Source organism: Chrysochloris asiatica, unplaced genomic scaffold (assembly GCF_000296735.1).
Source record: "Chrysochloris asiatica unplaced genomic scaffold, ChrAsi1.0 scaffold00182, whole genome shotgun sequence".
Taxonomy (NCBI): Eukaryota; Metazoa; Chordata; class Mammalia; order Afrosoricida; family Chrysochloridae; genus Chrysochloris; species Chrysochloris asiatica.
The window spans coordinates 6166584-6238616 of NW_006408700.1; the positions used below are offsets into that span (position 1 = coordinate 6166584).

Sequence of the window (72033 nt, forward strand, 5' to 3'; positions counted from 1 at the left end):
GTAATGCACCTAATTCCATGTAAGCACTTTTGGAGTTTGTATTATTGTAAAATACAGTAAACATATAAAAAGTACAGAAAACATAAATGTAAATCTTAACAAATTATAAAGCAAACACCTATGTAATTACTGGGCTGATTAAGAAATGGAGCATTTTTATCACATTAGAAGCCCTCTGCTTGTTTTCATGATCATACATAACCTCTCTCACGTCTCCCCTGTGCTTTCAAGTATCCTTGCTTTTTGGCATTTACTACCTAATTGCACTTCCATAAAAATGTTTAATTTTGACTTTTTGAACTTGATAAATAGAACCGTATAATGGTTGTTATGATGAATGACTTCTTTCATTCAGTCTGATGTTTGTAAGCTTCACCTATACACATGTTCATTTTCATTGCTCTGTAGCATTTCATTGTAAGAATATTGCCACAGTTAGCTTCGTAATTCTACCGTAGATGGCTATTGGAGTTGTTTCTGGTTGGGCATATTTACAATACTGTTGTGACCATACTTGTACAGAAGTCCTGGTGCATATATGTACTCAGCATACAAACACTCATTTCTGTAAGGTATATATAACCAGGAGTCCTATGGGCAGGGGTCATAGGTGACCATAGATACTGCCAGGCAGTTTTTCCAACTGGTACAACTAGTTTATATCACCATCAGCAATGTAGGAAGGTTTCTGTGCACCACATGTTCCCTAACACCTGATGTTGTTAGACTTCTCTTTTTGCCCATCCAGTGAATGTTTTAAGAAGTCCGGGTGGTACTATAGCACAAGCAGGATTGTATTTTACAATAATACAAACTCCAAAAGTGCTTACATGGAAATCGGTGCATTATATATTGCTTAGTGCTGTCCAAACCCACCAGCTATCAGCTTTCAGCCCTTGTAAAGATTTACAGCCCCGGAAACCCTATACAGGGTCGCTATAAGTCAGAATCGACTTAATGGCAGTAGTTTTGGGGCATCGGTGAGTATTTAACATGTCTCTTTGGTAAATTTTGTATTTTCTTGTTAGCCAATGAGATTGAATAACTTTTCATATGTTTGACCATCTGGATTTCCTCTCTTGTGAAGTGCTTGCTCAGATATTGGCTATGTGTTTCTTTGACATAAGGACTTCTGGACGCTTATATGTATTGTAAATATCTTTTCTTCTGTGGCGTGCTTTCACGTTCTTAATGGTATTTTTTTGATAAACAGAAACTGTTAATTTTAGTAGGAAGGCTTTAACCAATTGTTTTCCATTGCTTTGTGTATTCTGTTAAGGCTTTCCTAATGTCATGAAGAAAACCAGTTACCATTGAGTTCCCTGATGTAGGGTGACCTCCTGTGTGTTATAGTGGAACTGTGCTCCACAGAGTTTCTAAGGCCTGATTGCCAGGCTTTTCCTTGGAGTCCTACTGGGTAGACTTGAATCTCCAACCTTTCACTAACTGAGTGCATTGGCCATTTGTGAGTTTATGCAAAAATGCCTCAGAAGATAGAGCTGGTGATCACTTTAGAAAAAAATGGAGCATAGATAGTTCTACTCTGAAATACATGGGGTCTCCATGGGTTGCAATTGACTCAGTAGCATTTGGTCATTTTTAAAGTCATGAAGATGTTTCCTTATTTACTTATTTTTGATACTTGGTTGTTTTTACTTTATACAGTTAAGCCTTTGATATTCCTGAAATTGCTTTTTGTGTATGTATGAGGGGGCTTTGAAAAGTCTGTGGAAAAAAATTCCATTATGTTTTCATTTCATTTTCTCATGAACTTTTTGAAGCCCTCCCAGATGAGGTAGGAGAGTCCAGTTATATTTTTTTCCATTTCAGTGTTCTGTTTTCCCAGCATTATTTAGCGAAAAATCTGCTCTTTCCCTATTGCAAACTTCTGTCGTGTAATTTTTCATAGTAGGCAGGTCTCTGTGAGCAGATTTGAAAGCCTTTCTTCTTCTCTTGCAGTGGGAGATGGAAGAATGGGCTATGCTGCCGAAGCTCCGTATGATGCTATCCATGTAGGAGCCGCAGCCCCAGTTGTGCCCCAGGCAGTGAGTTTTTTCCTTTCTGTGTTTGTGTGCTTCATTCAACCCATACCTCAATGATGGTACAGCAGTGACTTCTAGATGATGCTCCAAATACTGTGAGCCTTGTTTGTGGTACAGTTTGGTTACTGTTAGTACTTTTTTATATCAACAGTTGCATGAATGACATGAAGGTTACCAAACCCCAGCTCATGGCCTGTTCTGCTCCAAACTGTTTGATCCAGCTAAGAACTAGGACCATGAGTAGAATTGGGGCAATCTCTCTGTTGTTTATGAACTGATAATTAGTCAGTTTGGTGTTTTATTAAAGAACATGTCAGATTGTGTTAGGTGCATGGGAGATGCAGGAAGTATTTGCTATCCATTTTATCTTTATGTCGCTTACATTTGAGAAGACAAGTGACATACACATCATAGGGAAATTGGTGCTCGCGTATCATTCGCATATGTTAGATGGAAAACAAACAAAGTAGGCACTGTAGGAGTTCAAGGGATGGAAAGGATTTTGCATAGTGTGGTGAGAGACTTCTTACAGAAATTGGACTTGAATTGGATCTTAACAGACAGTAGGATTTATATAGTTGATAATGACAGGGAAGGATGTTTTGATATTGTACATTACATACGTGAGGTCTGCTAACCTCATGGTCAGCAGTTCGGAACTCCCAGCAGTTCCATGGGAGAAAGATGAGGCTTTCTGCTCCCGTAAAGATTTACAGCCTTGAAACCCTATGCAAGGTCGCTATGAGTCAGAACTGACTCCATGACATAACCACCACCAAATTCTTCTTGGAAGACTCTGATAAGTTGATCTAAGTCCTTGTAGTAACCCTTGGTTGAGGTCAGTGGAATGTTCAGTGTGTTTACATGCGAGTTTTCTGTAGGTCTTGACTCGATGATGGGAGCTGAAAGTGTTGCTGTCTCTCTGCCCCATCTCTTCCAGACCCTGCCAGCAAGGTTTTGTTTTACATGTTTAGTTCCGTATGAAAAGCTGAAAGTTGGAGCATATGCAGTTAATTGACTGAATGATCTTGAGCTAATCCCTTATTGTCTTTCACCTTATTGTGTCCAAATGCAGCCACGAAACTAGACTTCCCTTCTTTTTGGTTCAGTGATGCCTGAGGTTCTACAGTAATAGGATAAGAATTCTATGCCGATTTTTTTTACCTCCCATCCAACCCAAAACAGGCACAGTGACATTGGAATTTTCTGCTTTGCCTTTGATCTTCCCCAAACGAAAGTTGTATATTGTGTGGTTCACAATCAAAGACTTGAAGCATTGCAGTTGTACTTAATTAAATGCTAGGGTTACAAAGACGACTAAGATACAGTCTTGTCCTCAAGGAACTTGTGCTTTAGTAGGTGCAGCTGATAGGTAGATGAGTAAGTGGGTAATTAAGGTACAAGTACTGTACTCAAAGACTGTATGTATTTAAGTACATTTCTACTTGGCCCAGGGGAGCTGAAAGTTGCTCGGAATGATGCAAAATGACTGTTAATGTAGAATATGTAACTTGGTGTGCCTCTGGCTTTCTCTTTCTCCTAGCTAATAGATCAGTTAAAGCCTGGTGGAAGATTGATATTGCCGGTCGGTCCCGCAGGTGGAAACCAAATGTTGGAGCAGTACGACAAGCTACAAGATGGCAGCGTCAAAATGAAGCCTCTGATGGGGGTGATATACGTGCCTTTAACAGATAAAGACAAGCAGTGGTCCAGGTGGAAGTGATTTTCTCTTCTGCTCTTTCTTCTTCCACACATGCAAGGTGAAAGGGTGTGGATTTTAAGACTTTAGACTACAAGGGCTGCTCTTTTCGTTGTTGCCTTTCCATGTCCCACTGTAACATCAGAAATGCATCACATTAAAAATGTAGAACTGTTTTGCATGGTCTGCCCTTCTTTGGTTTAACTCATATCTTTGGGTAATGGGAGTGAGACTTGGCTAGCACAAAAGGTGCTATGACTTTCAGACATAGCTCAATACTTTCAAAGGATACTATATTGTTTTCAGCTGCCCATCAGTCTTACAGCTGCTCTCTAAGGTCATGGAGACGAAAGCTTGGGTTTGGAAGAGAAGGGCCCATCATCTTCTGCCCCAGTCACTCTCTGGTGTCCCCTTGTTAGAAGGGGACAGATACTGTTGCTCCAGTTTTCTAGGGTCGGGATCCCAGAGAGAACATTGAGTCTTGACTTCTGTCAGTTAGAGTCATGGATGACTGACAGCCTATGTCTGCTTTACATTCAGTTCTTGTTTCGGAGTCTGTCGAAGGAGTAAGCTTCTCACCATTCTAGAAAACACGGTGGTCCGGTTTTAGCTGGTGGGGAGGGCTGGGGGTTCAGTGAGCTCCTCATGAGTGCCCAGGTCTCACAAACCCACCCAAAGGGCCAGCAGCATGAAGCATGATTTTCCCACAGCATGGCATGTTTTACATAGAATGCCCACTTTTGTGTCTCAGCACAATCTGAATTTTTTATTTGCAGCTGATTCTTTTCTTCATTCCCTGCCCTCTCCGGTGGGAGGGGTGAGTCAATAAGTAAGAGTAAAAGTGACATCAGCTAAGAATGTTGTTGTTAAGTGCCAAGTTGGTTCCAACCTCATAGCAACCTTGTGTAGGGTTTCCTAGGAGCGACTGGTGGGTTTGAACCACCGACTTTGTGGTTCAAATTGACCTTGCTGCCAATGCATTATCCTGCAGCATCACATGCCAAGATACCAGAGGCTTTATAAGCTTCCTTGTGATTATAAATTTAATAGACATCTCAGTTTTGTTTTTTGGAGACAGGAAAGGCACTTTCTGAATGAATTACAAAACTGAGAATGAATCTGAATTTGTTCAAAACAGTGTTATATCAGTTTTCGTTGTTCTTGAACTCTAACCTGGTCTTAAATGATTGGTCACTACCATTAGAATTAGCTATTGTTACCAAGATCTAAGTCTGACCTACCTTCACTTTGCTTTTAGTATGGTCATGCCTTTATTTAATGTATGGGGCCATTCTACAAAAGAGGCAGGGATATTACTACAGTTATTGAAATTCAGAGTTCAGATTTTCATTAGAAAGTTCTTTTCTTTTTAGGCCCAATAAATGTTAATATTGAATATAGTAATTTAATGATGAAAGAATTATAGAAATGTGTTTTGTTTGTATTGCTAGAGGTAGAGTTACCATGAAGCTAATGACGTTCCTGCTTCTGGGATCCTCATAAGCCTAATTTTATGCCCACAGTCTTGTTTTTTTTCCTCATAGAGATCCTCAAATATATGGCCTTTGTTGTTGTTATGATTCGCTGTTCTGATGTCAGTCCCTGACCCATGTCAACCCCCAGGCACACATGGACCAACTGCTGTCCAGTCCTGCACATGGCCATGGTCAGTTGTGGATAGGCCTGTCACCCATAGTGTTTTCACTGGCTGCCAGAGTCATTTTCTTGGACTTTCTTCCGAGTCCATCTTAGTCTGGAAGCTCTGCTGAAACATGTTCATCATAGCAGTGGACAAGTCTCCACTGACAGGGTGATGGCAGTGCACAGATGCATTGGCCAGGAATTGAACCCAGGTCTCCTGCATGGAAAGAAATTCTTAGACATCGCAACCCCCTCCCCCCATAGAACCCAGCAACCTTTGGTTAAACCAAACTATTTGTGTCTGAAAAATAGAAATAATTTTGAAATTCATGGACAATTCAGTCATTTGCAAATATTTTAATATGGATTGTTTTTGTTTTTTGGCCTTTAAATTTAAAAGAAATTGGGGGGTGGACTTTATATTTGTATCATTGGAAAACTTTTCTCTAGTTGTACTAGCAAGACTTTCTAATATTTTCTGTTGTAGATTTTCTACCTGTTCAACTACATTTTTTTATATCCAGAAATGTAGTTCTAATTACAAAGATACTCAGTTGCAGGATTTTAATTCTTAAAGTTTACATTATTAAAAATGAAACAAAACTTTAAGACTGAACTGGGAGAAAAAACAAACCAAAAAGCCCAACTGCCACATTAAAAGGGTTTTCTGTAGTAAAAAGCACTGACTGGAAAGTGGAATGCTGGAGAGGGTACAACATGAGTGGTGAGGTCACTGCTGTTCTCTGGTTGTGTCCATCAGCTGTCTGTCAGAGAACAGGCAGGAAACAGAAGGCATCCTCGGCTAGGATTCGGGAGCAATAGGGGAAAACCTGTGAGAACCAGTAAAGGCTGACACCCACTGGGACGAGCAGTGGTGGGAAGCTGTTAAAGGTGCCAGGAAAGGGAACTGTTGATGTTGGTGTTGAGAACACACAGCCAAATGCCCTCCCATCGAACACTTTCTGCATGTACACTTTATAGACACTGATGCCAGTCTTCACTCTGTGCAGCCATTCTCACCCTCTTCTGAGTTGTTTGGGAGGGCTTTTCACCCACCAAGAGCAGGTGGGGCGTGGAGGGTGGCAGCAGACAGGAGCTGAAGTGGAGGAAAGTGACCACTACCAGAGCGGCCAGTCACCTCACCTTCTCTCCTCCTGCCTTCTTGTCTCACCAGTGCGTCCTGTGAGCCAGACACAGCTGGAAGTCAGAGAGGAGGGGGTCCTGTGGCAGATGTACAGGCAAACCTGGTTTTATTGTGCTTCGCTTTATTGCGCTTCACAGATAGTGCATTGTTTACAAATTGAAGGTTTGTGGCAACTGTGTCGAGCAAGTCTACTGATGCCATTTTCCCAACCGCATGTGCTCACTTCATGTCTCTGTGTCACGTGTTGGTCATTCTCATGATGTTTCAGACTTTTTCGTAATGCTGTAATACACTCAACAGACTATGTTGTTGTTGTTATGTGTTACGGAGTCGATTCTGACTCATAGCGATCCTGTATAGGGTTTCTGAGGAGTAACTGGTGGGTTTGAACTGCCGACCTTGTGGTTCGCAGTCCAGTGCTGGTCCGTAGCACTACACCAGGAGTTCAACATAGTATAGTGTAAACATAACTTTTAAATGCTCTGGGAAAGCAAACACGCAAAACACATTTGTGTGACTCGCTTGACTGCGATCCTCCCCTGGTTGTGGCAGTACGGAGCGGACCGTGCCGTCTCTCCAAGGTATACCTGTAGTGTGAGATTTGCTCCCTCCACCACCTTCTTTCCTGTCTCCCCAGCAGAGCCCCCTGCTTCTTTTAAAATTTAGGTCTGGAGGAGACTTGAGCAATCATCTCAGCTTTGTATGTCCTGTTATCCTTTTTAGTTAATCTATTCTTAAACTGTTCTTGACAGGAAAGTATGTGTTCAGATTGCCTTTGGAAAAGCGACATCATACATTTCCCTTTGGTAATTTATTTTGCTGTCAAGTAATTTTCATGTGAGGATCTGTAATCTCATTCATTCATTGAACACACATGTGGTTGTCCACTGTGCCAGGTGCCAGGAGTAGACAGCTGTGGACGATCTCCCATGGACGGGTACTTACAGGGTAGTGTGTTTGCATGTGTGCGCCGCTGTTCCTAAAAGGTTGGAAATGCAAATCCACACTGTGGTGCCTTGCAAGACGCACTTGCCCTTCTACCCTGAGCACACATGGGATCATCATGAGTCAGAATTGAGTCCGTGGCAGCCGAGTCTGCTGAGGGGTGTTTGGGCTCTGCTTTGAGGGCTGTAGTGAGCAACTGAAGTTACCAGAATTACGATTCAGAAAGACAACTCTGGCTCTGGTGCAGAGTGTAAGTAGGAGAGACAAACCTAGAGTCAAAACTAGGGAGTTAGGAATTGCTGTACAATTCACGGGTGAACGGATGGCCTGCGTTAAGGCAATGCTAGTGCAGAGAGAAGTGGACTGGTAGCGACATCTAATGTGGACAAAAAGCTGATCCTCCCTCATGCTTTTGTGAAGGTGGAAAATCGTTTTCTAAGTGCCCATACATATTTGAGAATTATCACTCAAAAAACTTCTTAGTCAGCTTCTTGCTAGGCTGTTAAGTGCTGTCGAGTCGGTACCAACCCATAGCGACCCTATGCACAACAGAACAAAATGCTGCCTGGTCCGCATCAGCTATACAATTGTTGCTAAGCTTGAACTCATTGCTGCTGCTAGACTGTTGTTAAGTGCTATCGAGTTGGTTTTGCCCTGTAGTGACCCTGTATAGGGTTCCCAAGGAGCAGCTGGTGAGCTTGAATTAGCGACCTTGTAGTTCAATCCAACTTTGCAATGCAGATGGTGTCTGTTCTTTAAATTTGTCTTTGGGATTAGTTTAACAGCTCATCATGGTCCTTTCCCATGAACCTTATTTCCGTCCATCCATCCCTCACTGAGGAGTCCAGAGCTTGGTATATAGCAAATGCTTAGGGGAAAGTCAGATCCAGTCTTAGTTGAGGAGGTGTGAAAGGACTGTGAGCAAGAAATTGTGAAAAAATGTAGAACCCAAGTGGGCATGCGAAATTATAGTACTAAATAAAGCTGCGACTCATGTCTCATACTTGAAAAATGTCATCTGTACTTTTCGTAGATTCATAGGAGGGAGATTGCCAGCTGTACAGAATATAGATCTAGAATCTGTGGGATCATGTGCATGACTTGGATGTGTAATAGTTATATTGTTTCAGAAAGACTTAAATAATTTGTTTTTGTTAAATATAGAATCAATATTTTATCAGTCTTCTGATAAAGTTTTACTTTTGTTTTTAATATCTTTGGTAAATAAGAAGAGTCACCTCTATTTTGTAAAGCTGAGGGATATTTCAGATATCATGTCATAAGTACTTTGCTTATTGGTATCTTTTTTAGTGCCATAGACACAGGAAGAAAGATGTTACGAGTTAATCATCTGTATCTAAGATGAGCAGTATGGGTTCTACATGATTTGTCAATTCTGTGCTCTCTGTATGTCACAGCCTTGTGACATATGGAATAGGGATGAACTCAGGTGTAGTGGAAATTTTTATATCTTTTATGATGCTAATTACCTCAGAAAGTACACAAAATTACTAGAAAATGTGGAGATTTTGATGGTTGTTTTGTTGTTAGGCATGGGTTACTTTACTATAAAGATAGTATATTTAGCAATTTTTATAGAGCCTTTCTGAAAATTTAGGTACACTACTTTTATTGTACGTGATCTGGGCATGTATTACATCAGATAAGGAAATATACATTCCTGTAGAGTTGTAAACATTAGAAAAAACGAGTGACTTGGATGGATTTGGCGTGTTAGGGAGTGACAAGGCCCTGGCAGTAAATGGTGATCTTACCCCTGAGACATATATTTAAAATCCAGGTCTACAAACCTAGTTGCTTTTCCTTTATTAAGAAAATCTAAACATGAAGGGGAGACTATTTGGCAGTGTTATGTGCTGTGTTTTTGGTGGAATATTATGGCTTACTATATTTTAATGGCATGCGGCAGCTGAACAAAATGTGGCTAATTACTGTAAAAAACCTAAAAGTGTCATTAGTTCATATTTTTAAAAGCACAGTAAACTCATTTTTAGTTTGTGACTAGAACACTACATCTGTAAGTAAATTCCTTCAAATTAAATAATGCTTGTATGAATTTACGTAAAAACCGGTCTATAAGAATTATAGTACTGCAATTTAATGGTATGCACCTTTAAAAGTAGGTACTAAGACGAATCCGAACTGATAATTTACTGTTAATAAACATAGTTTATGGTAAAAGCAATTTAAAATTTTTTTACTTTTTTGCACAATTTATAAAATTCAGCTTTTAAAAAAGCAAATTATTTGATAATCTCATAATCTACCTCTTACTTGTGAAATATAGTCTGTCTTCCCTTTAAAACTTCTTTGACAACTTCTTTTGTTTTAAAATTTTAACTAGGCAAGTTGCAAGACTAGTACCAAAACTCCCGAATTCCTTTATCCAGACTTACCAATGAACATTTTCCTATATTTATTTATCAAACAAATGTTCTCTCTCTCTTTACAGGTAAGGGGGCTACAAAATGTTTTTAATTACTTTATCAAGGTATAGTTTATATAACATGCCATTTATTTAGATGGAGCTGATGTTGTTATTGTTAAGTGCCGTCGAGTTGGTTCATAGCGACCCTGTATAGGGTTTCTGAGGAGCAGCTGGTGAGCTTGAACCACTGACCTTGCAGTTCAAACTGACCTTGCAGTCCAGTGTATTAACCTGTAGAGCCACACTAGAACTCCTGATGGAGCTGGTAAAGCTGCCTAATGAAATCAGCTGACAGGCACATTTTGGTATTTTCTTATGTAACACACCCATGTAAAATGAACACACACATACCTCCTTGCCTATAAAACTAATGAGGGGGTTGCGTGGTTCAGAAAAAACTAACGCATGTGTGTAAAAATACACGTAGACTTACAGATGATGCATTTCTCCCAAAGAGCTTGGGTTCAAATCGACCCTTTGCACAATGCTAACTCTAAGCAAAAGATGTAATTTTTGTCAGGTTTTGTCCAGTGTTACTATGAAATTTTATAAATCAGTATTATAAATCATTTGAACTCAATATTCAGGTTGTCATTTTACTACAATAAATAGTATTAACATGATCCTAGATCTAAAACAGTTATAATTTCTCTGAATAATTGATCTTGAAGGAAGAAAGTTACCTTTAGAATTAAGAATCAAAGAACTAAAGACTTTTAGTTTCATATTTCATTCTACAGTGGGGTAGAAAGATGTTTGGAGTAGCTGACTTCATTTTTGTTTTGATTTGGGATTTTAAAAGTATGTATAATATATATATATATTGCTTGGGCTCAGTCCATTTTTATTGACTTCCTAATTGTATCTAAACTGTTAGAAAGCCACATTTTGGGCTCTGTAACTCTTACCTACCTTTCTTTCTCTCCCCTTCAGGGATGAACTGTAAGAGCAACATCATCTTGGCCAGTACATGTCACAGTGGATTGCTCACCTCAGTCCTCAGCATTTTGAAAACCAACAGCATCACAGCTTGTTTTGGACTCTGTCACACTATTATTTTCAGCATGAAAATGCGTGGCTTTATAGCGTTTCTAATTCTTTAAGAGGCACAAAGCCAAATTGGTAGAGGAAGGATGCAAAGTATAAATTTGTGTACTGTTACTTCAACATGCCCACATTTTACTTTAAAATATTAAAAGAAGCAGCTCTACAAAATGAAAACCTTAGTTTGTGAATTCTGATTTTGAGGAGTGGTTTTTCTTTTCTTGAAAACTTAACTCTCTTCTGATATTAATTTATCAAATTGCTTTTGTGCATCCGATAACACTACCATTCACAGTTAAGATTCTTAGTATGTGGGTGTGTCTGGTAGATGCTACTAAGACATGGGCTTCCCTTTCAAAGCTTTGATGTGATGTCATAGACTAGCACGTTGTAGATACAATCAGCCGCTTTGTTACCTTAAAACTAAGCATTTGTAGATATTAAAACTTCAGATGGCAGGTGATGTCCTCAACCACTCAGCTGTTCAGATTGGACATCACCGACATCGTTCTTCCTTTTTCTCTTTAAAAATTATAGGAGACTTGTAGCTCAGTATTGTTTGTTTCTCACTTGCTGCTGGTAATGTATATGAATCTAACATGCTGTGTAAGCTGTGTCTTAGTTACTGAACAGTTTATGCAGTGCTGCTTTGCCAAATAAAAGTTAAAAGAAAAAGAGCCATTGGTGGTGTTTGAATATGCAAAAAAGTACACGTCCACCGGATATGGAATGCTAAGATCACGGAGAAAAAATTGTTTCCCTAGTGCCCTCTTTTATGTCATCTGAGTAGGTAGATAGCATGAATCCAATTCTACATTGGAATAGTCTGTGAAGACAAGAATCATCCCGTCTTATCCTTTTTCTCTGCCTCACGTATCCTGTAGTAAATGTGTAGTAATTGCTGAGTGAGTGAGTAATTGACTTAGTGTCAATTATGAATGGGGATGATGTTGATAAACACCAAAACCCATCTCTCTCTAAATAGATGTATTAACATAATGATTTGTACATGGGTTTCTAAGGATGCAGTAGCACTTTGGGATCCTGTTTTCATGTTACAGTTTCCTGTATTTCTTACAATAGGATCATAGTGTTTCTGAGGGTTCTAGAACTTGGGGAGAGACAAGCCCTTCCTGCTGTTGAGTGAGTGAGTATATGTGGATCCTTCATAAGATTGTGGGACACCTCTCCCTTACCTCTTCAAATATATTAGACTTTAAAGTCAAATTCCAGAGGTCTGAAACATCACTTCCATTTTGTCTATAAAAATGACTTTCTAAGAAACCATCACAAGTGTCTTCCTGGGTAAGCTCCTAGAAACAGGAGACGTGGAAGAAGAGCAGAGATGTCAGCTTGAGGACTAACTCAACTGTGTTATCTGGTGCTCAGATCTCCTCAATTTCAGTTCACTGCTGGCTTCAGCTTGTTGCTGTCCATTGCTGCTGGACCCAGACCATAAACCTTCACCATTTTAGGGAGCTGGAGGGCAGTATTCTTCAGAATTTAGCATGAAGTTAATTCTTAAACTTAGCCTTTGATCTGTATCTTTCAGAGACATTGTTGGCATTTGTTACCTGCAAACCCCCACATTAGCTTTTGGTGGTAGAAAAGTCCCTTACTGTCAAGGAGTTTGTAATCTAGTTGAGGAGACAGTTTATAAATAGGAGACAGCTCAGTGTCACGTGATTGGTAATGACAAATGAGTGTCATGGCTCAGACACTGTACAAGCATTGCACTTGGACTTTACAGTTTTATGAATTCCAACTTTAGAATGTTGAATAACAGGAATGGATTTTAAGGAAACACTAGTAAACAGAAATAGTGAATTACAACTAAGTGTAAGCACATTTCTAAGAGGGCTGAATTTATGTGTCTATGTCACAGATAGGAAATGTCTCTTTAGTCTTTGTTGTTGTTGTTGTCAGGTGCCATCGAGTCGGAACCGACTCATAGCGACCCCATGCACAGCAGAACGAAACAATGTCCGATCCTGGGCCAACCTCACTACCGCTGCCACACTTGACACCAACAGTGATGCCACCTGGCTGATCCATCTCGTTAGGGATCTTCCTCTTCTTCTCTGACCCTCCATCTTACCCAGCATGACATCCTTCTCCAGCAACTGTTCTCTCCTGACAATATGTCCAAAGTATGAGAGACGAAGCTTAGCCATCCTGGCCTCCAAGGAGCACTCTGACTGCACTTCTTCCAAAACAGATCTATTGGTTCTTTTGGCAGTCCATGGCACTTTTAGTATTCTCCAACACCACAACTCAAAGGCATCAATTCTTCTATGGTCTTCCTTATTCACTGTCCAGCTTTCACATCCATATGAGGCTATTGAAAATACCATGGCTTGGGTCAGGCGCACCTTAGTCCTCAAGCTGACATCTCTGCTCTTCAACACTTTAAAAAGTGCAGCAGATTTGCCCAGTGCAATACGTTGTCTGATCTCTTGACTGCTACTTCCGTGAGTGTTGACAGTTGATCCAAGAAGAATGAAGTCCTTGACAACTTCAATCTTTTCTCCACTGATAAGAATGTTGTTTATTGGTCCAGTGGTGAGGATTTTTGTTTTTCTGACATTGAGATGCAACCCATACTGAAGGCTGTGCTCTTTGATCTTCATCAACAAATGTTTCAAGTCCTCTTCACTTTCAGTAAACAAGGTTGTATCATCTGCATATCGCAGGTTGTTAATGAGTCTTCCTCCAATCCTGATGCCACGTTTTTCTTCATAGAACCCAGCTTCTCGTATTATTTGCTCAGCATACAGGTTGAATAAGTATGGTGAAAGAACACAACCTTGTTGCACACCTTCTCCAATTTTAAAACATTCAGTGTTCCCATGCTCTGAACAACTGCTTCTTGGTCCAGGTACAGATTTCTCTTTAGTCTTTAGCAGTCATAATTTCTAAGTTATTTTAGTATATCACTTTTCTTTAATAGAAATTATTTTTTTACATAACCCAAAGGGGAGTAATGAAAAGATCTCAAAATTTCCACTTTGGTTAAGTGCTGTCAACTCAGTTTCAACCCATGATGACCATGTATAGGGTTTCCAAGGAGCAACTGCTGAGCTTGAACCGCCGATCTCGTGGTTCAAATTGACTTTGCAGTCCAGCACATAAACCCACAACACCACACCAGGACTCTATAAGATCCTGTTGGAATAATGGATTTGGTTTTATTAAAGCCAAATTTAGCTCTCAAAATTTATAAATTGGAAGACTGAATTCAGAATTTTAGTTTTACTGGAGATTTCAACTCTTTTTAGCTAGTAACAACAAAAAAATAACACGTTGGAAAAAATCTGCTACCATTAACCATGTAAATATTAAAAATTCCATTTCCCTAATTAAAAAAAAAAAAGTTGACTAAACTCTTTCAATTGGCTGAATGAAATTGCACCTTTGCTAAAGTGTTTAAAAATTTTGATGGGTTCAAAAATAGATGACTTTAAAAATAATAATACTCATAAATTCACCGAAGCTATTCTTGGTGTGTGGTTGCCAGCTAAGCTCCTTTGTAAATTTGTTTCTGGTTTTCAGAGAAGGTTACAAATTGTTCCAAAAGTTTAGCTTGGTGTACTGGACTAGTATGGCAGTAAAAGAATACTGGAAAGGAAATGAAACAACATGGGCCACTGAAAACATGTCTGAATGGGGCTCCACAGGCCAATAATATCTATTACAGAAGTGATGAACTTAGGTGTGGCACTGTGGGTTAATGCGCTGCACTGCAAAGTCGATTTGAACCACAAGGTTGGCGGTTCAAGCTCACCAGTCACTCCATGGAAATATAGGACCGCTATGGGTCGGAACTGACTCGATGGCACTTAACAACAAATGTAGGCAAGTGAAGGGTGTGCATCCTTATTCCCTACAATTTACTGTGTTCTTAGCTATACTCAGTAAAACAAATGATTTGATTAGACTTCAGTGGGGTCTTTCGATTTCTTTTACTGTGTTTCAGAAAGATGACAGTGTTTTGGCTCAAATAAAGCCAAATTGCATTGAAGGAATCCTGCTAAGAGAAAATTGGCTGGCCCCTGAGACCCAGTGAAGTTTGTGCTTGTGATACAATAAAAAGATCAAGTTCAGTGATTTCCTCATCCTTACACTTTCAGCTACCATGGCTAGAACAGAATTGTTGGTTCCCCACTTGGGCTTCATCTTTTTAATTGACTTGGTGTCATTTGGGCCAAGATTCTTTATAGAGAAGTGCTCCATTGGTTGGTGGGAAAACTGGAGTAACCACTGACTTTCAGTTCCCAGAGTGTTTTTCTGGACGAGTGAGTACCTGGGAGCCTCTCCCCTTCCTGCCTTCCATCCTGAGAGAAGCTTCCAGAGCTGCTGGGTCTGAGGAACTCATTCTTACACAGTGGAGGGTCCCCACAGGATGGGCATCATAAAAAACAGGTTGTTTTGCTTTTGTTTTAGTCCAGAGGGTGGTGAGGACAATACTGACATGGTAGGGGTGAGAGGGGAGCTGTCCTGGGGTGGGGTACCAGGCAAATTGGTATTTGAGCCCACACATTCTGAAGCCCAGTAAGTCCATTTACTTAACACAGTTTGTCCTAAAATTTTTATAAAAATTGAAATGATTTTTGTATTAAAATTTGCTTGGAGGAGTTTTCCAAGTTTGGAAATAACTTTATAAAAAGTTTTTTAAGCTGAATAATACTACAAGCTGGTCTCATTCCAGTTTAGTGTGGTGACAGAAGAAAGACGTGTTTCGGCCGAAGTCAAGGTGATGCACTATGAGAACTCGCAGTTCTATTCATTCAGTCCAATCTGAAAACAGCTTTAGCCAGTCAGACTTGAAGTTCATATTTAGCCAAGGAATTCATATGTGCTTAGCTTTTTAAGTAACCATAACTTAAAATACTCACTTTAGAATACTACTAGAACTGAATAGGGCAAAAGTTGCAGGAAAGTGGGATCAGGAACCAACAACAAATCAGCAACACAGTTGTTTAAAAAGCTGGGGGTCTGAAAACACTTGTGAACCGCAAAGCAAGCTTTTTCCTCTTTGTATTCGGCTTGGTCAGTTTTTTGTTAGGTATCCAATGCCACTCAGCTTTGATGCCAAAATCTGTAGAAAACCTGGAGTCCAGAAAGAAGAGAACTGCTAGGGGTACCTCTGTTAGGAGCTAAGTGTCCTGGAGTCCTGGTGTGGCGCTGCCAGTTAATGTGCTGGACCCCAAGGTTAGTGTGAACAGCAAGGTCGGCGGTTCAAGCTCACCAGCTGCTCCTTGGAAACTATACAGGGTCACTATGAGTTGGAACCAAATCAACGGCACTTAACAACAATAACAACTCTGCTAGGAGCTAAGTAGCATGTTCCCAAAGGAAAGCAAACCAAAACATGAACTGTTCTGGGTCAATCTAACTGATTGTGACATTGGCTAGGACATCTGAAGGTAAGGACAGCACGGGGCACAGCCCATAGTGGTATGTTTACATAGGTGAAACCCACCAGGTCTGCTGTGGTCAGCAAAGCAAGGAGCAAAGGGACACAGCCATCGCTGTGTTTGGGTCACTAAATTAAAGGGAAACATGAATGAGCATGAAAGACTACTGAAAGGAGGAGGGTGAGGGAATCGGGGGGTGGGGGTGTGTGCGGGGAGGATAAGATTTTAAAAGTGACTGGGAAATGATCTTCCTTTTAAAATTATTTCTTGTCTTAAATGCAGAATAGTTCCTTCAGTCAGCGAATGAGAGGTCGCATGACTTTAAAAGGCCCCACTCAGTCCATGGAATGATACAGACATTCTGGAGGCCTTGATTCTCTTGCCCATCAGTATGTTTTACATGGCTGTGGGAAGGTCACACTGTGACCTTCTAATCCTCTATTTCCCATCCATAAAAGAGGGCTGGTACTAGATCCAGACACTAGAGTAGCAGCTTAGTCAACGTTAGCTTGCTATTATTCAGAGGTTGTAAAAAGGCTCAAGAATACAATATAATTTATTAAAGGAATACTGTTTACATAGACACCGAGAGTGTCACAGCAATACTAAAGTTGGGTTAAGACCTCTAGGATGAAAGATGATGTGCTGAAGGACACATGCCTCATCAGCTCTTACTTTACTGGGTGTGTCTGTCGGTGGCATCCTATTGTGTAAAAGCAAACTACAGCCATCACATACTGAGCACAGACAGCGTAAGCTCATTCACACCATTAGTGTCACTCAATCATCCTGGGGGAAAAATCGGAATCTGTTCCACTCTGAAACATTCAACAAAATGCTTGAGCTTCTCAGGAAACAAAAAATTGCCTAGTTTCTTTGTTTTTCTAGACGTGACTTTCCATTTGTTAAAGTGGGTTGATATGTTATAAATCTCCCCAGTTTGCTAAAGGAACAGCTCCTATAGGTTTAATCTGAAACTAAGATGTCCTAGGCTGTAGTTCCCAAGGATTTAAAAAGTTCTGCACTTCTAGAAAAACACTAAGTGGGAACATCACGTCAGTGTATACAAGCACCAGACGTACATTCCTCTCAGAATAATTTCTAGAATGTGTCTAGTGCTGGCAGGAAGTGACAATGGGAATCATTTGCCTTTAAAATCCTAGAAATGAATGCGGGGAAATATGGTAAGCTGGATGCTGCTTTTCTGTAAAGAAGACTGTGCAAAACTGCTATATGCTCAGGAGATACATAATTGGCATTAACTGGCTATACATGATAACATTTAAAAGCATTCATAAAATAAGGGGAAAAGCCCTGGCTCATTCTACTAGAGAGAATCTACTGCTACTTAAACGGTGGCATGTTTACAAAAGCCACATTTAGAACTCGATTGCTCTGGTTTTCTACTTGAATACATTTTCTCCTCCATCAACAAAGATGGGTGTTTAAAGCCGGGGACTAGACAATGAGAAGCTGCCTGGACCATAAGGCAGTGGTGAAGAGGCAGAAGAAAGCATGCACTGTCCTCCTCAGCTGAGTTGCTTGGCCTGCCAGTTTCCTGGCTTCCACTTAGCTCTCCTGTGTGGTTTCATGGCTCGCTCAGAGCTGTTTGTAGGGAGACTGAGCTGCTGCTCCCACAACTCTGCCTCGTTGGAAGAACCAACCTTTTCCTTCTCTCAGGCCTCACTGGCCTATCCATAGGTTTCTAATTCTGATATCCCTGCACTGTGCAACCTTCAAGATATCCACTACCCTGAGACCCACTCTGAGAAGCAGGTGTTGACGGGGAGAAGAGAAAGGAAAATGCGAAGTGCTTAGGGGAGGAAGAGAAGGGCCCAGGGATGCCATGGCCAGTAGTTGGTTTCTAAAGAGTGACGGGTTAATACTGGCCTCCAAAGCCACCATCTCCATACAGAATCCTCTGTATGGCTCATTTTGAACCCCAGTCCATTTTGAAGCATAGGAACCCTCAATGACAGAGGCGAACTGCCCCCGCAGAGTTTCCAAGGCTGTCTTTACAGAAGCAGACAGCCATACCTTTCTCAGGCTGACCTTGTGGTTAGCAGCTGAGCACTTAACCACCGCGCTACTATGGCTCCGCATTTTTAGGTATAGCTTATGTAAATCAGTGTAAAATCTTTATTTACTCAAACTTTTCTCTAGACTTCAAAATATTTCAAATATTTCCCAAGGAATATCTATCTACAATAAATATGCTGAATTTGTGTGGTTTTTTGGTCATTTTCTTATCACAATCAAAAAGGTGGCAAATTTCTAGAGCCTGATATATGTATAAATTAATAGTGGAACATGTCCTTACCCCGAGCTATTTAAATCGGATTTATTATAGATACATCCCATTGATGAGGTAGTCAGACTCCTCAGACGTTATGGGACGAGCTTTTTTAAGTTTCTGTTTCACCAGTTGGAGTCGGCAAGCAACCAGGAGAAGCAGCAAAGCGGTGATGGCCAGACCCAGGGCCAGGGGCAGCACTGCGCCTGGAAAAAGTGTAGACATGAAAAGGGTAGGTCAGTGGTCGATGATAACAGTTGCCACTTACAATGTGATAAATCCTCTGCCTGCACTATTTAATCCCAACAACTCCATTAAGTCGGTACTAGTATTCTGCAGAAAAACTGAGATGTAGAGAAGTTAAGTAATGGTAGGAGACTGAGAGTTCACTGGTTAAGTCTCAAACTCAGACCTCTTTAACACCAAACGCTGTAGCAGCTTCCTACACAATTTGTATACAGCAGTGGGTACAAATGTTATAGTCAGATCGTCCTTCTGTTCATCTTAAATAAAAGAATAAAGGCATCCTGACCAGGAAAATTTTCATCATCGCCATTGATTTCATTTATGAATTCATGGATAGTCATTCTCAGAATCAGTGTGGACCAACTCCTCATTTCTCGTTCTAGACCGTTATTTCCAAGTGAAATGTGGGACCCTATCCAGAGAAGCAGTGACACCAGAGATAGAGGCAGAGGTGAGGACATGGAGAGAGGGAGCAGCTGAGGACTACAGACTCATGGAAAGAGAAAGGCTGTGTGTTAGCAGCCAGGAGACTGGCTTGTAGAATGCATCTTTTGTGTGCTTAAATTATTAAATATTCCTGTGTTTTTGTGTACATTAAAAAACACACAAAAATGAAATAGAAACAAATACTGTAAAATAATGATGCATGGAGAGGATTGTAATTATTTCAATGAAACACAATACAATACAGTGAGTGCAAAACTGATGTTCTCCCATGTAAACTATCGCTCCATTCATAATTTAGAAGAAAAAAAAGTTATTTCCTTTTTCAACCAGGGACCTAGTTTTAGCTGTCGTTGAAAACTAACTTCCATCTATGCTTGTACAGCCGTGACCAAGGTTTGTGGAGGAAAACACCTCTGGTTTTCGGCATAAGGTTTTCCTGTGGGGCTGGTCCTCGAAACGCAGCCCAGAATTAGTCTTTACACCATGGTTTACACAGTCTGGAAGGGACAGGGTGAGCCCAGACCAGTCTGTCTCATCTGGTTCAGCAGGCTCTATTCTTAGTCTCACCCCCTCTGAAGTCAAACCCGGTTTGGAAACCTGACGCTCTTGACTATTTTTAGCTGTAGGGGTCTTGCCAACTGGTGGAACTAAATGAGCATAAACCTCCATTGGGTAAACTGATGCCCTAGCAATGTTTTTTTCATTCATGTATTCATTCACTCTGCATGAATTAAGAGCGTTCTCTGTATCAGTCATTGACCTAAGTGCTGGTAATTAAAGATAATAAGCTATTGCTAAGGAGTGCCAGCGCTGGTTCTCACAATAACCGCCTGAGTTGTTCCTTTACAATGAGGGAACTAAGAGCTCAAGAATTAAGTGTCCTGCCTACGACTGTATGGCCAGTGGGGGAGCTGGGATCCCAACCCAAGACAGGACAGCTACTGCACCTGTGATCTTACATTGTGTCATACATATGACTTCTCTGACAGGCAAATGAGACCATGCCGGAATGACGAATGACTTGTGAATGGAGTGATAGTTTACATGGGAGAACATCAGTTTTGAACTCATTGTATTGTGTTTCATTGAAATAATTACAATCCTCTCCATGCATCATTATTTTACAGTATTTGTTTCTATTTCATTTTTGTGTGTTTTTTAATGTGCACAAAACCACAGGAATATTTAATAATCTAAGCACCCAAAAGGTGCATTCTACAAGCCAGTCTCCCAGCTATTCAGACATTCAATGACATAGTGCAATAAAGCATTACAGTTACTAGTGCAGAACTATACATGAAGTATATAATGTGTAGGGTCTCCAGGACTGTAAATCCTTGTGAGAACAGCAAACCTCCTCTTCCTCCTGGGGAGTGGCTGGTGGATTCAAACTTCCAACGATGCAGTTAACACCCACTAGTAGTACTGGTGTAGGACTTTAAAGGAGCTCTAGTAGCGTAGTGGTTACGAATCGGGCTGCGAACCACAAGGTCAGCAGTTCGAAACTACCAGCTGTTCTGCAGGAGAAAGATGAGGCTTTCTGCTCCCATAAAGATTTACAGCCTCGGAAACCCTGTACAGGGTCGCTATGAGTCGGAACCGACTCCACTGCACTTAACAACAACAACAATTTAGGTGTATGATGCAGCTTGTGTGGAGTCCTGGAGTGGCGCTGTAGGGTAAGCACTGCATCCAATAACAGGTCAGCAGTTCAAACCCACCAACAGCCCCTTGGAAACCCTGTACAGGGCACTATGAGTTGGAACCATCTCAACGGGACTTACCAATAGCCCCTTGAGCTTGTTATGGTGAATGCGGGAGTAGAGTTCCATTTAGGCTATTTTCAGGTGGAGCTGCCTCTAAGGAGTTCAGATGGAATTCTCCATTACACTGAATTATCTAGGCAGGAGGAGCACTACTACTTCAATGGCAGAATTCTCTTCTTCCATGAGGGAGTCCTGAGGGACCTCAAGGTCAGTGGCTCAAACTCATTAGCCGCTCCTCAGAAACCCCTTATAGGGTCTCGTGGAGTCAGAACCAACTCCACTGCACTTACTAACAGTGAGCGGAACACTTAGCACCTCAGTGCACAGACACTCCCCATCTGTTGCTGGAGGCTCCATAGGTCTCAGGAGCGCTTCCAGAATAAGACAAACTAGGAAGAAAGGCCTGGAAAACTGCCTGTAAAAAATAGGTCAATGAAAGCCCTGTGGGTCACAATGGTCCAGCCTGCAAATGAGCATAGGGAGGGTGCAGCATTTCGTCCTGCTGTGTCTGGGATCACCATGGGTCCCAGGTGATCTGATGACAGCTAACAACAAGGACAGGACAGAGCTGTCATCTCAGGATTTTGTTCATTGGCCAAAGCAGATACAAGGTCTCTTAAATGTCAGATTTGATTCCTGTTAACAAGGAAAGCGAAATCTCCCAAAAAACACACTTGCTGGAATTCTAAAAATGATTCTGGACTTTTTAAGATTTAGTTGGGATAGGTTCTTCATTGTTTTTAGTTTGGTTAATTTGAAAATTGAAGTTTTCCAACTCCTGTTAAAATAACCTTGATATTTTTCTTAGTAACCATCTAAGAGGATGAATTATAGGATCTATTCATATGACTGGGAATGACGTTCAAACTACATAGCAGTTAGAACAGGCATCAGCCAATTAGAACTGAGAATCTCTGGATACATCTGGGCATTAAGGGGTTGGGGGAAGGGAAGGAGCAGGCCCGCTTTGTGTCAAGGGGGAAGGGGGCTCTTTTATTCAAATGCCTTTGGTCAAACAGTATCCACCAGAGGACTGGGGGGAGGGAGGGGAGGGGCTATTGGGAGGGGGGGGGGGGGGGGACTGGGGGTGGGGGGGGGGAGGGAGAGGGATGCCCCTCTCCTGGGGCTTGTCATCTGGATTATCCTTAGATAAAACCCACTGTCCTTGAGTGAATTCTGACTCCTAATGAGCCCACAGAACAGAGTAGGACTGTGCCATAGGGCTCTGAGGTTGTTGGTCTTTATGGGGGCAGGCTGCCATCTCTTGTTTTAAAATGGCATTTGGATATTGTCCAGGTGTTACAAGAGCACACCATTAGGTAAAAAGGAAAGTTTCCTCACTGTTTAGCACCGTAAAGTCAGAGTTATATTGTGTTCTAACTTTTCCTGTACTAACTAGGTAGTAGGATTAGGATTAAAATTTGCCTTTGTTGTTGTGGTTATTAAGAGCCGTCGAGTCAGTTTTGACTCATAGCAACCCTGTATATGGTTTCTGAGGGATTGAACCGCCAACCTTGAGGTTCAAACTGACTTTACAGTCTAGCATATTATGCTGCAGCACCACACCAGGACTCCACAGGACTATATATAGTGTTTTCTTTTAAGTTAAAAACAAGCATGATGGAATTATGGTCCTCTTTTCCACTTACTATATATTCCCTCCACCTCTTTCTTTTTTTAATGTTTTATTGTGAATTATGTGATCATTTACATGGGATAACATTAGCTTTACATTCATCCTGTCGTATATTGTTTCATTGCCATGGTTACAATCCCCTCCATGCATCAACCAACCAAAGGGTATAGTATACCCTGCAAGCCTGCCCCCCAGTTCCCTCCACCTCTTAAGCCTTCCCTTCATTCCTACTGGTGTCTGTCTGTCATGTGAGCACTTGCAGAGAGAACTAGGTCTTTCCTCTAGGACCTTTACTCCTATTGCATCATAAATAACTCATGAGGACCACCATCATTTATTTATTGAGCACAAACGTGTGTTACATGGCCCTGTGCCTTCTGCCTACCAGCTCTGTGGCAGACAGGGTTACTCTCTCCATCTTACTAATGAGGAAATACGATCCCGAGACAGCAAATAGCCTGCTTAGGGCCAGGGAGGTTAGGAGCAGAGCCAGATTTGAACCTTACTTGGCAACAGATTCTAGAGCTTGTGTTCTCAACCACTCTGCCATGAGCATCAGTCTCTCCATGGACTATGGCATCTAGAAGGGCCTAAAGTGACTGTCTGGTTCATTCAACTTGGTGGTGGTGGTGTGCTGTGGAATCAGTTCCAACTCATAGAGACCCTGTATAGGGTTTCCGAGTCTGTAAATCTTTACAGGAGCAGAAAGCCTCATCTTTCTCCTGCGGAACAGCTGGTGGTTTCGAACTGCTGACCTTGAGGTTCACAGCCCGATTCATAACCATTACGCTACCAGAGCTCCTTCCATTTAACTTAGAAAAGAGGAAATTGAGGTGTTACATTTCTAGTTCAAGAGTCCAAAGATCCAGCATGACCTAGGAGATGAGGAGACAGTTCTTCTGTCTCTTGCCATAAACAACTGCAGCTTCGTCTAATACCCACAAAGTCTAGACGGCTCATGGTTCTGCAGATGTCCAGTCTGCAATGAGTGTCCCAGGTGCATGCCTACCAGTTTCTGGGGCTGGGTGTTGCCCTCCTCCTCGACCACTCTTTGACTCAAAAATGAAATTTTCTTCTTTTCTGTTGCTCCCCGAGGAACCAGTATCTGTAGAAAAGAGAGAGAACATACATTGAAAGGGCCTTGGATACTTCTGGAAACAGATGTGAAAACCCAGCCTTATTTATCTTTTTAAAGATGAACTACTGAGAAGACCTGCAGGATTTATTTCTCTAATAACTATATTTGAGTCCCTGGGTGGTGCCTTCAAAGAAATTTCTGGTAATCTACTTTTGAAAAATCAGCCACTAAAACCCTATCAGCCCAGTGCTGCTCTGATATACATAAATTGACATCAACTCAAGGACAACTGGCTTTTAGATTTGATCCTAAAACAGTAGGTACTAATGTCATCAATGAATGTAGCAGATTATATAACTAGTACAAAGGCACTGGATGGACACTGGCAATCCCCCCATCACTCCACTCCCCCCCCCCATTGTTGTTGCTAATTACATGGAGTCAGTTCCAACTCATAGCGACCCAGTCAAGCAGGGGTGGGGAAACGTTCTTCTGCCAAGGCTACTTGGACATTTAGAACATCATTTGCCATACAAAATTATCAACTTAAAAATTAGCTTGCTCAACTGCTCACGGCTCTCACCGTGTTTCAGAGTGAATACCACTGAATTTGAAGAGATTAACAAAAATTCATGTAGGGCTGACATTTACTGAGAAACATACGACATCGAATATTTCCTACGATCCTCACAGCAGCACCATGCAAAGATATTATCATCCTCCTCTTACAGAGAAGGAAATGAAGTTCACAGAAGTTAAGTAGTTGCAGTTAGTAACTGAGGTGCTGGAATTCGAACCCAGTTTGATCTAAAGCGGGAGTTATCCATTGAACCATACTGTTCTCAAAGTTACCACTAGCTATTTATAGTTTTCTACTCCAAGAACACATAGCTGGTTCCATATTTTTTATTTATATCTAGGCATGCTATAATAACGTGCCTTAGTAGTATAGTGAATTATGAACTGGGCTGCTAACCACAAAGTCAGCAGTATGAATCTACCAGTCACTCTGTGGGAGAAAGATGAGGCTTTATGCTCCTGTAAAGATTATAGTCTTGGAAACCCTACACAGGGTTGTCATGAGTTGGAACCAATTTGGTGGCATATCACCAACCCCACCAACAACCACGCATGCTATGGAGAAATCATTTGTCTCCACACAGCCCATTGCTGCCTCTAACCAACGTGGAAATCAGAACAAACAAAATGTTTGGCACTGAACCTTCTAGAAAAGAGACAGTATATTAGGAAATTCTTTTTCCTTCTCCTATTGCTTTATGTTTACCATCTTTCCATTTACGGAGGGAGCTGGAAACTCTGTAGGAGCTACTTTAATTTCATTGTCATTTGCTACAGAAGAATGCAGGCATGTTCTAGAAGGAAGCTGGAAACATCAGCTGGGAAAGTGGCTACTATAAGGACCTGCCTTCCTGAATGTTCTGCAGCTTTCTGACACCACCTGCCATACCAGCCTGATGAATGTAGACAGCAGAATTGTCCTTTGATGGTGATCACCGATTGATCACACTGCATACTTGCAAAGTCTATGGGAGATGGGGTGGGGGTGGGGGGTGGCACTCCCTGCAGGAAACATTCTGTGTTGTGAAGGGGTAGCCAGGCACACTTGACCCATGTGTCTCCTTACCCTGGAAATGCTATCGAGGCCTCATGGTAGCTATGCAATTTAGCAGAGGAAATGATCAGCAGATGGATGTACTCACACATACCAACGGTCACAAAGGCGGCTCAGGACGGGCAGTGCTTGGTTCTGTTATTTATGTGGATGCTGTGACTTGGAACTGACTTGATGGCATCTAATACCAGCTCTGGTAGCGTAGTGGTTACGAATCGGGCTGCGAACCTTAAGGTCAGTGGTTCGAAACTACCAGCCGCTCCACGGGAGAAAGATGAGGCTTTCTACTCCCGTAAAGATTTACACCCTCAGAAACCCTGTACAGGTTCGCTATGGGTCGGAACCGACTCGATGGCACTTAACAACAACAACAACAATACCAGCACCAGCACCATCAGCACCAACACCATCATGAATAACATAGCTATAAAATTCCTCACAGACATACTCTTTGCTCATTTTCTTACTGCAGTAAGCTATGAAAGAGTCTTGTCTAAGGGTGTCCTGGTGTGACGCTACAGGATAATGCACTGGACCACAAGGTCAGTTTGAACCACAAGGTTGGTTGTTCAAACCCACCAGTTGCTCCTTGGAAACCCTATACAGGGTCACTATGGGTCAGACCCAACTCAATGGTACTTAACAACAACAATCTTGTCTAAGAATAGTTAAAAGTTCTTTCTACATTCACTTCTTTTACTATGATCCTTTTTCCTCTGATAAAGACAGACCAATAAAAATACGTGTTTACTAAAATTGTGTATTTGGCTGGAGAGTAATTTTTTAATTCTATCAGGAAGGCGGATAATCTTATTTAGATTATTTTGTTTAAAACAAGTGATTCCTTGGACTGATTGCATGGGTCAAGAGTTACAAAATACAATTTACTGGATGAGCCATCTACAAAGTTCAAACCATAAAACTTATATAAACCCTAATAACATTGCCCCAAACTTTCAGACTGACAACTTGTAGAAGGTACACAGTTTTTTTCCCTATGGCCAGTATTTCTCTAAGTGTCTCAAAATAATGGGGCATTTAAAGGCATCTCCTGATTATAGTTGATGAAATGACATTTTCCAAATATGTAGACCAATGAAAGAGGACCTACTCCTTTAATATAATTTCATGGAAATAATAAAGGTTAAAAAAATCCAATTACGATCATTTACGGCATCCCCTCCCACTGCGTGATCCATGCACTTGGGCAGCTGGTTGGCTCCTGACAACGTTTCGGGCCACAAGAAGCTCTCAAGTTGGGGTGCTTATCAGGTTTCCATGAGTTCAAACCATCCTTCCATAAATGTGATTTCATAGTGTCAGAATTATTGCTTCTCAACAAGAAGAGACAAAGCCCAACACAACAAGAAGATTACATAACTATGAAAACTCTATGGCTACAATCTTCAAAAACTTGATTAAAATGTCCTCTTTGAATACAGTGCCTTCCACAGTGATGGTTTGGAAACGTTCCATATCTGGTGGTGATGATATGGGGAATGCACATATGCTACTGTTGTTAAGTATCATCGAGTTGGTTCTATCTGACTCATAGCTACCTGATATGGGGTTTCTGAGGCTGCAAATCTTTTCAGAGCAGAAAGCCTCATCTTTCTCCTATTTAAATTCTTAAAAACTGCTGCCCTTGAGTGAAGTTAGCAGCCAGACTCGTAACTACTATGCTACAAGAGCTCTTTGTCTTCACCCCTAGACGTTACAAAAAAGCATATTTTTGGCGAATATTAATAATAGTAGAAATCCTTATAAGTGAGGAAAAGAAAGGTTTTTGTAAAAAAAAAAAAAAAGATATTATCCTGGTTTCATTAAAAATAAATATATGTTTGCAAGGAGCCCTTGGATTAGGCACTGTGGTTTAGGTGCTTCAAAGCCACCTACCACTTCATAGGAGACAGATGAGGCTCTCTCTCCCGTAGTGATTTACGGTCTTGGAAACTCTAGACAAAGTCACTACAAGTAGGAATCGACTCATGGCAGTGGGTGGGTGTATATATAAATAAAGGTAATCAGAAGAAGATAGAACAAAATTCCAATGGTGAGCTTTGCTAGAGGATTTAAATTTTCTCCTTGATATTTTTCAATATTTTCCTAATATTCTACAGTAATCATGTATTATTTTAATAATGAGAAAAATACATGTATTCTAGATAATAACTGGATTTCTAATCTCTTTGCAGCTGTGAAACACCATTTGTTACATCTTCATTAAAAAAAAAGCAGCAACCCAGTGTCACCGCGTCAACTCTGACTCATAGTGACTGACTCTGTACGACAGAGGAGAACTGCCCCAAAGGGTTTCTGAGTCTGTAAATCTTTATGGAAGCAGCTCCCACATCTTTCTCCTAGAGTGGCTGTTGGGTTCGAGCCACCAGCCTTTCAGTTAGTAGTCAACCACTTAACCACTGCACCATCAAGTCATAGTGACCCTATACAGGGTTTTTGAGGAGCAGCTTGGTGGGTTTGAACTGCTGACCTTGCGGTTATTAGCCCAATGATGTAGTGTCACACCAGGACTCCTCCATGGGCAAGGCCATAGGCTTATTATCAGAAAGGACAATAACTGAGATGGCACTTAACCTTTTAAATTGTGTGCTAGTTATGATCAAAAAGGATTGTGAGGCTCAGTCCACACTCCCCAGGACACAGTGCTATAATCAATCAGTAACTACCACGGAACATTTGTCAGCCCACTGCCTGTCAGCTTGTCATACATGGTGGATGTGTTACGATGACACTGGAAGCTATGCCATCGGTATTTCAAATATCAGAAGGGTCACCATGGTGGACAGGTTTCAATGGAGATTCTTGGACAGACTAGGAAGAAAAGTCCCAGACCTATTTCTGAAAAGTAGTCAAAAAAAAACACTACCGATGTAAGCCAACATCTCAAAGGATTGATCGACTGGATTTGAAGGTTTAAGACTATCGTCTCGTGGGACCACTCAGTAAATGTGCATAACATAGTTTATGAAGTTCATGCTCTATATTCTAGTTTGGAGTGTAGCATCTGGGGTCTTAAAAGCTTGTGAATGGCCATCTCAGATCTAACGATTGGTCATCTGGAGCAAAAGAGAAAGGAAAGCAGACTCAGAGAAGAAGCTAGTTTACGGGACTGATAGCTCACATCTATGACGGTCTCATCCATTCCCAAGACCAGAAGGACACCAGTACCAACCATCCTAGTCAGGAACACAGTACACGGACCCTGACAGAATGGGATAAAAATGTAGACCAAGACTCAAATTCTTAAAAAAAAATCCAGACTAGAGGAACCCCAAGACTACTGGCCTGAGACACCTTTTAAAATTGGAACTGAAACTACTCCTGGAGATCACCTTTCAGGTAAACAAAAGATTAGCTCAGAAAATACAGAATATCACCACCCATAAACAAAAGATTAGCTCAGAAAATACAGAATATCACCACCCATGAATACTATGTTTCTTTAAAAATTCATCTATATGAAACTAAATGGTCAACATTTAGCCTAAAGCAAAGAGGAGATGGCCAGGGGTAGAGGAAGGGGGTAGGGATGCACATTAATGAAAATGGAAGAATCAGGATGGAAATAATGAGAATGTTGCCATATTGTAAAAAAAATATGATCAATATTACTAAAGAATTGATATAGAAATTGTTAAACAGGAACCTAATTTGCTGTGTAAACTTTCACTAAAAGCACAATAAAATATTATTTTAAAACAACAACAAAAAGTGACTATGACATTCAACAGAAAAACAAACAAAACTCGATGGCTCACAACCCAATATTATTTTACATGGCGCTAGAAGATGAGCCCTCTCAGGTGAAAGGCAATCTAAACACACAGTGGCTTCAACCAGGGACCTGAGCACATCCACAGTGGAGAGGATGGTACAGGCCATCTTGGGTTACCATGAGTTAGAAGAGCCAACTCAACTGCAACTATCAACACCAACCACGTGTCACGAATGGCACAGTGGTACGTAAGTATCGGCTTACTGATCATCCCTGAAAATAGACTCTCGTAACTGATGTGACTTTAGAGGTCATCTGGTTGAAATCCTTATTAACAAAAGAAGAAACTGAAGTCTAGAGATAAGAAATAACACTCAAAGCAGAGCCAAGGCCAGACCCTATTTGAGAAGGGTGACAGGAACCTCACTTTGGTCTCCTTTCTATTTTTAGGTGACTCAATCATGCCCATGTGGGCGTTGCTAGCACAGTAACATAGGAAGAAGAATTCATCTATCCTGGCTTACAAGAGCAGTCCTCTTGGTCAATTCTTCACTCCTTCAACAGTCCTCACAAAGACGCACGGTCTCCTACGATCATATCTTAGGTAATGGGTTCCTCCACAAAACCGAGTTAAGAATGTTTGGCAATGACATATCAGACAAAGGACTACCTTCCAAAATTTATAGAACAATTCAATGCCTTATCAAGAAGACAAAGAATCCAATTAAAAAATAAGCAGAGGACATGAACAGACATTTCACTAAAGAAGACATTCAGGAGGCCAGCAAACATATGAAGAAATGCTCATGATCATTAACCATTGTTGTTGTTGTGAAGTGCCATTGAGTCGATTCCGACCCATAGTGACCCTGTATAGGGTTTCCAAGGAGCAGCTGCTGAGCTTGAACCACCCACCTTGCAGTTCAAACGACTTTGCACTCTGGTGCATTAACCCACAGTGCCAGGACTCCGATTAACCATGAGAGAGATGTAAATCAAAACAAAAATGAGCTATCATCTTACTCCAGCACTAGTAACAAAGTTTAAAACAAAATAAAAACCAGAAAACAAATGCTGGCGAGGGTGTGGAGACACTGGGACCCTCCAACACTGCAGGTGGGATTGTAAAATGATACCACCACCACTGTGGAAAACTATTTGATACATTCTCAAAAAGTTGGAAATACCATATGACCCAGCAATCCCTCGACTTGGTATATATCATCAAGAAGTAAGAGTTGTGACATGACCAGATGTCGGCACACCATGTTCACTGCGGCACTACTCACAATAGCTAAGAGTGGACACAGCCCACATGCCCAGCAAGAGGAGACTAGTTAAACAAGCTCGGGTACATACACACAATGGAATAGCACACAACATTGAAGAATAATGACAAATCTGCAAAACACCTTAGAACGTAGATGAACCTGGAGGACATTATGCTAAGCGATACTTATTGTTGTTGTTAAGTGCCGTCGAGTTGATTCCAACCCATAGCGACCCTGTATAGGGTTTCCAAGGAGCAGCTGGTGGCCTTGAACCGCCGACTTTGCATGAATGATATTAGTCAATCACAAAAGGGCAAATATTGTATGAGATCACTGTTGTAAAAAGTTAAGAAAAGGTTTTCTTGCTAAATAAACATTCTCTGATGGTTGCTGGGGACGGGGATGGGAATTATTCATGGACTGGAGGGTAGACACATATGAACATGAATGACAGGGCAGGCGATATCCAACAAGAGGGAGGTTGGCAGAAGGATGAAGGTAGCAGGAGACGGAGGAGTGCCAGAGTTAAAGTGAATAGAGGTACAAATTGTAAACTGAGGGTAGGTACATGGAGGGGACTGCAATCATTGTAATAAAACAAAGTGTCTAAGTTGTTAAACCTGGGACTGATGATCTGCTCTGTAAGCTCTTACTCAATTCACAATAAAAAGGCTTTTTTTAAAAAAAACAGCCAAGTTAATTGCATCTAGTCAACTCCGTGTCAGAACAGAGCTGTCTTCATGAAGTTTTCATGGCTGATTGTTTGGAATCAGATCACCAAGCCTTTCTTCTGAGATGCCTCTGGAGAAACTCAAATTTCTAACCTTTCAGTCAGCAGCCCAGGGTGTTCACTGTTTGTGCCATCCAGGGACTCTTTACTCCATACAAACCTTCTTTAGGGAGAAAACGGGCTAAAAGCGGTCACAAGGTTTTGATGTAGTAACTGATTTGGCCGTTAGGTGGCATTGTAAACAAGCAAGAGATCAGCACCCAATGTTTTTAGAGTACTTAAAACTGTCAATCTGCTTCACAAGACCTTTTTAAAGTGTTGAAGAACAAAGACGTCAGGTTGAAGACTAAGGTGCGCCTGACCCAAGCCATGGTATTTTCAATAACGTCATATGCATGTGAAAGTGAATAAGAAAGACCATAGAAGAATTGATGTTTTTGAGTTATGGTGTTGGAGGAGAATACTGAAAGTGCCATGGGCTGCCAAAAGAACCAATAGAACTGTTTTGGGAAAAGTGCAGCCAGAGTACCTTTTGGAGGCCAAGATGGCCAAACTTCGTCTCTCATATTTCAGACATATTGTCAGGAGGGACCAGTCACTGGAGAAGGATATCATGTTTGTAAGGTGGACGGTCCGAGAAAGAGAGGAAGACCCCCAGCAAGATGGACTGGCAAAGTGCAGCATCAATGGGCTCAAGCATGGCAACAGTAGTGAGGTTGGCCCAGGATTGGGTAGTGTTTCGTTCTGCTGTGCAGAGGGTCGCTATGAATAGGTACTGAATTGATGGCACCTAACAACAACAACAACAAAACTGTCAAAAGGAAAACTCTTCCTATCCTTCACACCTGAACTGTACCCACCCCCAAGGAAGACCTGGCAACCAGACAGGCTGACAAAGTGAGCAATAACCAGGGGGCAGCAGACATGTGAGAACAATGAACCATTCCAGGGCAGAAAAGAAGGGCAAAGGAACTGGGGAACCCAGGGAGGAAGTGGGGATACTGCTGCTGCATTCAGGGGACTGCAGCTAATGTCACAAAACATCAGCTTTTCACACTGTTGAATGGAAACCTAATTTGCTCTGTAAATACACACCAAAACACAATTTAAATATAAAATGTATATGTATAACCCATAGAATTCACACATTCTGTAAGAACTGTTTATATAAGTGAGTGAACTTAAAATTTCTTAAGTTGATAACCGAAAGAATGGCAGAAAATAGATCAAAATATTAAAAGTCATTTTCAATAAAGAATGCATTTATCATTTCCCTTTTTTTGTTAGTTTGCACTTTCTAAATCTCCTGCAGTGAACAAAAAAATTTTATGATAAAAGTTGTTAAAACACTGACAGATTATTTTAATAAAATGTATATAAATTTGAGTACTGGGAAAACATTTGCAAAAAGCATCTAGATAAAAAAAATTTTTTTCTGAAAAAGAAAATGAGGGTAAATTGCTACAATCTGATGAACTTGTCCTATACTCATGGAGGTAGTAACTCTACCAACAGGGGGAAGGAGTCTTCATATCACGTATCAATGCTATCCCCTCTGTACACAGGGTAGATAGGGACAGGCAAGTTAGACACTGGCTACCAAAAATGAGGGGCAATAAAGGCATGAAGTGACTGGCTTACAAGGTTTCAAGAGGGAGTTTGATTTAAGAGTGTGTGGGGGGAAAAAGAGTCCCCACTGAATAGTTGTCATCTTGTCTAGATGCGTCTGCTTAAGAGAGATGGGAATAAGATTCTAAAGATTTGGTAGTGAGTAATTGTTACCGTGACTAATTGCAACTGTTACAATTGTAATGATAGACGTATTTTGTAACAAAAATGGGGGCGTAGTTAATCTTATAGTCCAGACACAGAGGATCCTAGAACCATCCAAGAAGACGAGCACAAGTGGAATGCGAGACCTTATCCAGAGAAGCAGTGACACCAGAGATGGAGGTAGAGATGGGGACAGGGAGAGGGGGAGCTGCTGAGGACTCTAGATTCATGAGAAGAGAGGGACTGAGAGCTGGCAGCCAGAAGGCAGACTTGCAGAGTGTGCCTTTTGGTGGTGTAAATTATTATATATGCCTGAGTGTTTAAAAAAAAAAAAAAAAGTGCTAAAGTGAATAGAGAGAAATACTGTTACCTGATGGTACTTGGAGGGGATTATAATCATTGTGATTAAACAGGTGTACTATTTGTTGAATGTAAAACTAATGATCTGCTCTGTAAACTTTCACTCAATTCACAATAAAAACTTTAAAAAAAAGAGGAATAACAGAAAAAAAGCATCTAGAAATAAGATAATATGTATTTCTGTCTCATTCATGTAATCATGCACATATATGTAAAAAAAGTTTAGAATAATGTAACACTTGAGCAGTGTGAATGTATTTTAAAATATTTTAATATTTTTTAAAAAGATTGTTGTTTTTGTTAAGTACCATCTAGTCAGCTCTGACTCATAGCATAGGGTTTCCGAGGAGCAGCTGATGAGTTTGAACAGCTGACCTTGCAGTTCAGGCAACATTGAGGTCAAGTGCGTATCCTATAGGGCCACACCTGGACTTAGTTAACTTGGAGGCATTACACTGAATTACTAACACATGTAACCATTTCAGCAAGGAACCCTGGTGGCAAAGTGAGTTAAGTACTGGATTCCTAACCAAAATGTTGGCAGTGTGAACCCACCGGCTGTTCTGTGGGAGAATGATGTGGTAATCTGCTTGTATAAAGATTTATAGTCTTTAACAGGTAAATAATGTTATATACGCAAGCCTATAATAAAGGCGATTTGTGGGTAGATGCAGGGATAGATGTACAGGCTGAACGGGGTGGGAGGGAGAGTGGTGTATACCCACAAATACATAAAGGTTTGACAGAGGATATTTGTACATGAGTACTTACCTTTTCTGCAATACACCCATGGACGTGGTTGAGCAGACAAGGGACAAAGTTATGAAAATGTCTTAGACCTAACCCAAAACCTTGAGGGAATGAGTTGCTAGACCTGGGGGCTAAGAACCATAGTCTCAGGGATATTATGGTCCAATAGTCCGCAAAGACTATGTTCCACATCTTACTTTGGTGAGAGGTGATTTAGAATCTTCAACGTTTGTGAGTGGCCATCGAAGGGGCAACTATTGGTTTCTCACCATGCAGGGGAAAGATGAGTGAGGACAATGAAGGCTCATGGAAACCATTAGTCCAGTGGAACTGTGGATCTCATGACCCTGAGGTCAGAACTAGACAATGTCTGGCTACCACTACCAACTTCTCTGAAAGGAATCGTATTAGAGGGTCCTGGACAGAGTGGGAGAAAAATGTGGAACAAAACTCAAAATCATAAGACTAGGTTTATTGGTTGGATAGAACTCGGTGGAACCCTGAGATTATGGCCCTTGGTCACCCTTCATATCTGAAGCTAAACTCATTCTCAGGGTCCCATTTCTAGCCAAAAGTAGATAGTTCTACAAGGGGGACAATAATAGTAGTGAGGTACAAACATCTGAGAGGAATCAACCAATTGAGATCAAAAGGGCAGTACTTACTCAAGAACGAAGTTCAGAATGTGTGGGACAGAAGGAGGAATGGAAACAGGAAACAGAGGAAGGAAGTGGTATAAGGAATGTTTCACTGAAGAGAATGCAACCAGGGAAATGAAAGAAAATGTGTAGGAACTGTTGATTGTAAAACTGATGATCGGCTCTGTAAGCCTTCACCCAATTCACCCTAAGAAGTTGGGAAAAAGGATCAACCGCTTTGAAAACCCAAGGGAGTAGCTCTAGTCTGTGCTATAGGGTCGCTATGAGTCAGAACTCGACAGCCATGGGGTTTTGGGTTTTGGTAACCATTGCAAGAGGATATATTATTTTTTACAGTCACTTGCTTAGAAGATGGATAGGGCGAGGAAGATTTACATAAAAATGTAGGCCGCTTCATCTCAAAATAACCTAAAATTTAACATTATAACATCAGTGTCATAAGCAAGGTGAGACAACTTCCTAACTGCAATTGATTTACAAATAAATAAACATACTGGTACTTTTGTAGTATGTATACACGTATGTACATATGAATGTATTTTTAGCAGGCATTCCTTACTATAAATTAATCAGTACAAATGTTTTTTTTTTCCTTTTTGGTTAAAGCATTTTTACTGACTTCTTCTTCAGATATTTCAATGCTGTTGTTGTTAAGTGCTGTCGAGTCAATTCTGAACCCTAGCGACCCTGTATAGGCTTTTCAAGGAGCAGCTGGTAAGCTTGAACCACTGACCTTGCAGTCTGACACGTTAGCCCACAGCGCCAATAATACTCTTCAGTCTCTGGTTAGTACAGAATGAGCACTACAGCTGCTAATGAAAAGGTACTGGCGGGTCAGGTCTACTTAGAGGTACCTTGAAAGAAAGGTCTGGCAACCTGCTTCTGAAAAATCAGCCATTGAAAACTCTGTGAAACAAAGTTCTCCCCGGACACACCCGAAGGTCACCATGAGTTGTAGTTGACTCTTTCTTCAAATGCAAACTTAATTTTGAGTAAGGTTAGCTAAAGAGCCCGAGGTTCCTTGTGAAAAACAGCTCTCCAAACCTGAGTCTTTACCTGGTAGAACCGGACTGACTTCAGTCTCTGGTCCCTGGAAAGTGGAATGATTCCTCTTCTCTGTGGTTGATAACACAGGAGGCTGATTTGGGGCTGTAGCTTTCTGGTCTAGTTCCAACAAGGAATGTCCCTTTGCATCTTGACTCAGTCCCATGGTTCTTGCCCGGGCAGGATTAGCTTCTGTGTGAGTCACCATCCCGCGGCCAAGGTTTACTGAAAAGCAGAAGAGCTGCCATTAGTTCTTGGAGTTCTTTTCTGAACTTTAACTGGAAACTCGCAAAATTAGCGATGAACTTATTGTGACAGATATTTGGGAATAATAGCCTATCTATCTAAGACATACTTGTTGTTCAGTGCCGTTGAGTTAGTTCTGACTCATAGTGACCCTGTATAAGGCTTCTGAGAAGCGGTTGGTTGTTAGTCTGAACCACTGACTCTGAGGTTAGTAATCCAGTACTTAACCAGGATGTCCAAGACATACTAGAACCCCATAAAACACGATTCTCTAATTTTCAAACGCCAAGATACATGGAGATCTCCAAAGAATGCTGGGCTCACAATTATTGAAAGGAGACAAGAGAGAAGGAAAGCCTTCCCTAGAGTTGGTGCCCTGAATTTGGACTTCTGCCTTCTTGGTACATCACTGTAGGATCAGCACTGGACTGTGAACCACAAGGTCAGCAGTTCAAACCCACCAGCTGCTCCAGGGAAACCTTACACAGAGTCACTATGAGTCAGAACTGACTAGATGGCACTTAACAGTCTCCTAAACTGTGAGAAAATCCGTATCTGTTAGTCAGAGCCAGCCACCTGTGGCACTGCTGTTATGGTGCTGGTGTGCCGTGGAGTTGGTGCCGACTCATAGTGACCCTGTATAGGGTATCCAAGGCTGTAAATCTTTATGGAAGCAGAAAGCCTCATCTTTCTCCCATGGAACAAACATCTGGTAGTTTCAAACTGCTGATCTTGAGGTTAGCACTTCAACTCATAATGACTATCTACCAGACAGAATTTAGTACCAAGAGTGGTGTGTTGCTCTAACAGATACCTAAAATGTGAAAGCAGTTTTGGAATTAGGTAATGGGTAGAGGATGAAAGAGTTTTAAGAGGCCTGGAGTCCTAGTGTGGCACTGTAGGATAGCACTGGAATGCTAACTGCGTGGTTGGTGGTTCAAATGTACTATATGCTCATTGGAAACCCTAACCAGGGTTGCTACAAGCCAGAACTGATTGAACAATAACAGTAAAAACCTAGGTTCTCTTGCAGATGCCATGGAAAAGGTACGCATCAGGGTTGTATTCTTTTACTATTATCTATAAAATCTGTATACTGAGCAAATAATCTAAGAAGCTGGGCTATATGAAGAGGAACACAGCATACGGATACGAGGAAGACTCATTAACAACCTGCAATATGTAGAAGGCACAATTTTGCTTGCTGAAAGTGAAGAGGATTTTAAGCACTTACTGATGAAGATCAAAGACTTCAATATGGGTTACAGTTCAACATAAAGAAAACAAAAATTTTCACCACTGGACCAATAAGCAACATCATGATAAATACAGAAAAGATTGAAATTGTTAAGGATTTCTTTTTATTTGGATCCACAATCAATGCCCCTGGAGGCAATAGTCAAGAAATCCAACAATGTACTGCACTGGGCAAATCTGCTACAAAAAAACCTCTTTAAAGCATTAAATGGCAAAGATGTTACTTTGAGGACTAAGGTGTGACTGACGCAACCCATAGTATTTAAATCACCTCATATGCATGTGAAAGACAATGAATAAGGAAGACCGTAGGAAAATCAGTGCAGTTAAATTATAGTGTTGGCAAAGAACAGGGACTACACATGGGCTATCAGAAAAATAGACAAGTCTGTCTTAGAAGAAATATGGCCAGAGTGCTCCTCTAAAGCAGGGATGATGAAATGTACTTTGAACATGTTATCAGTAGAGTCCAGTCCCTGGAGAAAGAGATTGTGTTTGAAGAGCATTAGCAATAAAGATGAAGACCCTCAACAAGATGGACTGACACAGTAGGAGTAACAATGGGTTCATATACAGCAATGCTTTTGAGGATGGCACAGGAATAGACCTGAAGGCATCTAACAACAACAATTTTCAAATGGATCATCTGTTCTCTCTTATTCCAGTATACACTAGTGCTATCTGGCAGTGTTCCACTGCTATTCAGAAGTTTTCGGGGTTTAAGTGTTCAGAAGTAGCCCACCTCTCATCTCTAGTATGCCTTACTCTGGAAGCTCAGCTGAAAGCTGTCCACAATGGGTGTAACAATGTGGACATTTAAAATGTTGGAGGCATAGTTTCCAGCACCACAGCAACATGCGAGCCACCACAGTACAACAAATTGACAGATGAGTGGGTGCCAGAAGATGAGCCACTCAGATTGGGAAGCACTCAATATACAACTGGGGAGAAGCTGCCTCCTCAAAGTACAGTTGACCATGATGATGCAAATGGAGTAAAGCTTTCAGGACCTTCATTTGCTGCTGGGGCACAACTCGAAATAAGGAGAAACAGCTGTAAGCATGCATTTGCATTAATAATTGGAACATGGAATGCACGAAGTATGAATCTAGGAAAATTGGAAGTTGTCAAGAATGAAATGGCCCCACAGGACAGAGTAGAACTGCCTCACAGGTCTTCCAGAAGCTGACTGACAGGCCTTTTCTCATGTGGAACAGCTAGTGTGTTTGAACCGCCAACCATTAGTTAGCAGCTGACTGCTTAACCGTTGTGCCACCAGGGTTTGTAGAGGCTTACAGTGAATTTTTACTTAAATCATACCTTTTTCACATCATGTTAAACCTAAAACCAGGTAGAAGAAAGACAGTAGAGACAATAAGGCGTTCCCACTTTGTGGTACCATCACAGCCATCCCGATTTCCTCCCGTTGGTCCCTTTTGTCTGAAAACATCAGGTGGCCCACTCACACTTTTGACAGAAGGTCTCATCAGACCCATCAGGACACTGCTCCATTCCATCGCAGGCCAGAGTGATGTCAATGCAACAGCCATCGTCACAGAAGAAGTGGTAGCGTGAGCAAACCTTCAGGCATCCTGTTTATAAACAAATCTCATATCACAGGAGGAAAGGACAATGAAGACTTCCAGAGACCATGTGTATGATGGAGTCTCTGCTTGGCTAAGTTTTACTGAAAGGACCACAGGAGTCAGAATCGACTAGATGGCAACGACACAACACATTTATAAAGAGGAGCTGGAGTAAGGTTCTGGGCAGGTTAGAGGCTCTCTTCTTGATCCTCCTGGGTTCATTGGAATCTTCACCTCAGGGCCATTCTCTAAGCTTTCACTGTCTACAAGGTAGAGCAGAGGGGCAGCAGTTCTGGTCTCCACCTGAGTTTCATCCCTGTGGTCTCACTCGACCCCCATCCATTCATCTCATCCTTTAACTACTGTTGTTACTTTAAAGTACTGTCTAGTCAATTTGACTCATTGTTTTTAGGTGCCATCATCTTGGTACCGACTCATAGTGACCTTATGCACAACAGAACGAAACACTGCCCGGTCCTGGGCCAACCTCACTATTGTTGCCACATTTGAGCCCATTGATGCTGCCACTTTGCCAATCCATCTCGCTGGGGGGGTCTTCCTCTTTTTCTCTGACCCTCCAGCTCACCAAACATGATCTCCTTCTCCAGCGACTGGTCCCTCCTGACAATATGTCTGAAGTACGAGAGATGAAGTTTGGGTTTGACTCATAGTGACCCTGTTTCTGAGGCAGAAAGCCTCATCTTTGAGCTATTTTGTTGTTGTTAAGTGCTGTCGAGTTGGTTTTGACTCATAGCAACCCTGTAAAGAGTTTCTGACGAGCAGTTGGTGAGCTTGAACTGCCAACTTTACAGTTCAAATCAGTGTTGCAGTCCAGAGCATTAACCCACAGTACCACACCAGGACTGTGGGTTAATGCTCTGGGCAGCGCAATTTGTTGGAGCTGCATGCATTCTCTTGAAAGACATCTCTCCCTCCTTCAGATTAAGTCAGTTTTCCTAGACTTCGCCTCACAAGGATTGGGTGGCTGGTGCTGGCAATGCAGACTAAAGGGACCAGGCTAGGATTAGACTGTAGGGAGTTTCATAATTTTCTAGGGACAGAATGGACTAAATAATTCTCCTAGAGACATGAGAGAGTAGCAAATAAATGTTACATTCCACAGGGAGCAAGAGAAACAATGGGTGATTATGGAATATACACCCGAGAAAATGCTTGGATACATATTCTATTGAAAAGCAGTTAAGTCAAAGAGGTTGGCAAAGGTGACAGATCTGCATGCCAGGCAAACTGAAGGTATCTGGAGCCAGGAGGAAAAAGAGGGTAAAGCCAAGAAGTGGTACTGGGTACATGCCCAAAAGACTGAAAAGGAGGGACTCAAACAGATAATTGTACACCAATGTTCACTGCAGAATTCTTCACAACAGCTGAAACATGGAAACAACTCAAGGCGTCTGTCAGCAGATGAAAGGGGAAATAAAATGTGGTCTATCTACAAATGGGATACTATTCAACTTTATAGAGAATTGATGTTCTGATGGAAACTATCACATGGATGGCCTTGAAGACAGTAGACTGAGTAAATAAGACAGAGACGAAAGGATAAATACCGTACAGTCTCACTTATAGGAAAAATTTACAACAGGCAACTGCACTGAGGGTAAAGTTTATTGGTTACCAGGGGCAGGCAGAAGCGGGAAGTAGGGAGTTGTCACTTAAGGGATACTGCGTTTCCGTAAGGGTGATGAAAAAGTTTACCAATGGATAGTGGTAATGATGGTACACATGGTGGATGTAATATCACTGATTTGCACACATTAAAATGGTTAAAATGGCAAATGCTTTGTTATATATATTGTTGTTAGGTGCTGTCGAGTCGGTACTGACTCATAGCAACCTTATGCGCAACAGAATGTAATACTGCCCGGTCCTATTCAATATTTTCGTGCTAACAGTGTTCCACAGCTATTTATAAGGTTTTCAGTGTCTAAGTATTTGGAAGTAGTCTGTCTCTCCTTCTTCCTAGTCTGTCTTAGTCTGGAAGCTCAGCTGAAACCTTTCCACCATGGGTGACCCTGCTGGTATTGAAAGTACCTGTGGCTGAGCTTCTGGAATCACGGCAACACGCAAGCCACCAGAGTACGACAGACTGACAGACGAGTGGTGAGATGTATATGTATGTATTTCATCACAAGAAAACTTAAAGAGAAGTGGTAGTGGAAACTCTCGGAGGAGAAAGAAGCAGCAAAGAGCCTGAGGTTTTGACAGTGAACTTGGACCGAGAAAGAAGAGTCAGCATTAGCCCCAGAGTAGGAGATGGGAGAAAAGATCAAGGGAGTTGTGTGAATGAATGTAGGGTACAGTGACTGGTCACATATGTTCATTGTATGACATGAATATCTAAGCGCTCAAGGTTTTCTTTACTTCTTGGTAGTTTTAGGAGCTAGAACCCCAGATTGGTTATTTCTTCATCTATTTCTAGATTTCTGTTGCTGTTAGGTGCTGTTGAGTCGATTATGACTCACAGTGATCCCACGTGACAGAGAACCACCCTACAGGGTTTTCTGTGGCACTGGAGGGTCAGCACAGGGTCACGATGAGTAGGAGCCAGCAACATAGCAACTTGTTAAAGGGTTTCCTAGGCTGTAAATCTTTGCGGGGGCAGAAAGTCTCATCTCATGTTTCTCCTGAGGAGTGGGTGGTGGGCTCAAACTGCCAATCCTGGGACTAGTAGTTCAGTGCTTATCCTATAGCACCATCGTGCATAGAGGGGAGGGGTGTTCCAAAAAGCTTGTGGGAAAATTCCATTATCATTTTATTTTATAACTTTTTTTTATTGTGAATTGAGTGAATGTTTACAGAGCAGATTATCAGTTTTATATTCAACAAATCATTTACTTTGTTTCATTTCAATGATTACAACCCCCCTCAGGTATTATCAGGTAGTAGTATTTACCTCTATCCCCTTTAATTATCGCACTCCTCCTTGTAGAATTAAAATAGAATTAAGAGAAAATTCCATTATCTTTTAGTTCCATCTTTCCACACTCTGTTTTTGAAGTCCCCCTTGTACACACATTTCACTGGTTGTATTTCTCTAGAGAGCCCAAGTTAAGACACCTGGCACATCGCTTCTAAGATTACAGGGACGCAACCTTATGGGCCAGTTCAAACCTGTGTGATGAGTTGGAATCCACTAGACAGCATCTACACAACAGCAACATTAGCATTTAAGTAGGGGTGCCTGCTTGTCTATTTACCCTAGAAGGTGTCCCCCTTGGCTATCAACATCTATAATAACAGAGGAGAGGAGTGACTCTCTTCCTACCTCTGCTTCTCGGTGTCACCCTGTGGTGTTCTATTAATTTTACTTCACAGCATGAGATTTTAATCTAATCCATGCAGCATATGACTCGGCTCTTTTATTGTCTATATGAGGTACACACACAAGAGGCCTCTTAGGAACCCAAAGTGATTCACATCACTCTGCTACTTCAGATACATTTTACTGTCACCTTAGAGAAAGGCTACAAGTTTATAACTGGCAATAGACCTTTGGAACCTGGAAAATCGGCCTGGGTAAATAAGCTAGGCAAACAACAGCTGTGAGGTGTTAGCCACCTGCTTCTTTCGGTGCTGGCGGAGACTGCCGAGATTTGTAGAGAAGACAGGACCTATCTGTTTCTTCTTCTCAGGAGGGCTATAGTTAGTTTTCCTACTAGAAAACATGTGAGGCAATCCCTGCAGAGGCTAGAACGAACCCGGGAGATGGGGGCGAGCAGATACGTGGGTGAGTGGTGTGGGCTGAAGCCACAATGCGCTTCCAGTGGCCAGTGCGCATGCCCACCACGCCAAGGTGCTCAACAGTGTGGCTACTGCTGTTGTTTGTGGAAAATATATATGTAACAAAACATTTGTCATTTCAACATTCTGTTGCTGTTGTTAGATGCCATCCTAACAATGAGTGAGGTACCAGACCTGAGTCAGTTCTGACTCACAGTGACCCGATGTATAACAGAACGGAATACTGCCTGGTCTTGCGCCATCCTCACAACTGTCATGTTTGAGCCCATTACTGATGCAACTGAACCAATCCATTTCATTGAGGGTGTTCCTCCACCTTGAAACAAAATCCACTCCTGGTGAAAATGAGTCATGAAAAGAAGGAATGGATTTAGGGCCCAACCTGCTAATATAGGGCCTAACCTCTCACACCAGAGGTGTCATTATCCCCAATACAGTGGGGTCTGCTTCTGTTTTTACATTTTCAGTAGATTCTCTCATTCCACAGCGACAAACAGGAAAATGGAAGAGCCTGTGGGGGGCACAGTCAGGACATACATCCCAGCCCCCACACCATCCTTCCACACCCAGCTCGGAGGGGACTCTGTCCTCACCTCCTGCGGAGTAGGCCGACGGGAGCACAGTCACTGAGATGTTGTCAAAGCCTCTTTGACCCGCAGTGTCGGTCACGGTCAGCTGGAAGGTGTATGTTCCTTCTTGTAGGTAGGACAGCTTCAGCATTCCTGAGCGAGGTACCTGATGCCCAAACAGGAAACAACATAGGTCATGAGGAGACCTGAGGCACATTGTTTAACATGCTCCCAAACTGGATATCAGTGCCATGCTAGCAGTGGTCCCATGACCTGCCTTTCCAGACCTGGTCCACTTACCATTTTAGCTGGCTGGTCGCACCTTGAATTCATGCTTTCCAGCTTTATCTGGGATGACAACACCCTCAGCTGACAATCCCTTTACTTATCCATGGCAGCTGCTGTTCCAAACCTGTAAGTCCTCTCCTAGCTCCCCACCCAACATGGAGTCCATCCCTTCTCTATCACAAGGAAAGATGAGAAGCCGGTTACCAGTGATTAGCTTCATCACCACTGGCACCTTCTTCCCTCCAGTCTCCAGGGACCAGCTGTTTTGCCTGTGCTCCAGGCCAAAACCTTTGTCTGGTCCTCGACTGCTTTTCTCTTGAGATTTTCAAAACACTGACTCATTTCTATTTCAGATGACTCCCCTATTACTATGCTCAAGTTTCTCTTGACTGAAAAAACCGGAAAGTGACAAATAACCTACTCTTTGAACTCTACTACAGTGTGACTTCCTTTTCAGCACAGCGCCGCCTCCTGGAGTTGTCTGGATGGCACATGCTGTTGCTGTTTCTCATTTTTTCATTTCTTCTTTTTAAAAATTGTGGTAAACGTTCATGTATAAAAAAATGGGCCTTCTAACAATTTTCACATGTACAGTTTAGTGACATTAACTATGTTCACCATGTTGTTCCATCCTCACTGTGATCCGTTTTCCCAATGACTTTTTTTTTTAATGTTTTATTGTGAATTATGTGATAGTTTACATGGGAGAACATTAACTTTACATTCATCCTATGATATATCATTTCATTGCCATGGTTACAATCCCTTCCATGCATCATCAACCAACCACAGGGTATACCCTGCAAGTCTGCCCACCAGTCGTCAGCACATAGCCCCTCTCCCTCTCGGGGCTAGAGTTCCCAGCCGCTCCATCTCTCCATGTCATCATTTCTGCCTCCATCTCTGGTGTTACTGCTTCTCTAGGTAGCGTCCTGCTCTCCACTCTTCTCCCTTGATGGTCCCAGGGCCCTCTGCTCCTAGATTGCAAAGCCAACCACTTGCCTCCTTTTGCTACAAAATATCTACCTTTACATTTCCAACCCTCACAGTCAGTCGTATTAGCAGTTATTCACTATTGTATCACATGACTCTTCACTTATTTGACTCCTTTCCCCATGATTCCATGAAACGACTGACGAAACTCACTAACTGAGCCAGCAAAGGTCATCTTGTTTTCAAATTCACTAGGTGTTTGGTTTTTCTCATTATTAACTTCCCTAACGGGCCCTCTTTCTGCATCTAACAATGCTGGTCACTCTGTTCTCAGGGCATTCTTCCTTCCTTGGCTTCTGTTCCCTGCCTAGACCCCTGACCAGTCTTTGCCAACAGCGCTCATGGGCTTCTCTTCTGCTCACTCTTAAACCAAACCCCCACCTTCATCCTCGGCTCTTCTCATAGAGTTCTGTCGGCAACTTCCTGACCATGACAACCGCAGTCGCTTCCTAGTCCTGTTGTGTGGGGCGATTTGGGGGATCACTCTTGGAAACTCAGTCTGAAGATGGTTTCTTCAGGCCTCCTGTGATTCTATTAACTGTTTAACAGTCTGTTGTAAGATAATGGCTTTCTGCTTGAATATCCCACCTGGATATTGTTTTCTGCGAATGAATACTGACTATTAGACATCCTTAATACACTGATGCATTAATGATGTTTCAAAGTGCAGAGGGCTGCCCTTTGACAACAACCATCTGTTTGTTTTTATTAATGAAATCCTAGAATCTAGACTCTCACATGGAACCTTGACTTAGAGGATGTGCCAGCACTTCACACTCACTTGGAGAATATTTACAATCAGGTAGGTAGAGGCAACAGAATGAGACATAGTCACACTTTGTTGTTTTTGTTAAGTGCCGTTGAGTTGTTTCACACTCATAGCGACCCTGTATTGGGTTTCTGAGGAGTGACTGGTGAGCTTGAACCGCCAACTTGTGATTCCAGCCGACCATGCAGTATTGTGCATTAACCCACAACGCCACACCAGGACTCCTAGTCTACTTTAGGCTACGAGCCTCTTGGGAAGATACAGGCTTCTGGACTCCAGCTTCCGAAAGCCAGAGACCTGGACATCTGCACTTGATAAGCTCAGCCAGGCGATGCTTATGCAGGTGAGGTAGCAACCACACTTAAAGAAACATAGGTGAAGTTGTAGGTCCAACAGACCTACCGTGTACCAGCTGTGTGACCTTGTATAAGTCACTTAACTTCTCTGAGGCTCAGTTTCTTTGTCTGTAAAATGTAAGTAATAACAGCATGTATCTTATGAGGATCTAATGAGATCTAGCCCACGTGAAAGAGCTAATACAGGGCCTGGCGTGTTGTCAGTGCCAAATATTCCCAGCGCCTCCATTGGTGGATTTCCTTCTCGAGTCGAATGATGTTTCCCAGCGTCTACAGATAAGGAAGCAGAACCTCGGAATGTGACTGAGACTGTGGCAGGGTTGAGACCTCCTGTTGCCTAACAGTGGACACTGGCTGCAAGCTGCCTGTCCCTTTCCTTACAAAAGCGTTAAGCACCGTCCTGTGTTGTTTGTTTCAAAGACACACAGGTTGTGTTCACTGCTGTTCCTTGCCTCAGGCCTCCGACCCTGGGAGCATGCCTGACAGGGGTCACTGATGTGAGCGCTAAAAGATGAAAGAAAGCTAACGATGACACAAGACAACTTTAAAGCTTCTGAGTGGGCAATTGAACCTAGAAGTCAGTGCATCCTGTGCTACCAGGGTCAGTCCGAGAGCAATCTAGAGTGATAGGGAGTCAGACGAGCAGGATGTGAACCCAGGCAGCACTGTGGTTTGAAACCACTGTGTCCTATTCCGTCCCTCTACTCTTTCCCAGCTACAACCAATCCCTCAGGAAATTCTGTCAGCTTGACCCTAAAAATTACAGCTTGAATTTGACCACTCCTCCTTACACCCACAGTTACTAGCCTGGTCTGAACACACCCTGTCTCTCTCTAATTTTACTGTGATCAAATATAGACACCTGATTTACTCCTCTGTGACCATTCAATGGTATTCACTACTTTCACAGAGTCCTGGTATGGTGCTGCAGGATAATATACTGGACTGTAAGGTCAGCCACTCCTTGGACACCCTATACAGGGTCAATATGGGTCAGCACTGACTCGATGGCACTTTACAACAACTATTACTTTTACAGTGTTGTGCAACCATTGCCAGTATCTATTTCAGAACTTTTCATTACTTCAAACAGAAACTCCATACACATCAAGCAGAACTGTCCGCCTCCCCACCCCAGCCCATGCTAACCACTAGCCTACTTTCTGTCTCTATGAATTTTCTTATTCTAATTATGTTCAGTGGATTATGAGCTGGGCTGCTAAATGCAAAGTCAGCAGATTGAAAGGATGAGGCTTTCTGCTCTTGTAAAGACTGACAGCCTCGGAAACTCTATGCAGGGTCGCTGTGAGTCGGAACTGACTCCACGGCACATAACCCCCACCACCAATTATGTGCAGTAGGTAAGCCGGTGTGTAATTGGTTCTGATTTACATAACGAAGTAACTGATGTGCACAATATCCATCTTTCAGTAAGTTTTTGTTACTAAAATAATTTTGTTAAATCATTTTAAGCATCTGCAGTGAATTCATTGCTGATTTATGAATTCCAAATATCCCTGAACATCTTTATACACGTGTCCTTCTCCTACATGTCATATTTTGCAATCTGACGTCAGATTGAAATGAATTATGTTTCATGCTCATGAAATGCATTATCATCTAGTGAGGACCCTGAAAGATCTTCCTGCATTAAGATACATTACAGATGAATACCCAGTTAACAGTGGATTTCTGCTTAAAACAGCTTAAAACAGGGTGCAGATCCTGTTTAAAAGCAGCAGATATGGAACTTTTAAATCAGGAGGGCAGCCACTTGGTTCTGACTAATCACTCCTCCTATTCTTCATGAAGGAAGATGACAAATTGGGACAAAGAAGCTTTTCTACCCAGCATAATCCATGCACTGTGTACATGGGACATGGAGTTCTGGTGTGGTGCTGTGGGTTAATGTGCTGGACTGCAAGGTCGGTTTGAACAGCAAGGTTGGTGGTTCAAGCTCACCAGCCACTCCTTAGAAACTCTATACAGGGTCACTATGGGTCAGAACTGACTTGACGGCACTGGACAACAACAACAATGCGCACAGAATAGGAGAGGACACACAATCGATGCTACAAAGCTAGTGATTGTTGTATCATAATGAAACTGGCAGCAAGAATCCTCCTAGGGTAATAACTTCATTGAATTTTGTTGTTTTAAAAATACCTCAACGGGCCATTTTGCTGTGGAGCCTGGGCTTAAAGCACAACAAAACAGAGGGTGATGCGGCTATTCTACCAGGAACAGGAGAGAAGTGATGCTGGGTCCATGGGGATGGTGCTGAGCAAGGGAAAGGAGAGGAGAGAGCAGGGCTTAAGAAGGGCCCATCGTGAGAAGTGCTGGATGGTAGAAAAGGTCCAGGGACTTCAGAACAAAGGTTTCCAATGTTAACTACTTTGCTAACTGCCCTTCCTCCACTCCTAACCACCTTCAAAGTCAGCCACACATATCAGCTATGGGGGGGAACCTGAGGATAAGGTGACCTTATTTCTTTTTGGGTTGGTACTGAGTAGGAAGAATATAAGTCACAGGAGGTAAGATACAACAAACAGAGACTCAGGGGAATTAGAACATTTGAGGGGGCCTAAAAAAGGAGCTCTGATAGCGTAGTGGTTACGAATCGGGCTGCTAACCTCAGGGTCAGCAGTTCGAAACTACCAGCGGTTCCACAGGAGAAAGATGAGGCTTTCTGCTCCCGTAAAGATTCACAGCCTTGGAAACCCTGTACAGGGTTGCTATGAGTTGGAAACCGACTCCATGGCACATAACAACAACTACAACAAAAAAGTCTGAGGAAAAATGAAATGAAAAGACAAATGAATTTTTTCCACAAACATTTTGAAGTTCCTTCATAGGAGTCAGAGGTGAATGGGGAGATGTGGGCCTACCTCAGATCCAGAAATAGCAGGTGGTCACAAGTACTTACATTAAACATTAAGAGAACCCTTGGGTACTTGCTCAGGAGGTATATGATTTTTGTTATTGTTTTTCCTCTGTTGTTCATATAATTTTTGTCTTTCCCAATAAACTGTCATGGAAAGAAACTACGATGATACTTCTTCTAGCTGCCTCACAATCCCTAGCTTAGTTCTGGATACGTTATAGGTTTTCAGTAAACACCTACAGGTTGGTTAGCAGCCTTTAATGTGACTGGTTCGCTGGTGAAGGGCTCGGTGAAGGCCAGGCTGCTTGTCTAGGTTTCCAGTATCAAAACCTGATCTTGTTGGGTTGCAGTGGTTGTTACTGTGTGCCAGGGAATCAGTTCTGACTCACAGTGACCCTGTAGACGGTTTCTGAAAGCAGCTGGTGGTTTGAGCTGCTGATCTTGTGGTTAGCAGTCCAGTGCTTATCCTGCAATAAAATTCTCCTGCAGTACTGAAAGACCACCCTGAGTGTTGTCTTGAAAGCACAAGACTAACCCCTTTTCCTTATCAGCAGGAATACTGTTCCATGCAAACTATAATCTGGATTAATTTCCAGTATACCAGAGAAAAATCCCAGTGACAAGGGGTCACAGGCACAAAGGAAAAATGGGGGCTGCAGTTTATTCCTTTGGCATACAGAATCAACCCCAAACCAAACCCTCTGCCACAGAGTCAATTCTGATTCATAACAACCCTATCAGACAAACCTTTTTCCTGCCAAAATTTATAACGTCTTTCACGGGCTGTACAAAATTATTAACTTAAAAATTAGCTTGCTATATTTGGTCAAACATTTAATTAACTCACCCTTAATGTGATGGCTAGAGTTCTGGTATGGTGCTGCAGACTACAAGGTCAGTTTGAACTGCAAGGTTGATGGTTCAAATTTAGCAGCTGCTCCTTGGAAAGAAACCCTATACAGGGTCGCTATGAGTCTGAACTGACTCGATGGCGCTTAACAACAACAACAACAAATGTGATGGCTGGCACTGCAGTTATCTTGGCAGGGCCAGACCCACCCCTGCTATAAGACACAGTGGAATTGCTCCCTAGTGTTTTAAGACGAAATCTTCATAGGAACAAAGAGCTTCGGTTTTCTCCATGGAGCAGCTGGTGGGTTTGAACTGCTGATCTTGCAGTTAGGAGCCTAACTCAAACCCAAACCTTGTTGGTATTGTTGCTAAATGCCCTCACTGGGGGCAAAAGAGATGAAGTGGATGAACAACCATGTTGGGGGCAGGGGAGGAGTTTCAGGCCTAACAGGAAGAAGGAACTTAAACAAAGCTGGGTTTTCACTGTTTGACAGTTAACAGCTTGAAGGAAGAGCACACTAACACTTGAGCCAGCTGGATGACACACTCAGGAAAAAAATGATTTGGGAATCCCCACTCTCCTGCTGGAAATACTGGACTGTAAAACCAGGCTGCCCACCTTAAAAAGAGCAGATACATGGTCCCTTAAAGGTGGTTAATTATTGTTAAAATGAAGTCTAAAATGGTAAAAACCATGGCTCCCACACAAACACAGTATGGACATGTATTAAATCTTTAACTCACTGATTACAGAGAGACTTAGCAAAAGGGTCAAAAGAGAATCTGCAGAGCAGACACACACAAGCAACTGAAAGTGCTGAAAAAAAAGTTGCTGTCAGATGCAAAAAAGGAAACAAAGTTCCTAGAGAGGAACTGACTAATAAGTTACTATGTAGGCCCCAAACCAAACACATAACTGTAAGTCGATTCTAACTCACAGTGACTCAGTGGGACAGAGTAGAGCTGCTCCATTGGGCTCCCCAGGCTGTAATCTTATGGAAGCAGACTGCCACATCTTTCTCCCGAAGAATGGCTGGTGGATTTGAAACGGCTGCTTTAACAACTGTGCCACTAGGGCTCCTCCCATGAAAAGACAGCATGAGCCTTTTTTCTTTAAAATGTCTGAGAATTCTTGAGCAGTCAACTAAAACCTGCAAAACTGAGGGTAAACTTCAAACCCAGGGACCCAGACCCCTATTTACTTAGTAGAAAAACACATTTATAGAGTAAACCAATTTTTTATTTTGACAAGTCATTTTATACTTTTTCCATTTTATATCTCTCTGCTAGTCAACTGACACAGAGTGTTAAGTGCTTGGCTACTAAACAAAAGGTTGGTGGTTCGAACCTCCCGGCTGCTCCTCTGGAAAAAGATGTGGAAGTCTGCTGCAATTAAGATTGGTTGTGCTGTTAAGTGCCATTGAGTAGGTTTCAACTCATTTCGACCCTGTATAGGGTTTCCAAGGAGTGGCCGGCAGGTTTGAACTGCTAAACGCTGTAGTTCACACCGATCTTGTGGTGAAGTGATTATCCTACAGCACCACACCAGGACTCATCACAAATCCTACGGGGCAGCTCTACTTGTTTATGTAGGGTGGTTATGAGTCGATATTGACTTGATGACAGTGGGTTTGGTTTGAGGCATTTTGGGAATACAAGTGGAAGGTCATTACTAAAGAATGCTTTACTGAAATGTCGGTTTCCACGCACAATGGCAAGGGGATTTACCTTCATGTCCACTGAAGGGTCACCTTGCAGCAGCGTCCACTCATACTGGATGATGGCGTGGTCATCTGTGCTCTCGCGGCCGTCCAAAGTCACCCCATCCGTGGGCAGATGCACGACCACATCCTGTCCGGCCTTGCTAATCGGAGGCTTATCATCGTCTATGAATGGAAATACGTTATTCATGGAGAGGTGATGTTCTATTTTTCTGTAACTTATTAAGAGAGAGATCTTAAAATCAAAGACAACAGACAAACTAGGGAAATATATTTGCATATGAAAAATACTTATAAAAGGGGGCCCTATAAATGAATGAAGATCAACAATTCAATAAGAAAATGGATTGGATACAGTATGAGACAGTCTAATGCATTATAATGGCACAATCTAAAGCAAGATATTGAACAATATGTTTATTATGAGACTATGTGTGTAAACACATATGTATGCTGTTGCTGTTAAATGCTGTCAAATCAGTCTGACTCACAGCACTCCTGTATAAGGTTTTCGAGGAGCAGCTGGGGGCTGACCTTGCAGTCCAGTGCATTCGCCTGTAGTGCCACATTAGGACTCCAAACAGGTGTGTATATGCATATATAATTCATTAAGTACCATAGTTCTGGTGTGGCACTGCAGGGAAATGCGCTGGACCACAAGGTCAATTTGAACCACAAGGTCGGAAATTCAAACCCACCAGACACTCCTTGGAAACCCTAGACAAGGTCATTGTACAGATACCCAAATATGCAACCAACTCAACAACACTTAACAACAACAACAACAACAACAACAACAAACAAGTACTATATTAGTGGTGTCTTCTAGGGAGATAGAGGGCATGAAGAGAAGGGAGACATACTTTCTACTCTAAATCATTTGCCCACATTTAAAAATAATGGATTCGTCTAAACTTCCAAACAAATAAATGTATGCACAAGAAGTATGGTAAAGAATAAATATCTATGAACCAACAGCAACAACAAAAAGAGAGGAATCTTATTTGCTAAAACAGATGTGGTCCAACAGAGAAATGTTAACAGAATATAGATTAACTGAAAGTAACTTCTTATTGATCTTCATTGTGTTCTGTTTACCTAATAAAACGAAATAGAACCACCCATTTGACCTAGCTTTGATGGCTTGAAGATCACAATGCCTCTAAAAGAAGATAAAAAAAAATCTGATAAAGGAAACAAGTGTAAATTGCTACAATTTGATGAACTTGACCTATGTTTATGAATGTAGTAGCTCAAAATACCAACTGAGAGGGAAGAAATCTTCATCCTACTTCCTCTGTATGCAGGGGTGATAGTAATGGGCAATGTAAGCATTGGCTACCTAAAATGGGGGGCAATAAAGGCACAAAGTGACTGGCTTACAAGTTTTCAAGAGAAGTTTAGTTTCAGAGTATGTGGGGTGGGGTGGGGGTAGGGGGGAAAGCAGAATCTCCACTGAATGGTTTTCATCTTGTCTAGACAAGTCTGGTGAAAGGAGATGGGGGATAAGATTCTTATAATTCAATAGTGAGTGACTGTTATCCTGACTAATTGTGACTGTCACAACTGTAAAGGTAGAAGTTTTGTAACAAAAACAGAGAAGCAGTTAATCTTACAGTCCAGGCACAGAGGACCTTAGGGCCATCAAGGGGGAAGAACATGAGTGGAATGTTGGACTCTATTCAGAGAAGCAGTGAGATCAGAGATGCAGGCAGAGATGACCTGGAGAGATACAGCAGCTGAGCACTATAGACTCATGGAAAGAGAAAGGCTGTGTGCTGGCAGCCAAGAGGCAGGCTTGCAGAATGTACCCGTTGGTTGTTTAAATGATTATATATTCCTGAGTGTTTTGGTGTACACCCCACCAACCAACCAACCAACCAACCAACAAAACCCAGAGGGAATAGAAGCAAATACTGTTGAATGATGATACACGGAGGGTATTGAAATCATTGCAATGAAACAATGAGTATAAAGCTGAAGTTCTCCCATGTAAACGATCACTTAATTCACAATAAAAACTAAAAACAAACAAACAATCAAAAAAACAACTTAACCTAGGGAGCAGATCTACCATGGTACTTATTAGCACAAAGTAGGCATAAAATTTTTTTTTAAAAGAAAGAAATAGCACCATATTATGAATATGGAATTTAGCCATCATACATGCAGATGGGAGGCCTGGTGATACAGTGGGATAGGCATTTGACTGTTAACCACAAGGTCAGCAGTTCAAGCCTATTGACTGCTCTGTGGGAGAAAGATGAGGCTTTCTGCTCCCATAAAGGTATAGAAACCATACATAGGTCGCTATGACTCAGAACCGACTTGAGGGCACACAACAACAACAACAACATGTAGAGGCGGAAGTGTGGAGTGTTGGCTATTGGAGGCAGCTAGGACGAAGTTGTGGGTATACTGGGGCCCTCTACTATATAAGTCTGGAGAAGTTTTATTCTTTAGAGTGAATTTTAAACTTAATTTATAAATGACTTAAGTTCAAAGTTCTATTAAGTGAATTCATATATTTATTAAAATGTTTTAAAATTTTTTAAAAAAATCACCTCTAATACATTTTCTTTTTCCTTGTCCTCAAATTGTTTTAGTAGAAGTGATACAATCCTTGCTGTTAAGTGCTGTCCAGTCGATTCTGACTCATAGAGACACTGTATAAGGGTTTCCGAGGAGTGGCTGGTGGATTTGAACTGCTGACCTTGTGGTCCAGTACATTATTCTGCAGTGCTACACCAGGACTCCATAAAGTATCCTAAGAGGGTAGGGAGGAATAGGAGTCCTGGGGTGGCACCGTGGGATAATGCGTAGAACCACAAGGTCACTTTGAGTCACAAAGCCAGCATTTCAAACATACTAGCTGCTCCTCAGAAACCCTACACAGGGTCACTATGAGTTGAAACTGACTTGACAGCACTTAACAACAACAAGGAAAATATATTCAGTTTGGAAAGTTAAGTCTTTGGATCCATATAAAATCAAGGTTACATGGAAATTCTCTGGACTACAAATTTTCCTCTAGGAAAATGGAAGAGATTCACAGATTCTAAATCAATTTTTCTATTAGCAGTTGCTATTCTGAGTTTCTGTTGAGATGACCTGCAGTAGCAAAATGTAGTTACACCTTTCATCCATACTGGTACTAAATAATTTAAGACTAATGATGTTCACTTAAATATGAATACTTGGCTGACAGCTGCAGAGAAGATGGAAGGCACAAACTGTCTTAGAAACCATGTCAAAAATATCACAGTTGTGAGTAGTTTTATTGATTTAAGCTTATTAGTAAATATATCCAGATGTACACGTTTTAAAGAAAAGTAGCAATAAAACTGGAAAAAATTCTACAGGTCCTTATAACCCACCCACTACACCCACACCTACTTCTATAACCCACCCACTACGCCCTCACCCACTACTTCTATAACCCACTCACTACACCCTCACCCACTACTTCTATAACCCACCCACTACGCCCTCACCCACTACTTCTATAACCCACTCACTACGCCCTCACCCACTACTTCTATAACCCACCCACTACGCCCACACCCACTACTTCTATAACCCACCCACTATGCCCACACCTACTTCTATAACCCACCCACTACTTCCTCCAGTGCCAGAGTGCTGGTCTGAAAGGTGGTCTCGGCTTGTTCCTCCCTGACACCGCTGCGGCTGCCCTCTTCTGACTCTGGGAGCCTATCACTTTCCTCCACAGCTGAATCTGTTGCTAAGCAATCCCCTAAGGGATGTCAGTCAGTGCCTGAGCTTTGGGGCTAGCTGTACTCCTACAGTTTCTCATTAGCAACAGAGGTTGTTGTTGTTAAGTGCTGTCAAGTCGGTTCTGACTCACAGCAACCCTGTGTATAGAGTTTCTAAGGAGTGGCTAGTGAGCTTGAACCACTAACCATGTGGTTCCAATCGACCTTGTAGTTCAGTGCATTAACCTGCAGTGTAGTCACTCTCAATACTTTGGCAGCTAGCATGATTCTTCTGGAATGCCAATCTGATTGGGTCGCTTCCCTACTTAAGAAAAACCCTTCAGCAAGTCACCATTACCTTTGGATGTCCCAGGGAGGGCCCAGCCCTCCAGCTTCATCTTCTTATCTAGAGATCCTTTCAATGCTGAGCACCACACAATGGATGAGAGGCACATGGGTCTTAGAGCGATGGCTTTTTGGGATAGGAGCTCTTGTAGGGCTGCTAACCTCAAGGTCAGCAGTTCGAAACTACCGGCTGTTCTGTGGGAGAAAGATGAGGTTTTCTGCTCCCATAAAGATTTACAGCCTCAGAAACCCATGCAGGGTCACTATGAGTCAGAACTGACTCCACAGCACATAACCACCACCACCAGGCTGCTTCCTTCATAGAACACATACATTATGACCCTTTCAGGGAACTAGGCTATTGCCAAGGAGGATGTGGGTCTGTTGAGAAGATAGGTCCTATTTACAGTCATTTGAAACACTGAGGAATAATAACTCTGATTTAAAATAAGCCAGGTAAGCAACTTCCTGTTTAAGAAGAAACTTGTTCGTTTTAGGCCTCGGAGCAGAGATTCAGTGCCTGGTGTCTTTATTCTGCTTTGACCCTGGGTTCCTGATCCTCTTCACAGTGTCTTGATTTTCCTTAGGAGCTCTGGTGATATAGTAGGATAAGCACTGGACCTTTCCTTTGGTTCTGAAAGGCTCATTGCTTTTCACACAAGTTCCCATTGAAGTGAATTTCAATTACATATGCTATTGTTGTTGAGTGCCATGAAGTCAGTTCCGATTCACAGAGACTCTGTCTAGGGTTTCCAAGGAGTGGCTGGTGGGTTTGAACCACCGACCTTATGATAAGCCATCCAGTGCTTATGCTACAGTACCACATCAGGCCTTCTCAATTACATATAGTACTTTATAGTTCTGGAATGCAACTCATTGGTTATACATTACCAAGCTAACCCACAACCATCAAGTTGATTCTGTTAATAGGGTTTCCAACTCGTAACCACTATGCCACCATACCTCCTTAAGTGGCATATGTCGTTGTTGTTGTTGTTAAGTGCCGTGGAGTCAGTTCTGACCCATAGTGAGCCTGCACAGGGTTTCCGAGGCTGCAAATCTTTACAGCAGCAGAAAGCCTCATCTTTCTTCCGCAGAACAGCTGGTAGTTTTGAACTGCCGACCTTGAGGTTAGCAGCCCGATTCGTAACCACTATGCTACCAGTGGCATATAGCATTAGGCAAATCTGCTGCACAAGACTTCTTTAAAGTGTTGAAGAGCAAAGATTTCAGTTTGAGGACTAAAGCACTTCTGATTCAAGCCACAGTATTTTCAACAGCCTCATGTGCATGTGAAGGTTGGACAATGAATAAAAATCATACAAGAATGGATGCATTTGTGTTATGGTGTTGGAGAAGAATATCAAAAGTACCATGGACTGCCAGAAGAACAAATAAACAAATCTGTATTGGAAGAAGTACAACCAGAATGTTCCTTAGAAACCAGAATGGCCAGACTTCATCTGTCATATTTCAGACATCTTATGAGGAGGGATCAGTGTCTGGAGAAGGACATCATGCTTGGTAAAGTGGAGAGTCAGTGAAAAAGAGGAAGACCTCCAACGAGATAGATTGGCACAGTGGCAGCAGCAATGCGCTCAACTGTAACAACAATTGTGAGGATGGTGCAGAATGGGGCACTATTTCTTTGTATTGTGCATAAGGTTGCTATGAGATGGAACTGACCTGACAGCACCTAACAACAACAACAAGATGCTATTTTATACACAGAAGAATAATATGATTGACTAACCTGCTTTACAACACATGGCTGTGAACAGAAACTTAACGACAAGGAAGAGATTCTAGAATATGGATCTGTGCTACTTGGGCACAAATAAAATAGCCATGGCTGAGAAATTAGAAGGGAACCATGAAGTCAGTCCCATGACCCAGCCAGGGTGCTACAGTGATATCATGTACACATGTGCTGCCTCTATAACTCACTATGTCCACTTTGATCCTCACCACAACCTGAGAAGGATGGCAGGCAGGCACTGCAGTTGCAAGAGGATTCGCAGGGACTTGTATGTAGAAGTGCTGAGTCTCAGGACCAGAATTCAAGACACCTTTCTCAGCATCCTCCACTCATACCTGCATTCTCTTAAAACCCTCAACATCCACCTTGTCAGTCCTCCCATGGGAAATCCAAGGTCCTCACCTCTGCCTTCACCTCCAGATTGCCAAGCACTGTTGGAGAAAGCACACAGAGATGAAGCTGTGTGGCTGAACAGAGCTGCCCCATAACCTGGTCCACAACTCACTGTGTCTGCTAAATCTTCGTGCATGTGGAGATTACAGTCTGTAGTCAAGCCAACATCTCTGGACTGTTAAGAGGCTAGAGTGAGTTCACATACTTAAAGATCTTAGAAGAGGACTTAGCACCAAACTCAATAAAGGTCAGCAACCAACCAGGCTGATCTGATGGGTTCCTTTACAAATTTGTGCGTTCCCAACTGGCCCCTCACCATAGCTTCATGATCTTTTTATTTGCTTCAAATAATCCTATAACAGTTTCTCTGCAAGAATTTTTCAAAATCATCACATGGTCCTTTAGCCTCCAACTCCACATGCTCACAAGATTCAGAAAAAGAAAGAATGCAAGAAGGAAAAATTCAGCAGTCCCAGGAGCACACAAAACGCCAACAGGTTAAGTACCCAGGCAGGGACAAATAGATCAATGGTGATTTGCCCTTTGCCCCACCTCCAAAGATAAGTTAGGATGCCCTTGAGCCTGACTGTATCTTTCCACATTTCCATATTGCTGGGGACACAAAGAAGCTAGAATAGCAAGATCTCCCAGAAACTAGTACCAATCCCAGTGGGCATCTATTGTCATCCCCGAACGTGGACTAACTAGAATTCCTAGAAACTCCTCTTAGGAGAGAGGAGAGCAAGGAATTCAGTAGAAGGGAAAACAATGCAGAAACTACTACTAGTAATTTCTACCGAGCTAATTTTTTTTTTTTTAAATGAAAGGTCTTATTTTCCTTTTGTTTTCCCCTGGTTTATAAGCATGCTCCCTTTGGCAATGTCAGTTTCTTACAGACATGCTAGTGAAAACAAGGGAAGGGAATTTTGTTTCTTTGTTGTTGGGATCCTTTTGTTTTTATTTGGGCACAGAAGGGTGTGTGTAACAGGCATGGGGCAGGGCTCAAAGATGCTGATGTGGATCCAAGTGAAAGTGTCACCTCCCCCACTACCCCATTTTAGAGAAAATTTCAGTGACTATGTGGCCAGCTGGTCTTCCCCAGTGTCTGCCTCAAGGTTGGGCATTTACAGGGTGACCCTGTGATGTCTGCTCTCCTGACAAGGGTTCTGAGCCTCCTCTTCCAGGAGGTGGGAAGGCAGACAAGGAATGATGAAAAAAGATTTTCAGCCTCTTCCGTTTACACCCACAGGATACTGGAGAATCTCCTCCAATTTCCAAAGTGGTGCAGACTCCTTCCACCCTCCTCTCTAACCTAGCTAATGATCTAATGATGTCATTCTTGTGTGATCACAAATCAGCCGACGTCAGAGTATGATTCAAAGGCCAGCTGGACCCCAAGCAGGCCCAATCAAGAGTTTATACTCTTAGTGACTCCCATCTCTTGCTACAATTTTTTTTTCACCTCCTATATGTGTATTGACTCTCCTCATTCAGAGCACTTGAAGAAAACAAAACCACCAACTAAAAAAGATCATTTTTAGCTCTTAAAAAAAAAAAAAAGAACCAGGCCGTATTTAAACTGTCTTCTTTTTAACTATAACCAAGTACCATTTTTTCACTTCATAAAGTTCCTGAGGATCTGTTGGGCCCCATATCACATTACCTGGCACATTTTCCTTCCTATTTTTGATGGATGAAAGCAACTACGGGTTGAACGATAAGAATCTGCGAGAGTCACGCTAACAAATGGGGGTGAATGTGATGAGCATCTAATTAGATTTTGCTCTTGCAATTATTTGATACAAATCACACCTTATAAAAACCCCTGAGACTATAATAAACGTTTACTTTTTTTTTTTTTTTTGCTATGAGCGTCTCACCTTCTTTAACTCGAATTTCCTGAATCTTCCCAGATCAACCTCTCTCTTCAAGCCTTGAAAATTTCCAGAAGGAGTCCACTGTGCCTACCTCTACCAATCTACCTGTACTTTTGAGAAAGCACCTTTAAGACTGCGAAATCAGACTCTCCCCTGGAAAACAACTTGGAATGAGGGTGTCTCATCTATGGACAGCAGATCCCGCCGGCCCAGCTTACCGAGCAGAGGGGAGGTGGCTGGGCCGCGGGCCGCAGGGCCTCCTGGCTCGGTCTCCGGCGCGCGGCTGAGGCTGTAGCTGCTGTAGCCGCGGTGGGGCGAGAACCTGCAGACGCTGCGGCCGCGCGCGGTACAGTTGAAGAGGTAGCAGCCGAGCGCGGCGGCCGCGGGCCTCCGGGGCCGCTCCACCACCGCCACCGAGCAGCGCGGCTCCGCACAGCAGGCCGCCACACACTGGCGCCAGCCCCGCACAGCCGCGGGCGCCCGCAGGAAGCTGGCACCCGCCGCCAGCGAGTCCTTGGTGCGGATGATGGCATCCGGCATGGCGCTGTAGCTGCCGCTGCCCGTACCCGGGCAGCTCTCACGGGAGCCGCCGCCGGCGTGCAGCTCCAACTCCAGCTCCTCCTGCGGCGGCTCCTGACGCAGCGGCCGGCGGAACTCCTGCAGCAGCTGTCCGACGCCCGGGAGGGGCACCGCCCGCGGCTGCTCTGCGCCGCCGCTCCGCAGCCACAGGCAGAGCAGCAGCAGTCCGCGAAGCGCTCGGGGTCGCGGGGTCCGTTGGCGGCCCGAACCCGAGCTCCTCTGGGCCACGGAGGCCATGGCAGCTACGGGCGCGGTGTGGGTGGCAGCCCCGAGAGCCGGAGGAAAGCTCAGGGTGCGGTGCACCTGGGACCCGGATGCTCCCCCGAGACGGTGGGCGCGCGGGCGCCGGTGGGAACCACAGCCGCGGAACGCATAGCCACCTCCTTGTCCTTTCCCGGGGGTCCGCGCCTCTCCGCCCGGACCTTGGGTGCGCTGGCAGTGGCCTTGACGTGGATAAGCACTGGGAGCGTGAACAGTGGCCACGCCGGGCGGGGCGGGGCGGGGCAGGGCGTGCGGAGCGTGTGGGCGGGGCAAACTGGCGACGACCTCAGTGTGGATCAGCACCCAGAGTGAGAATAGGGACCGCGCGGGGCGGGGCGCGGAGTGCGGGGCAGGGCCTGTGCAATGGGGTGGTGCGAGGCGTGGCGCGTTGGCGACCGCCCCCAGGTGAAGGAGCACGCAGATGCGAATTGGAACCGCGCGTGGCGTGGCGTGCCGAGCAGGGGCGTGGCGTGCCGAGCAGGGGCGTGGCGTGCCGAGCCGGGGTACTAGCGGTCTGGTGGACGAATAAGCTTGGGTTTGTGTTGGGAGCGTGAACAGTGGCTTCCCTGCGCGCGCCCTAGCGGCCAGAACTTCTCAGGTGATAGAAAAGCCTGGGGCAGGCGGAGAGGAGGAGCTGCTCTGGGAGCTCCCGGGGCGCCCCGCCCCCCAGGACAACTGCACCCTGCGGCCCAATACAGCTGGGCACTGTGCCCGCGCAGGGCAGAATTTATGTCGGCTTTATTATCAGCTCAGTGCGTCTGCTTACAGGGACCCAGGCACTCTGCTGGAGCTCCTAAAATCTTGTGACCTTGAGAAGGGAGGTGCTCACCAGGGGAACTGCGAGGCACCGTCACCAGCCTGTACCTCCAACATCTCCGACAGTTCTCACGTGTGTCTCAAGGTGGACTTCAGCTGCACACAGGGAGAGGAGCGTGACTCTGTGTTTACATTTACTCAGATGTCCACAGACTTAACAAGAAAAAGGAACTCAGCTAATTATGGGTTCCTACCATATCTCTACAGTCTTGTTTATCGAACGGACCTTCAGATTATTCTCACATGTAAGAATTCCGGGAGTTGTTGAGTTTTAAATGAGACCGGTGGAGTCCTAGTGTGGCGTCATAAGATAAGCACTCGACCTCAGGGGCGGTTTGAACCGCAAGGTTGGGAATTCAAATTCATCAGCCATTCCTCCGAAACTCTATACGGTTCGCTATGAATCAGAACCCGCTTGATGGCACTTAACAACAACATTAAGAAATAGCCAACCTAGTGCAGGCTAGTACCAAAGAAGCGAAGAATACAAATTGGGTAAGAAAACAGCAGTTTCTGTTGCAGCTGACATTTAGGAGCTTATTACTTCTAAGCCAAGAACAGAGAGTTGCTGTTGTTAAGTGCTGTCAAGTCGATTCTGACTCATAGCGACCCCTGTATAGGGTTTTTGAGAAGCTTGTGAGTTTAAACTGTTGACCTTGCATTGCAGTTCAAAACGACCTTGCAGTCCAGCACATTAACCCACAGTGCTACATCAGGATTCCAAGAACAGAAGTAAAAAGAGTAAAAAGTGAACAAAGAAAGAAAAAAATCAGTCCAATATTTCATGCCATTCCACAGAAGGAGACATTCATAACTTGTTGAGGGTGTGTATTTTAGTAACTTTGAGGCCAAAGGAAATGGCCTCTAACCCCTGAAGATTGTGTCTGGATTGTACCACTTGGGGTTGGAACTTCCTCCAGTTTTATGAACTATTTAGCGGAATGTACCTGCCACAGCTTTTAAGATGCTCTTGAAGCACTATTGTTGTTGTTTAGTGCCGTTGAGTCTGTTCTGACCCATAGCAACCCTGCATAGGGTTTCCAAGAAGCGACTGATGAGCTTGAACCATCAATCTTGAGATTCTAACTGACTCTGCAATGCAGCGCATTAACCCACAGCTCCACACCAGGGCTTCTTGGGCAACCCCTCTAATCATGAGAATGGAGGTACGCAGACAGCGAGAGGCCGATAAACAGATACAAAAAAAAAAAAATTTCCACACCTTTATCTCTGCAGTTCTGTCAGGCGTCTGTGGCTACTCTGATCCTTCCTCCATTCAGTCTCACCCAAGATGGTGGCTCCGGGAGCAGTTAAGCACCTTGGATTAGAAAGCACTGGATTTCTTGCTTCTGCTACAAATTCCACAGGCTGTGAGCCTTCCAACTTTCTAAATACTCCTGTATATGTGGCTCAGAGTTCTGGGACCATCCCCTGAGCCTGCTTGGTCTGATATTCTGTGTTGTTGCTGACCGAGCTCCTCACTGCACTTCCACCCAATCCGCCATCTTGTTTGTTCTCTGTAATTTTGTTTTAATCTGACAAAATTTTCAGGATGATCATTTAAACCAAATCCTGATTGGCAATAGGGGAAAAGTTGATAAAAAGATTCCATGCTTCATTTGCTTTAGAAAGGTGTTCAGCATGTTTGTTTGAAAATAAAACCTAACCCGTTGCTGTCAAGTCAACTCTGACTGGTGGTGAATCCAAGTCAATCAGACTAGATCTGTGCCCTGGAGGGTTTTCAATGGCTGGTTTGGGAGAAGTAGATCTGCAGGCCTTTCTTCTGAGAAACCTTTGGGTGGACTTGAGTCTCCAACCTTTCAGTTAACAGCTGGGTTTGCTAACCATTTGTGCACTACCCAGGATCTCCTAAGTAAAACTTAGTGACATTAAAAACAAACAAACAAAGAACATGCTAAGTTTTTATTGCATTCAATGTTTTAAGTGTGATTTACAATGTTTTAATAGTAGAAAAGAAACTATTTGCATTGCACATACATGATTTATATAGTCAGTTCTGTACCTCCTGTTTTTAAAATTCTACTTTGTTCCAACATTTGAGTACATTGTGAATTTCAAGCTTGTTTACAAGAAATTTCCTGTGAGAGATGCTAGGTAAATGCAGAAAATAGCACCCAGGTGAACCAAACCTTTAGGAATAAACAAAACATTCTCTCTCTCTGTCTTTCACACACTCCTGAATCATCTTCCAGCTATCTGAGCTCACCTCATGTATTAGAATCCACACCAGTCCATATCTGATGTGAGGAATTTTCATCTGATCCCAGATAATCCTCTTTTTACCACCACACAATGACGCAACCTGCAACCTTTCCAACTGCTCAGCCCCATAGCCTCTTCTCTTTACTTCCTTCCCTTTTAGTTTCTTATAGATATTGCCCCTCTTTGCTCTTTTCTCACTCTCTTCCCCTTAGCCTTTTGTTCTCTTCCTCTCACACATCAGTGGTGAGATGGCAGATGGAAGTCCCCAAGCAATTCCAGGTCTTTTTTAGGTAAAGTGTCCCATTTATTGTGGTATATAATTTCTTATTCATTTAGCAGGTATAAAACTGTGCCATCGCTTTAATCTAATTTTTATCTCTTTTTTGTTTGTCACTGACAAAGTTTTTGGGTTTTGCACCCCTAACCTGAAATTTAAAATACCAGTGGCATAGCTTTCAGAATCACAGCAACTCACAAGCCACCACAGTACGACAAACTGACATCGAGTGGTGGAATGTTACTCATGGAAGCAGCAGTCAAGAAATCAAACAATGTATTGCATTAGGTAAATCTGCTGCACAAGACCTTTTTAAAATGTTGAAGAGCAAAGATGTCAGCTTGAAGACTAAGGTGCGCCTGACCCAAGCCATGGTATTATCAATAACCTCATATGCTTGTGAAAGCTGGACAATGAATAGGGAGGACCGTAGAAGAATTGATGCTTATGGTGTTGGAGGAGAATATTGAAAGTGCCGTGGGCTTCCAAAAGAACCAACAGATCAATTTTGGAATAAGTGCAGCCAGAGTGCTCCTTGGAGGCCAAGATGGCCAAACTTCGTCTCTCATACTTCGAACATATTGTCAGGAGGGACCAGTCACTGGAGATATCATGTTTGGTAAGGTGGAGGGTCAGAGAAAAAGAGGAAGACCCCAATGAGATGGATTGGCCAAGTGGCAGCATCAATGGACTCAAGCATGGCAATAGTAGTGAGGTCGGCCCAGGATCGGGCAGTGTTTCATTCTGCTGTGCGTAAGGTCGCTATGAGTCGGCACCGACTCGATGGCACCTAACAACAACAACAAACCCCTAACTTAATTTCCTCACGTTCTGTTTTTTATGGCTCATTCTGTATAGTACAGGAATCTGGCGTGGGGGGAACAGATGAGAGAGCTTTAAAAAAGCTTGTAGAAAACTTCCATTATCTTTTTTTCTTAAAAAAAAATGTATTTTTAAATAAGTAAAAGCTTATAGAGCAGACCAGTTTTCACTCAACAATTTATAGACATTTTGTTTCATCTCATTCACTGCAGGCCCCACAATGAAACATCTCTTACCCCACTTCCGGTATTACCTGTTCCCATTCCTCTTGCTTGACTAATCTTTCCGAACTCTGTCTTTGGGCAGCTGCTGCCCTTTTAAGATGGTTGATTATTCTAGGGTGTGCATCCTTCCCTGGTGTTACTGTTAGCCTATAGACTTTTGAGCCATGGGGGTGAGTTTATTTCTAGACCTGAAGGGGGGCGGTGGACCATACTCTCAGGGGTTCCAACAGTATCTGACCAGTAAACATGGTCTTTTTTTGTGTGTGTGATTTTCAATTTTGTTCCACATTTCCCTCCAGTGTACTCAGGGCCTTCTAGCATGATCCCTTAGTAGTAGTAGTGTTACCGAATGCCCCATGGGAATTCTCTTGGACTTCTAGCAAGGCGTCGCAGATTCGGGTGAGGTGTTGGAGACACAAGACATGAGCAAGACCACAGGAGTATGAGCAAGCAGATTTAATAGAAAGCGAAAATACACTCCATAAGCGAGTGGGTCTGTCTCTGAAAGCCAGTGAGACAGATGTGGATCATGGCTGTCTAGGGATATTTATGCTTTACCACCTCTGACATTCTTGTAGCTCATTGGCTCTTCTTCCTTTTGTCTCCTTATTTAGTTCTCTGCTTCTACCTCTGGCTGTTGGTGGTTACCAGGGGGTGGGGGTGAGGGGTGTCAGGCCTGCTCCTCCTTCCTTCCCTGCATCCCTGTTCTATCAGGAGCTGGGCACCATGTAGTTCTAGTCTCAGGGTTGTGGAGGCTGATGTTTGCATGGCCCTGTTTCCATGAGTCTTCAGTTGTCATCACTTCTCTGTCCTCTGCATGGGAAGAGACCCATAGCTACACCTAATTTAGACGGTTGCTCATGAGCAGTTCAGACCGCAGTCACTAGGCACCAAAGCAGGGTTTAGAGCACTGCCTTTGTGGACTATGTTGTGCCAGTTGACCATGGTGTCCCCTGAGACTAAATTCATGATCTTTTCTTTCCATTTACCTTGTACTTTTCAAAGCCTCCTTATGTGTGTCACATTATAGCAGAACCAATTGTACTGAGATCAGATATTAATGGCGGACAGTACCTTCTGAGAGTTTATGAAGATTCTCAGGAAAAGGATTAAGTCCCACCTTTTACTCCCCAAGTCCATTAAGGGATAACTGTTCATGGTCCTTTGTGATGGTTAAGGATTTCTGCCAACTTACCTGGGCCAGGATTCTCAGTGGTTCAGCTGCTATGATGTGGTAACCCCTCATTATGAGTTCTGCTTTAAAAGGAAGTGTCTTCAGAGGTGTGAATGCTGTGAAAAACCTGGCTGACTTTTCCCTGGGTCTGGGTCCTGCATCTGCCTCTTCATCTGACCTCTGGTTCTCCAGACTTGAACTAATGGCCTGGCTTTTTACCTGCTGACTTTGGATTTATTTGCTTCTGTAGCCCAAAGCCTGTCATCTGACCTGCCAGTTTTGGGTTCATTAGTCTCTGTAGCCAACTAAGCGAGAAGACATTTCAGTCTAATCGTTGACCCACAGACTTGGAACTTGCTGACCTCTACAACTGTGTGTACCATTTCCTTGATATAAATTTTTCTCTCTCTGTCTCTATCTATGTATAAACAAGGGAGTCTGGTGGCTCTGTAGGATAAGCACTGGACTTCAAATCACAAGGGTTGGTGGTTCAAGCCACCAGCCACTCCATAAAAGAAAGATGAGGCTTTCTGTTCCCACAAAAACATACAGCCTTGGATACCCTATACAAGGTTGCTATGAATCAGAACTGACTCAAAGGCACTTAACAACAACCTATACACACATATACATATATATATATAGGAGTCCTGGTGTGGCACTGTGGGTTATGCCCTAGAATGCAAAGTAGATTTGAGCATGAGATTGGTGGTTCAATTTCACCAGTCGCTCCTTGGAAACCCTATACAGGATCACTATTGGTCAGAACGACTCAACTGCACTTAACAACAGCAATATATATATGTAAATGCATCACTGATTTTGCTTTTCTAGAGAACCCAGTTTAAGACAAGCATCTTTTGGTTCCTGCTGCTGCTACTGTGTGTTGTCAAGTCAGTTCCAACTCATAGCAACCCTGTATAGGGTTTCTGAAGCTGTAAATCTTTACGGGAGCAGAAAGTCTCATCTTTCTCCCATGGAGTACCTGGCGGACTGCTGACCTTGGATACAGTGTAGTGTGTAACCCATTCCGCTGCCAGGGCACTTTATAACTGTGATCTCACTTCATCTTTATAATCTCGTAGTGAGGATGGTCCTGTGCTCTCCAAGTCACTGGTGAGGTAATAGGTGAAGACAGGGTATAATTTTAAAAGATCACAAATTTGTCACAACTGTAAAGATAGAAGTTCTGTAACAAAAGGGGGGAGTAGGTAATCTTACAGTCCAGGAACAGAGGACCCGAGGACCATTAGGGGAGAAGGGCACAAGTGGAATGTGGGATCCTATCTAGAGAAGCAGCGAGATCAGAGATGGAGGCAGAAATGAGGACATGGAAAGAAAGAGCAGCTGAGGACTCTAAATTCATGGAAAGAGAAAGGCTGTGTGCTGGTGGCCAAGAGACAGGCTTGCAGAATATGCCCTTTGGCTGTTTAAATGATTATATATTCCTGAGTGTTTTTGTGTACATTAAAAAAAGAAAACAAAACAAACCAGAGAGAATAGAAGCATATGTTGTTGAATGATGATGCATGGAGGGGATAGTCATCATTGCAATGAAATGAAGTAGGATAAGTGTAAAACCGATGTTCTCCATGTAAACTCTCGCTTCATTCACAAAAAAAACTTCAAAAAAAAAAGCTTGTTGATAGATGAACAAAGTGTATTAAAAAGCAATGAGACTTGGTTGAAAATGATGTATTTGTCTTTGCCAAAAGTTTATTAAAATAAATTCAACAGTCACACACACACAAAATCACAAATAAATATTTTCAGTGAAGAAGTTGCTGTGATTGGAAAGGGGTTTCATCTCATTTGGTTCAGAGATGATCCAGTAGTGGGAACCAAGGTTGTTGGTAGCATTTAGTACATTATGGTAGGATTTGCCACCTTCAGGAAGGAAACAAAGTTGGAGAACCCTGAGTCACATTGCTTCAGGAATTGCCCCCTCCCTATCTCCCCAGATCTCAGATCCCACTTCTCCCTTAAGGAGACACTCCCTCCCCCTTTATTAAAAATGAATTATGTGATAGTGTACATAAGAGAACATTAGCTTTACATTCACCCTATTTTATATCATTACATTGCCATGGTTACAATCAATCCCCTCCATGCATCATCAACTAACCAAAGGGTACACTCCGCAAGCCTGCCCCGTGGTCATCAGCACACAGGCCCTCTCTGTCTCTTGGTCTAGAGTTCCCAGTCACTGTCTCTGCCTCCATATCTGGCATCACTGTTTCTCTGGGTAGGGCCCGCACTCCGCTCTTCTCCCATGACGGTCCCAGGGGTCTCTGCTCCTGGCCTGCAAAGTCAACTACTTCCTTTTGCTACAAAACGTCTACCTTTACATTTCCAACCCTCACAGTCAGTCCTGATATTAATTATTCATTATTGTATGGCATGAAGACTCCTGGTGTGGTGCTGTGGGTAAGTGCGCCAGACTGCAAAGCCATTTGAACTTCAAGGTCGGAAGTTCAAGCTCACCAGTTGCTCCTCGGAAACCCTATGCATGGTCACTATGGGTCAGAACTGACTCAATGGCACTTCACAACAACAACAATTGTACAACATGAGTGCTAGAGTGCTATCCCCATCTCCTTTCATCAGCCCTGCCTAGACAGATTGGATACTACTCAGTGGAGATTCTACCTTCCTCCACGCCCTCTGAATCTAGGTTCCCTCTTGAAAGCTTGTAAGTCAGTCACTTCTTGCCTTTGTAGCCCCCCCCTCCCCCACCTTTGGGTAGCCAATGTCCAAGATGCCCATCTCTGTGTACCCTGTGTGTTGTGGGGGGTGGGAATGATCTTCACTGTAAAGATTTGTTCCCTCTTTTGAGCTACCGTGTCCATAGGTGTAGGTCAAGTTCATCAAATTGTATCAGATTACTCTTTTTTTCCTCTTCTTTCTTCTTCTAGTTAAGCTCTGATCATCTGGTCATTGAAGCCAGGTCAAGTGGGTATTTTCTGCAGGTGTAGATGTTCTTATTCATATGCCCTCTCTTCTTATCAGCTGGATGCTTCACTTTCTACTCTAGTTCTCTGTAGCTATGTCACTGGCTCTGGGTCCAAGAGTCCCTAGGTCTTGCCACACTGCTGGCCAGGCAGGTCTCCACCCAGGTTCACAGGAGTCTATTGTAGGGCTTAGCTCACAACTTCATTGCTGTTTTTTCCTCATTTCCCATTATCAGTGATGAACGTGGTCACCAATCAGAGCGCATGTCTGCTCGTGTATTCCCATTGAGTCTTAGTCTTGGAAAGGGGTTTGCCCTGAGGGGACCCAACCACTTGCTTTGATGTCTCCTGGGTGAGCAACTTGCTTGTTCTTGTAGTAATGAGTTGGACTGCCATTATTGTTTTGTATTTTTTCCTGTAGGTCTTTCTTTCAAGAAGTATCTTCTATTCTTCTAGACGCTCCAAGCTGGTCTGCTTTCCCTTTCCAGTGGAAATTTCCCACCTCAGAAAATTCTGGATGGGGTTCAGGATTCTACCTATGGTCTTATGTAATGCAGAGGCTCTGCAGGAAACTTCCTTCACTGGGTCCGTTTTAGCCCCATTTTAGGAATTCCAATCAGTTATAGGCAGAAGACGGATTTACAAGCTTTCTATGGTTATATTTCTGTCTATTCCTTTCTCTCCCCCTCAAGTGTCTATTTTATAATGGTATGCCAGGGAAACCAATATTCAAAAGACAGCCAAGCATCTTAACATTATGTCCCCTCCCTTTTCCCATTCCAACCATGTCTCAATCCCTGTATCCCAGAGCCCTGTTGTTCCAAGCTTGTGCATACACCATTATTTACCTCTGTCCCACTTAGCCCATGCAAACCTGCCTAATTGTTTTCCCATCAGCTTTGTTCTTTCATTCCCTTCTCCTTCCTTGTGTATTGCCACTTTCCCCAGCACCCAGACTATCCTGTGTCTATTCCCTGTGCTCCACCTTCCCCTCCCTCCCCTCACCCCATCCCCACATCCTGGTAATCAGCAAAAAAATCTCCTAATTTCCCTTTAGTATGGGTTCTTTTTCTAAGTCTTTTACAGTAGACACTCCCCTCTTTTGTTCCTCTCATCCCTCTCTGTTCTCTAGTTTATAAAATTCTTCTCTCTCCACTGTATCAAAATCATTAGTCCCAGGCATGTCAAAGGGATTTTGGGGGTTCCAAATGAAGATGTGGCACAATGGGTTAATGCACCAGACTGCAAAGCTGTTTCAACTGCAAGGTCAGCGGTTCAAACTCACCAGCTTCTCCTCGGAAATCCTATACAGGGTCACTATGGGTCGGAACCAACTCGATAGCACTTCACAACAGCAACAACAAATGAAGGCAGATAAAGTGTCAGTGTGGCCACATATTCCCCCACTTTCTCAAACCCAGATGAAAACACCATCTAAGGGCACAGAGGAGGAGCCCAGACCAGAAGCATGGGTCTTCCAGCTTGTATAAGAGTTGTCCTTCAGCAGATTTAGAGCCCTGAATATGGATCTGGTATATTCCGGGTTGCCAGGATCTCTGCCAAAAATCCAGGTGTCCAGGGAGTTTCACCTTCTAACTTTCATTGCCCTAAACTAGTGTCTAGAGTTGGCCCTTGGCCTTCCTTTGCTGATGACCACTCCTATTTCCTGTGTAGCTCTGACTCCCGCTGCTTGGGTAGAGCCCACACAGCCGTCTTAACTGTTTTCTCCAAGGTATTAAAACCAGGGATCTCTCAGTCTTGGGTACGAGATAGTCTTTACCATTTTTTCCCAGCAACCAAGCTGCTGTCCCAATCCAAGACTTGGATTGTGTGTGTGTTGCACACCCCTGCATTTCTTCTGTTCCTACATGACCCACCATGTAGCACCTCCTAGAGATTGGCCCTCTTCTGAATCAAGCCTGGATTTATTGAGCTACTGTGGATGTATTAATTTGGAGAGGTCCCTGATGACCTCTCAGGGTCTAGCCCAAAGTAGGCAGTCCCCAAGCCCAGCACAGGCTGTGCTCCTTTCTGACTGGCCAGGGTCAGAAGGGAGTCCTGGTGTGGCACTGCAGGATAATGCACTAGACTGCAAAGTCAGTTTGAATCTCAAGGTCAGTGGTTCAGATCCACCAGCTGCCCCTTGGGAACCCTGTACAGGGTGGCTATGAGTCAGAATTGTCTGGACGGCACTTAACAACAACAGGGTCAGAGAGGGCTCATCCTGACTCAGAGCTAAGCCTCTACTCCCAAATACCAGGAGATTTAGTTTACCTTGTTCTGTTTCTATGGTGAAATGATTTGGTAGAGGGTCAGAGGAAGACTTCTTCCCATCCTCATATCAGTCTGTGATGATTTATTTGCTATGTCACTGAGGCTGTGGTCCTAGTAGATTGGCTGACCACTAGATTTGAAGCTGTTCCATAATGTAATATACCATAAGGTAATAATCACCTTCTATAATGTCAGATGGCGGATCAGGTAGACGTTCAGTGAGGAGCTTCATCACCAACAACACAGAATACTGGGCTGAGCAGGCTCAGGGGGGAGGTGCTAGAACTTCTATATATAAAGGAATATATAGAAGATTGGAAAGCTTACAGCTAGGGGAATTTGTAGGAGAATCAAGAAATCCACTGCTTTCTAATTCAAGATGCTCAGCTATTCCTGGAGCCACCATCTTGGGAGAGAACAAGGTGGGGGAAGGATTAGAACAGCCAGGAACGCCTGACAGAACTGAGGAGATACAGGTATGGACATTCTTTTTTTGGTATCTGTCCACTGTTCATTGGTCTCTTGCTGACTGCGCACCTCCATTCTAGTAACTAGAGAGGATACCTGAGCAAATGAATACACCACCCCCACCCTCGGAGGGTTCTACAATGCATGCACACAGATCTCAAAATTTAAAAAGACAGTTTCAACATAAAACCAAACGGCCACCACTTGTCTGTCTGTTGTACTGTGGTAGCTTGTGAGCTGCTATGATTCTGAGGGCTATGACTGCAGTATTTTAAATAATAGGCAGGGTCACCCATGGTGGACAGGTTTCAGATGAGCTTCCAGACGAAGATAGACTAGGAAGAAAGAATGATGAACTACTTCCGAATCGTTACTCACTGAAATTATGAATAGCAGAGATATCAGATACAGTGTTGGAAAATGAGTCCCTCAGGTTGGAAGGCACTCAAAATGTGATTGGGGAAAAGATGCCTCTTCAAAGTAGAGATGACCATTCAAAGTTAAGCTTGTGGGAGAAAAGCCCACAGAACCTTCATTTGCTGATGGGCCACAACTCAAAATAAAGAGAAACAGCTGTAAACATCCATTAAAAATCGGAACATGGAATGTACGAAGTATGAGTCTGGGAAAATTGGAAGTTGTCAAAAATGAAATGGAATGCATAAACATCAATATCTTAGGCATTAGTGAGCTGAAATAGACTGGTATTGGCCATTTTGAATCTGACAACCACATGGTTTATTATGTCGGGAATGACAAATTGAAAAGGAATGTTGTTGCATTCATCA

General features: G+C 42.9%; 2 protein-coding genes across 6 annotated transcripts in view; one reads left to right on the forward strand and one right to left on the reverse strand.

Annotated features, from left to right (window-relative positions):
• Positions 1–11642, forward strand: part of PCMT1 (protein-L-isoaspartate (D-aspartate) O-methyltransferase) — a 46712-nt gene extending 35070 nt beyond the window's left edge. For 3 of the 5 annotated variants that reach the window (XM_006872066.1, XM_006872069.1, XM_006872068.1), the window contains 3 exons: positions 1960–2045; positions 3586–3802; positions 10854–11642. In XM_006872066.1, coding sequence (XP_006872128.1) covers positions 1960–2045; positions 3586–3765 — 266 coding nt within the window. In that variant the 3' untranslated portion in view covers positions 3766–3802; positions 10854–11642. The remainder of the gene's footprint in view (positions 1–1959; positions 2046–3585; positions 3803–10853) is intronic. The other 2 variants (XM_006872065.1, XM_006872067.1) reach the window with 1 other exon arrangement.
• A 7083-nt stretch (positions 11643–18725) lies between these two features.
• LRP11 (low density lipoprotein receptor-related protein 11) lies at positions 18726–59992 on the reverse strand. The gene is made up of 7 exons (XM_006872070.1): positions 59395–59992; positions 51094–51251; positions 43248–43389; positions 38773–38898; positions 35816–36028; positions 23779–23874; positions 18726–18880 (listed from the first exon to the last, which is right to left on the reverse strand). Exons 1-7 carry the CDS (start codon positions 59990–59992, stop codon positions 18726–18728), a joined length of 1488 nt encoding a protein of 495 aa, XP_006872132.1.
• Positions 59993–72033: the final 12041 nt, after the last annotated feature.

What these genes read in the sequence shown, in the direction of transcription:
- LRP11 (XM_006872070.1), bottom strand. Translation starts at nt 59,992, where the DNA reads ATGGCCTCCGTGGCCCAGAGGAGCTCGGGTTCGGGCCGCCAACGGACC. An exon ending in TGAGACCTTCTGTCAAAAGT is followed by an intron (nt 36,029 to 38,772) that starts GTGAGTGGGCCA and finishes TCTGCTTTTCAG; the next exon opens with TAAACCTTGGCCGCGGGATG. An exon ending in AGTCAGTCCGGTTCTACCAG is followed by an intron (nt 23,875 to 35,815) that starts GTAAAGACTCAG and finishes TCTTTTCTACAG; the next exon opens with ATACTGGTTCCTCGGGGAGC.